Below are 72089 nucleotides of genomic sequence, written 5' to 3'. Positions count from 1 at the left end.
TAAGAGAGACGCAGACGACGCTCAGATAGGGGGTCGCGATCAGCCAATGAGGGCTCGGCGTTCTGACGTCACCGCTACCCCCTGCGCAAGGAGCAGACGAACTCGCCCTCAGCATATATTAGAGTTATACGCCAAGTCACTTTTAGGACTAAGTAACTCGATTCTGCCGAGAAATGGCGCTGCTTCTGAGGAACTCATGACGTCGCGACATTCCAACGGAGCTTCAGAGAGTGCCACTAGAAGCGATTTTGAAATCACTTTATTCGTTTTAAAAAGGTTTACTTTACTCCCTTCCTGCAGCCCAGAACCACTAGTTTAGGCTTGTGTTTATGGGCTTAGTCGCAAAACTTTTTGTTTCCGTACCCCTTAATGTCCGTAATCGTTCCCAACCCGAGGCCAAGTCAGTGATGCACAGAGGCAGCCTGTACAAAAATGTCAAATCGGAGCGATTCCAGTTCGGATCCGCGCGGAGCCGCGCGGTTCTAAACTTGTGGACAGTTCTGATCCGCGCGATTCTGGGTGTAACCAGTCGGATCCAGTGAGACGCAACGCACCGGAATCGCAGGGCGAAGGGTGGATCCGATCCCTTCCCCTTATTCCAGTAGGGTCTGCTCCCAGTCAGCAGGCGCGCACATGCGTGACTGAAGGAGGGGAGGGAGTGGGGTGTCGGCGGAGAACTTCCGCGGTCTCTGGCAGGTCACGTGTTAGGGAAAGGCGCATCCACAGCGCAGGCGCTGCGAGCGGGCGTTCTCCACGCGCGCGCCTCGCTTTATCTGTTGCAGTCGGCGGCAGCGCTCCGAGAGTTTAGGTTCTTCGCTTTCGTCTCACTGTCGGTCGGTGCTCGCCCGGCGGCGACGTTCGCGCTGCGGGCGCACGGATACCGACGCGCCCATCGTTGCCCTGGACGGATACCCACTGACCTTGGCTTTGATTCTTTATGTAGTGTGAAGCTGCCGACACATTGCACTTTGGTTCGGCATCTGGATGCGCTTGGCGCTGGTATACTTGGTGACAATACTTGGACAACTCGGATACCGCTTGCCCGCCGGAACTTCCCGATGCACTCAACACTGGATACTGTGCTTGTGCGTGCTGTGTGTGTTCCATGCACCGTGTTTTTTGACGACGCCTGGACGACCGTGTGCGCCGCCGGAATTCCCGCTGCGCTCACCACTGGACTCTACAAAAGTATTTCGCGCGATGCTTTTAGCCGTTACAAGCGACAGATCGTCGCGATTTCAGACCCATTCCGCCTGGGTCTGAAATCACGACGATCTCGCGGTTGTAACTCCTAAGGGCATAGCACGAAATTCTTTTGTAGAGTCCAGTGGTGAGCGCAGCGGGAATTCCGGCGGTGCACCGCCTGTGTCTGAAATTGGGGCACAGGTTTGTATCCCACCTGGAACTGCGCGGTTCCAGGTTGGACACAGACTGGTTCCCCAATTTTCGGTCCAGGCGGAACCGTCATTTTTTATTCCGGCCTGTATCTGACATTTTCGTACGGGAGCACAAATCGGCGGAAGAACACCTACTAGGTTGTCCTAACAACGATGCGACAAAGCGACCACCAGAGTGCTTCTGTTCGGTTTCTGGTTGCTTTTGACAAATATCGGACATCTTCGGCTTAAATTTTATAGCGGCGAGAGCAGAGCGAGATTTAATTTGGATCACACGGAGGCAGCCAAGACCACAGGTATGCTAATGCGAGTGATGAACAGGTAGATTCACACGACGGGCCGAATTGTGATTCTGGCCCGCGGATTGTGCATCACGTGACCAACACGGCACTGATTCCTGCGATCCGCACCTCGCCCGTGACGCGTGGACTGAAACACCAGAGCGTCCTTTCACTCGCGGAGTTTTGACTGGGGATTGACTCGAAAAACACAAAATCTCTCATGCACAACGCCTTTTTTATTTATTTTATTTATTTTTTTTTTGGGGGGGGGGGGGGGGTGGGGGGGCAAGCATATCAAGAACAGCGCGTAATTATATTTTACTCGGTTGCTGTATTGCTTTTCCGCGCGATTTTCGGTTTCCCGCATTAACGGAGCTGCAGAAACCTTTCCCGGTTGACACGCCTCAGGTTCCGGTACACCTCCAGGTCCATGTGAATAAGCTCCCGTTAAGACTCGCATAACACGCCAACCTGCAAGTTGTGAAATCCCGTATAGCTCGCCACCCTGCAACTCAACTTGCTAGACCCTTCTTGCGGCTGTGGTATACAGAAGTGTTGTGCGCGTGCGCACGGTTTCTAAAGACGCCTCCAAGCTCCCCTCCGCGAGCCCAGGACTTCGTCGCCTCTACGCCAAAGCCTCCTCGAGCAGGACCATGCTTGTGTCGTGCCTCGAGTTAGTCACGCTAGTGGCACTTCCCGCTATTCCCATCGGGGTGCTTAATAGGGAGTTGTAGTAGATCGTTTCTCTCCTCCGCTACGGTATCCCCGAAGAAAACGGTGCATCTGCGCAAGCGCGCTGCCAGCCTTGTCTGCATAGTTCAAGGTCTTGTGGCGGATTACGGAGCGCTATCCGGGTGCTTAGCGGGCTGCGGAAACGCTCTACTACAATTCCCTACTGTCTCGCTCGATATACGCAAAAACGGTACGCAACAACGGCGAACGTCGCTTTCGCTCTCGGACAACGGTGCCATAGTGCGATGTCACGGCACCGGGTCGAAAACATTTCCGGTCAATCTTCGCTGGCGACTGCTGGTCGTCTTCTCTATGTAGATGCGCTTGGGAGACGGACGATTGATCCGCGGACGTGCGGTCACGTGATCAATCCGTCCGCGGGTCAATCCATTGCGTGAATCGGCCATCACTGACAGCTTAAGAAACTCAAGGCGAAGCCAGTACCGACCACGTTATTATCACTTCAAGCCAGTGTGACGTCAGCCGATAAGGATGCGGAAGAGCCAATCACGATGCAGGAAGCCTAAACTTAATAAGCACCGCGTTATTAAGCAAACAGTAAGTATACGTCGTTCGCAGACAAAAAAAAAATATTCCTTCGTGTCGTCTGTTAACAGAAATTTAAAAAAAGAGAGAGGTGGGTGGGGGAAGGGGGAGGGGGTTTCTGCACCAAACCGTGTGCCATGGCAAATTGTTATTAGAAGCAGGCTGAAGTAGTGACCCTCTGCCATTTTACGTCTTGAAGCGATCGATAACCTGCGTTTTTTTCAGGGCCTCAAGTTTTTTCATTAATTGAAAGCTGGAAACTCAGTCCGTGCCCTTTAAGAAATTTGCCGCGTCTACTTTTTTCCGCAGAGGACCCGATACACAGCGTCAATTTTCGCCATAAACGGAGGTAGCTTGGCGAATTACGAGGCTCAAAATAAGTTTACACGGCACGAAACAATCTGCGCCGTGACACATGAGCATGACGTGAACACTTGAAGCGTCGTGGTGAGTGTTAGATTGCGAACTGTTTTTTTTTTCTTCCTTTTTCTAGGCCCATAAACGTACGTTCAGCGACGCCATTCGCCGAGTCCTCTCCGTACAATCGGCTCTCACAAGTATTTTGTCGGAAAGTAGAGATACTGAAAACATGTTTTTTACAGTGTGTACACCATCACACTGTTTACAAACAAGTCAGCGTTCGCCCTCAATGGGTGCGGGCACTGGGCGCGGTTCTGCGCACGCGCAGCGCTGACAGCAGCGCCACCGCAGAGATATGACGTCAGAGGGTTGAGTTAAGGCTCTGTACTATACTCCGACGTCGAGCGCAGCGAACGTGGTGCGGTGCAATATGCGTGGGCCTTTCATTGGCCGGCGAGCAGGAACTCAATGTCTGTGTCTACCAGGATCTGTGTGCGCTGCGCTACGCCGCGTTTGCTACGCTCTACGTCGGAGTATATACAAAGCTTTTAGTGCATAGGAGTGGCGAGGACTCGTGCATCTTATTATGAATCCGTAGCCAGTGAGATGGCGTTATTAGCCAATAACAATCACGCCAATACAAAAATCACGAAGCAACAAGCGTTAACATAATAAGCTACGCCGTTCGTTTTTTTAACTGTCGGTGACTTTTATAGTCAAATTTTAAGCATATTTTATAGTAAACAACATATTATTTCTCCTTCAATTTTCCTTTCCAAGAAACAAATCGCAGAAAGAAAGAAGCGAGAAAAAAAATCAAACATCCAAGCCGAAACGTGAATAAACGAGGTGGGATTTTGAAAGGGAGGCCATAATGTTACGCGGATGAAGTATTCCGGAATACGAAGCGTAAGGACGCCCGAACGAGTTTCTACCCGACGGCCATATTTCCGCACAGAGGGAATCGGCATCCACCTCTGCCGTGAAGCGAAGCAGGGCGTAATCTCGACTATTAATGTCGCGGAACTGCTGAGGTTTGAGATGAGCCGGTTTCGAGTTTCGCGAACTTTCAACTTGAAGTATGACTGTAGTTTTGAAGCAGGTTCGACTATTTTGCCTTGGTACGCGATTGAAAAGCAAACTCGCTTCACCGACTAGTTTATACATTTATTTATTAATACCTTTCACCTCTAATAGGGGCTGCAACAGGTATGTGGTGGACGACCACGTGAAATGTAAAGTTTAGATAAAATATGCTATACAAAGTAAAAGGGAAGCAAAACAATACCGCCCACTAGGCCTACAATAAGCGTTTAAAAAAAATAAAAGCTAAAATTGAAACCCTCTACAGTTCAATAGAGCAGGGATGCAGCATTTAACAAACCAAATAAGTCATTAACATTGACTGATTTACCTCTGTATTGTGCAGTGGTTTTCAATTATTTCCTGAAATAGAAACAAGCCACTGTATATAAAAGCTTCCGAAACTTAAGAATGTTTGAGAGTACAAGTAAGGCAACAGTTCGAGCAGTCAAATTTAATCAAACCTTCCTGAACATTGTCGAAGGTCGAAGGTTCGCCGAACAAGTCGAACCTGATTTTCGACAAAAGTTTGCGTCATCTCTAATCTCGCGAGCTTTTACGACTCCAACGTCGGCCAGAAGTCTGGAACACGAGCACCCATGACGCAAAGGCTGCACGACGAAAGAACACGTTAGCGACTGAATATCTCCCAAGTTCGTGGAACTTCAAAGTGGTCTAAGGGCTCGCTCGTCCGTGAAGAGACGGCTGTGACCGATTCATGTGACCCGAGTTTTCGGAAGCGAGAACCGGTTCCTGAGTCACAGACGTGGTTATCGCCCCCCTTTAAGGATGAATCAAGGATGATTGCATAGTTGTTGCTATGTACTCTTTGCACGAGGTGACAGCTTGCCTGACATAACCTAAAAACACCAAACACCACATATGACAAGGATGACGCCTGAGGTCAAGCGCCGTTGCACCCTTGGTTTTGTTTGCTTCGTCTTTGTACCTGATTAAATTTTTTTGCGAGAAATCGGCGTATGTGAAAGTCTTTGACCACGTTCACGCGTCAGAAATTAATCTTAAACGTGTAAACGTTGTAAGATTTCTTTTGCTGCTACTCTTCTCGGTGAATGACAGAACGAACTAGTTCAACAACACGTAGTCATTGACTCTGATCACCACGTGCCACGGGACGAAAAAACCTTCGTGCATACGCGGCCACGGCATTTTATCAGCGGCGGAGTGCTGCTCGCGTAGCAAATATTATTTGGCCCCCTCGCAGAGGAAATGATCACGGACCATTTGACATGCGGGCAACCTTGTCCAACGCCTTGAATACCCAGGTTTCCCACATTGTTTACCGAACTTCTGAATCTCAATTTGTGGTGATCATATATTGATGCGTTAAGAGGTAAAACTTAGGTATTCAATGTCAAACTGAAATCCGTGAGATCTTGAGTACTCCCAGGTTATATATCTCGGTCAAAGTAAGAAAGCATAAATGCTTGCACGTATAAATATTTTTATTTTGAAGCTCCACAGATGATTTTAGTGGCATATTTAAACTGGCATCACGGACCTTCCTTTACCATGGTCAAAATATAGAAAATATAGCTTGTTTTCTGCAGCACTTTCACATAACGTTATAAAATATTCAAGTAAATATTCATAGGTCGCGTTAATACAATGGTGGATCAACTTATAACATGGAAGACCATCGAATTGAGAAAAAAAAGATTAGAAAGACAAAGTCGTAAATTGCTGCCGAAACCGGTGAAGCATTGTCAACAAGTATACGACAAACACTTGTATCTCTTGCTCAGGCCCTGTTTGCCAACAATACCTCGTAGAAACCCAACCACCTTCTCACCAGAAGACAAATAATGCTTGACTTAGCTCGCCACGCATGTCACCTTGCAACATGCGATTGGACAAAATGCGCGTTGAGACTAACGGGAAGCTTGCCTCTATTGCTCTTTTAGCACGGAACAAATAATTTGCAGAAGGGCTTGGAATTTTCCAGTGTTACAAAAAAGCTTCATACAGATACTTTACCAAATATGTAAGGCGATGCATCGCCCGCTATATTAAGCAGATTTTGCTGACTGGGCACACCTGAAGCTTTGGTGATGATCGCTATGGTGACACCGCCACAGCAGCCTCTTGCTGGTAGCTCCTCCTCAATTCACTTGCCGGCGACGAAGCGATCGTACGAATATCTACAACTAATGGCGTTCTCGTCGGAAGTGGCCTATGTTTTATTGAACTAAAATCTATTGAGCAGATTTCTTAAGGAGTCAACCTAAGTTATCAAATCGTAAAGGAAATTTCATATGTTCTATAGATCGGAAAACTTCAAGCGACTTCTGTGCACGAAAAGGTAGCTCATCGAAAGATGGTCTAGGCGTAAATAAACTTTAGCAGGAACCCTATTAGCCTCGAAAAATGTTCTGCTATATGTGTGAACTTAAGAACGAATGACAGAAACAGTAAAATGTGATAAGGTTTTCATTAAATCTTCGAATTAAAATATTTGAATTTTTAAGTTATTCCAATTGTCGTGAAGCGCCTCCGCCTAGAGTTAGAAAAGGCTAATAATATGAAACCTGCATTTATATATATATATAAAAAGAAAGGCGAACCTGCAAAAAAATAGATTGGAACGGCTGTTGTTACGTTTTGAGAATCGATTCGCCTGAATATTTTGTTAATAAAAAATTTACACTTTATGAAAAGATAGTGCACAATCACATAATATAATATTAATTCTAATAGTTTAAAAATGATTCGGGAAAAATATCATAACATAATCCCCCCCTCCCCCCCCCCCCCAAAAAAAAAAAGACGCGTTATTTTGTATATATATGTGGTTTCAATTATACATCGGCGCGCCTTGAACTTCACGCTTCAAGACATATGATTGGTAATTTTTTAACTGTTTAGAGCAGCTAGACACAAGTGTATATCGAATCACTGCAGGGTTCTATAAGCACATAAGATAAATTCAATAGGCCGGGCTTGTTATATTGTTTATAATAAATTACGTGGTTAGTGAACCAAATTTTTTAATCCGCGAAATCATCTTTCAAAAGTTTTGCTTCGCATACACTCCACGCAATCTATCAGACACATAATGTTTTAAATTTCCTTTTTAAACTCAAAGCAAAAAATACACGGAAAGCTATTGTGTATCTCTTTCTTTACTTTATTTGAAATTTATTATATTTTAATAAATATATGTTTTTAATTTAATATACAATTCTTTGAATAGCCAATATAATAATAGTGTAATTAATCTTCACGGAATACACTATGCTCGCGTCAAAGTTGTGTTGAAAACAAGAAGATGAATATAAAAGTCCTGGCCATGAATATTTTAGTGCGATTTGATAAAATCGGAATATTTGTGTAAAACTAACATATGAAATAGGCTAATTTCGCAGTTACGATTACGTTACCTAATATACATGAACAAACCACATCTTTGCTGATTTTTATTTTTGCGCATTTCTAACTTATATAATATACATAAAATAATTTGTGACATCCAAAATAATTGCAGGGAAGAATGCAAATCGATGGGAACAAGCAACGTGCAATTGTTGAATATATAGTCTTAGCGCAAGTGCGCTAAGTTTTACATTGTGTTAACATATGTGAAATTTTATCTAATTTAGAAAAAGAAGAAAAACTTTCTTCGTGCCTGACGGACGTAAAACTTCCAGGAATACTAAGCGGTTTATATCAATACAAAACGTCCTTCCGTTTATATGCTACCATAAACATTTTTGTGCGCATAGTTGTGAAATGTTATGAACTAAACAGGTCTTATTATATATCATGCGCATTTCTTACACTAATGTTCACTCTGAAAGAGAATATAGAAACTGCAGCAATATTGCGTTAAGAAAGAATTGTTTAGCTGGGCTTGTTGGTTCATGACTGGAAATGAGCGCCAAAGGCACGTGGACGAGTGAAGAAGTGGACGACAACACGGGGCGCTGCGTTGTCGTCCACTTCTTCACTCGTCCCCGTTCCTTTGGCGCTCATTTCCAGTCTTGCATTAAGAAAAGGCTCCTTATACAGAAGTAGTCTGAATAAGACCACGTGACGGTGATAGGAACCCAAGAATTCATGCACCCCGGCCGTTCTAAACTGGCGCTTTTGAAATATCTAGAAAAATGTATTGAAATAAATAGCATAAATACCATTAGAACCCATCACATAAACGAAATCTAACACAATAAAAAGATGCACTTATGACCTGACTTTTGTGGTAGATCACAATTAATAGATTAAAACGACGGACAGGAAATTGTAATTTGGTTGGGAGTCAAAAAAAGCACTTTCCATGCAAATGAGGCAATAAAAGAGACAAGGAACGAATTAAATGTCAGGTATGTTCACGAACAAAAAAAAACTTCTAACATCAAGAAAACTAAGGCGCTCACGGGAGGGAGGCGAATAATGCAAAATCATGCGAATGAAAACTTTTACTACAGCGGTCATTTCAATAATTGAATTGACCAAGACATTCATACGATCAACTAATCTTTAAATAAATGTTCAAACAAATAAATACAGGGTGTTTTAAAGATTTCTTTCAGGAATCCCAAAAATAGGGTGATTGACAAAAAAATGAAACTCTTTCCGGGAACACGCCATAGAGTTATTATAATGTACGCTAGAGGTTCAGCTGGCGCTAGTGTCTATGAGGCTTCCTGTTTCAAGTCGAAGCGCAGAGCAAAAGAAAAGAAAAAAAGCAAATTGTTGTGTGTATATTTATATAGCTGGCAATTAGTCTGCCTCAGTGGGCGTCTGATGTCAAATCGAAACGTAGAGTAACCAGCCCACGTTTGCGGTGCTCCTGTGCATCCTTATGGGAAAACGCAGGTGCTTTTTTCTCTTCGTCGGAAAATACCACAATTTACCTTTGTTACTTGAGTTGTAGCGAATTGTAGGTAACCTTATTAACATTATAAAAGTGCAATTTCTTTAGTTACTTTATTTTTCTGATCAGTGAGTGATATTTAACTTTAAAAGAACTTGTTGTTGGGCTAGTTGGTGTTGACTGAATTGAACCATGGTTAAAAGCGCTAAAAAAGACGTACACAAGAAAGAAGACAAACACGGTCTTCTTTCTTGTGTACGTCTTTTTTAGCGCTTTTAAAGCGCCCGTGTTTGTCTTCTTTCTTGTGTACGTTTTTTTTTTTTTTTAGCGCTTTTAACCATGGTTCAATTCGATATTTAACTTCCCAGCATTCCGCGTTCAGTCCAGTGTTCCATGGCAAGAGTGTAATGAAAAGCGGTAATTCTAAGCAAGACTAGCCGTTGAAAAGGACTTAGGACTATTTCAAGGAGCGCCAACATCCCCGATGACGTTAATATTGAGAATCTTCAAGATTTACTTGCCAAGGAAATGGCGTCCATTTACGAGCGGTTAAAACGCGTGAAAGAGTAAAAGTGCTCACACTTTAAAATGTGCTTTTCTCTTTATTGTTCTGCTGAATGTCTCGCCCAATAGGAGTTTTCTGCTTTTTTCATGTTTAAAAAGTTTCCGAGCATGCAGATATGAGTCTTGAACGCCACAACAAACTGACCTTTGCACCCAGACATGAGTAGCGGCGTGAATATAACGAATGCTATTTATTGAAAATTGAACTCATCACTTGACTTCACTTTATTTTTATCGTCTATACATGCACAAGTAGAGGTACTGTTCCAGTATTTGTGTGAAGTTATTGACATCTCTTTGGATTTTAAAGATGCTCTCTATTGCGTTGGCACGAATACCCCCTGCAGAAAAGCGCAGATGCCGTGTTCGCGATAACAGTGTCGTGCAGTCTACATAAAAACATGTAGGTAGCTATTTTAGAAACGTTTTAATGCCATGAACTTGAAAAAAAACAGCGTAGAACTGGCCAAAACTTTTTTTTACGTGACTAAGAAATGTACGTAGACAATATTCGCGATGTTTGAATTTATAGTCATGCGCAGAAAGAAGATGCACTCAATGTTTCCTGTAGAAATGCGTTACAGTTAATGCATTGATTTCAGTTTGGTTCAATTTTATACCGCACACTAGCGCCAGTTGTACCTCTAGAGTACGTTATAATATTTCTATGGAGCAAACTGCCAGCCACGGAAGACATCAGGGATTGGGAAAAAAATAAATAGCAAAATAATAACCTAACTTTTAGAATTTTGTTTTTAACGAGTGAAAAATAACTGATGGTTCCATAGAGAAACTTGATCGAAAACCACAAAACCAACTAATATTAGAAATATATAAGGCAGGGGCATTATTTTATGACTTTGTATTAAAACGTTCAATTTTGGACGCGTGTCTGGGCTCCGGTTTAGTCTTGGAGCGCACACAATTTTCCGCCAGCGTTCCTGCTCCCCGGTGACTGAGAGCGCAACGAACGTGCAAGGCACTTCCTTCCAGCCATGCCGGTTCCCGTTACTTGAAAAGTGTAATATATTTAAATTACAAATTACCGAGCCTCAAACGTAATGGATTACAGGCCGTTATAAATTATTTCGCTGAAAACTACTGGATTACTTTACTCGATATATTACTAATTACTTTCACGTTAGATTTCGCGTATCCGTATCAAGAAAACAAAAACTATTTTGATGTTCGAACACATTTTTTTTCTGCAACACCAGGTTCCGTTAGTTGAGCACCCGCATTATGGAAGTCCTCGTGAAAATAAAATCATATTTCAGAGAAAGCATGTATACGTGCCCTTCGTTAACCTGTAAGCCCCCAAAGCACAAAGGGCTGCAACCAGACACGCCATCCCGCTAGCTTACGGCGACCGGAATTGATACGTAAAATTCTGCAGACAAAGCTAGTGGTGCGCATGCTCAGTAGCAACGTCTACCTATGCTAGGAGATCTATAGATGACATCACCTACTCTGCGTTGTTGTCTTGATGTTTATTTTTTGCATATTTGTATACGCCTCGCATGTTTTTTTCTAGTTGTTCTAGTGACAGGTCATACACAAAATCGTGTTTTCTTTTTGTTTATTTCCCTCTTCACGATGCTTACAATTTGGGGAACTTGCTATATGCATGCTGCTGGATTGCCTGCTCATATATTGCTCCAGATGTTGTATTATGTTCATATTGATAAGAAACGCAATAAGTAATTAACGCAATCCGTTACCAATAATAATAGCGAAGTTACCTGTAATTTACTGCCGCAAAAAAGAGTAAGGCGACAATTACAAACATCTTAAAAAATAACGGGTTAAAAATAATGCGATACTTGTAACGGATTACTTTCCAAGTCTGTGTCGACGGCGGCTTCGCCCTTTGGCTCCCGGGGAGCAGCAACCGGTGGCGCTAGAATGCGCTCTGATAAGAATTTTTTTGTCTTCATTGGTTTTGCGGATTTGATCCATCCGCAGAGGGGGCAGAGATAAAGGCATGATGACTGACAGCGCCTCTGCCCCCTGTAGTTCATAGAGCGGAAATAACGTTACAAACGCGTCACAGTGAGAACCAAAAACAAGACAGCCATTGTCATTAAAACCAATAGGAGTAGTCATTATAGAAATATCTGAAAGACACATGAAATACAATGACGCAACTCAAACAACGGCACAAGCAGCACACCTAAAACAATGTGGGCCGATATGGTTTTCATAAGCCAGAAGTAAAATAAAATTAAAATAAAGATCAAAATAGGCAGCAATTTTTACATATCTACCACAGAAATCCAGAAACGCGTCCAAACTAATCGTTTTTTTTAAACGCCGGAAGATGCTGCCGTCTTACAGCTTTTTAGAAAAAGAGCCGATTTAGTGATTTTGGATAATGATTAACAATTTCTGTCATTGAAACCATATCTTTAGTTTCACTATTTAGAAAGTTAAAGTGGATTATATTGCTAATTGGTATGTTTTGACAGCACATGGCGTCTGTCCTGACTGGCAATATTTCCCCGAAAAGTCACTATTTTTTTTAACAACGTATTTATGTGTATGGAACATGTGTATTTTTAGAAGCATCACATTCATATGCGGATAGACTTACGAGCATCCGACGTATTTACGTTTATAAAACAACTTGCACATCTATGCCTCGTCAGATTTCATAAAAATTGTTTGCTTGACAAATAGCACGAATATGATGTTAACCCTTATGAAGAATATTCAATGAAAACGGTGCATTTTGACCAAATATCTGTTTTAATTCTGGACGTCAAGTAAACAAGGCAAAATAAAAAAAGAAACATTTTTTTGTGTTACGTCTTAATTATAGGAACATAACATTTTTATACTATAAACCTTGAGAAACGGAGAAATAAAGTAACGTTATTTAGCTTGTCTCCGTATTTAGATTTATTAGGTTTCAATGGGCCGCTCGCCTGCATACTTTGAGTTTTTTTAAAGTTTATTTGTTTCTTGGAGTCGTCTTCTAATTCTATTTGCTGTTCTATTTGTGTTTTTCAAAAGACGTTTCTTAGAGGAAAACTGAAGCGGTTCTGTATTTAAGGAAAAACTTTTAAATTGTTTTCATTTCGCCTCCAGGATTATAAATATCGAGGTTAGTTTTCAAATTGGTGCACGGAGGCTGCAGAAAGTTATCTCCAAAGCAACGCCGAAGCCCCTCCTTCCCGGGGCGTGACGGCATATAAGGAGTTTTCGGTATCTCCGCTCTCGCGCATCTTCAGCGCCTTTGAAAGCCATGCACGCGCACATTTCCTATTTTAAAAAAAGGTAAAAATTAAAGACGTCACTACTTTTGTCAATGCGAGGAAATATACCTGACAAGCTTGGAATGGCACGCGCTGCCCAGACAAACTACACGCGCTTGGCGGCCCAAAGATACTAGTATGGCGTCACGACTGGTCGGAGTTTTCTCGTGCTTTTTTCACGTTTAGCTAAATCTTAGGGAAAACGAACGTGATGTTCAAATTCACGGGTTAAATATACGCCAAAATTCACGCCTATCTCGTTTTCTTTTCTCAAGAAGTGTTTCAGGTTCCCTTTAATGTAAAATGTAAGATACCGTTTTTGTAAATATATTTTGCTAGTTAAATTTAGCTGTGGAGCCGTTCAAAAAACACGAACTGCTTAATTTTATTAGCTCCAAAAAATCGCTCAGTCTGTATATTTCGACAGAAACAAAATAATCTTTGTCGCGACTCGCCGGAGTCAGCCGCGCGTACGCCGGGACGGAAGCAGCCGCTCTCCTTGAACTCCAGAGAATCCCAAGCTCTTTATTCGCAAAGGCGGCCGGCCGGCCGAGCCGGAAAAGCTACACCAATGCTTGCGCTGTCTGGCGTACGCGCCTCGCGGACAATACACGGCGCGCCTGTTCTGCAAGTCACGCCGCTGCAAACTCCATCTTGATTCGTGCACAATTCCAGAGAAGTTCATAAACTTGTTGTTCCGGGGCCAGGCGGTGGCGTTCAAGCGTACGAAATGCCATTCGTACGAGGTGGCGTTCCACGCTTCTAGGAGCAGTGTTTGATCGTCGATTCAGCGTCACTGTCAGATTAGGAGCGCGGGGTCACACGAGACCTGAGCGGTAAATGAGCGTGACGTAGGCCCGCAGCCAATGAGATGACTGTATTAGACGATAAGAACACCCAAGAACGGATGACTAAGCAAAAAGAGGGTGCGTTATTGCTTAGGTTGTCATTAAATAGAGGAAGGCTGATGTCTTAAGGGTGTGTTGAGTAAGTCATTCCATTTATCATTCTTTCAGCCGAAGAAAAGCCCACAAATTATGGTATTTGAGATTGGAAGTTATTTGAAATCGTAGTGGGTGCAGGGGGGGTGTATGAGCCGAACCTCCACAAACCCCCTATATTGCCGTCTTTTCTAAACTTCAATATAAATATTGGGAGGAATATAAGACCCAAAAATGGACAAGACGATTACCAATGGGATATCGTATTAACCCATTGTGTGTTTTATGTTATTCCCATTATTTATGGCATCCTTACCAGCACGCTCTTCATTCCATGTGTAAACATTGTCCTGTTTTTGTTTTTACATTAATATTTTCATGTGGAATTGTAACAATTTAAGAACATTTAAGTTTGTATTTAGTTCACTATTTCATGAATATTTACATTAGGCCACGCTAAACCCATCACAGAGAAACTCAAATCAGAACACCATCAACTCCTTAGACTATTTTTGTGTCACAGAATAAAAATAAACAAGGCCCCCTTCTCTAGATTTCCTTTGATAACTCGAATATCTAATCCCTAAAACCCACGGAGCTATCCCGTCAAGTATACGATGCCGGAAATACTTTCCAATTGAAAAACGTCAGCGACGCAGAACCGACCACGACATTTTACGTGCCCATATTGGGCTCTGTGTCGCTTCAAATACTTAATTTTGTTGTTCGTACGTTTTATTTCGTTTAATCCTCGGCAATTGTCTACATTCCTTCAGAAATTGCACTAACTTGTTTCCCGAGTTCTCAACTGAAAAGTACATGCACATGCAATTTATTAGAGTGAAGTTTCTCGAGTACAGCCACGTTATTAAAGCCCATGATAAATTGCTCTCTGGAGTTTTAACATGAAACGAGCCGCTATAATTCAACATCCTCAGCGTATATGGTGTAAAGGCCGGCATAATTAATGGGACACTACTAGTTCGGAAATCTCTTACCACATGCAAAAACAATAAGTTTCCAGACTAAATATAAACTTAAGAACTGCTAAATTGCATTCGATGGAGCATAACTCACGCGATGTTGTAGCGTACTTCGAAATACGTTTTTTTAATGTTGAGTTCCCTTTACAACATCAGATTTAACAGAGAATTGCTTTCAAGTTTCAATATCTTTATGGTTTTCTCTTATAAAGACGGAAAGTGGGTATTTTTCTAGGTGATGGATTATAACGCTATTAGAATCACCGCTTCCCATATTAAATTCACTAACGGAAAAAAAGAGTATGCGTCTGCTCGTGATTAATAAAAAAAAACTGTCTTCATAATCCTTGTCGCTCAGAATATACGCATTTAAATTGGTGCGACGGGCCTGAAGCTTTCAAGTACCGTACTCTTTGTTTTGAACAACTGAATAAAAAACTGATTAAAAAAAAGTGGTCACGTATAGTAACGCGTAACTCCTTTACCTGGATACACTCCAAAAACCAAGCGTGAGTTCACTTCCCTGCAGAACACAAAGACAGCGAATCAATGTGAAAAATTATAGGATACCAGCAAATGACAAAACCAAAAAAAAAAAAATGAAAAAGAAATAAAAAAGAAAAAAAAAATTCTGTGCGCAGGGACAGGGAGAATGTCATTACATATGCTCATATTCCCTGCGCATATCAATATTTTCAGAGCTAATCGTATTCTGTACTTCGTCCCTCACTGGATACTGCACGACTATCGCTAGTCTGTTTTCTGCAGGAAAGTGAACTTACAGTCATTTTCTACTCTGTACGGAGTGCTCTAGGCGCGCTTAAAAAGAGAAGTTATATGAAAGCAGTGAGGCTGATCTTACTTTCTTAACGCGTGGAACTACGAGGATAATATAGAGCGAGACACGGTCATTCATTATTCTCTACCCCCCACGACGTGTGTCCTCTGAGTTACCAAGCTGATCTGAAAATTTTCATAAAATTGGGAGAAAGAGAGCGCGGGCGCATGCCAGCTGCCGGGAGTATTTTATATCGTATGAAACCTGAAACCGACTAAAATGACCTTCTACATCCGGTATCGCAGACTATCAGACAAAAAGAAAAGCAAATCGGACGTTGTGAAGGTTGACACACGGAGAGTCCTGCTTGTCACCGAGATTTTTATGGTAATTGTGAAGCGCTTGAGGGGGTACATTTCACCACCAGGGGAGAACGACGACTAAAGGCTGGTTCACACGCTTTCGTTTGGTTGCAACGGAGCGCGCTGTGCAGCTTTGTGCTCTCTTACCGCCCGTATCACAGAGGCTGTGTTTTAATTCTTACCCAAATAGAATCGAGTTACTCCGGCGGGTCGTGTCACGTAACACAGACTGAAAAACGTTGGACGCGATTGTCGGTTTTAGAACCTCAAGTTAAAAAACCCTTACCCTGGAGTAAGATCGAGTAAATTTTGAAACACGGCCAGAGAGTGTCCAACTGCTCCATCGGGGGTCACGTGGTTTGTGGGCCGCGTAGCTGCCAGGAGGTGACGAACCCGTTGATCGTCTGCGAGCCTCTCCGCCCCTCCGCCTGCTTTCCTCCTCGCCAAGACAAACAAGGCAGCGCATGCGCACTTGCGACCAATTGGAGCGGGAGGCGTCCGCCATTCAATTGCAAACAACCCATGGATCGGGATAAACATTCTTTACAATCTAGGCTCTCTAGAGAGCACGCTTCCGCAGTGGCGCCATCTATGAGGTGGCGCTGAACCAGCATTTCATTAGAGTTCAGGTTTTGTAGTATTTGTCAGATCAAATGTACATACTATCAACGAGAAACGGTTGTTTAGGACATCATCAAAAGCTTTACAAGCCCATGGGAAAAAATAAATATGCACGAAAAAAAACAAAGAAATTAAACGGAAAGCGCAAGAGTTCCACGGCTTCTCAATAGAGGGCGCTGGTTCGTTCTCTCGACGGAAGAGATCGAAAGACTGCAAAACGCACTGGGCTGCGACCAAACGCAAGTGTGTGAACCAGCATTAGCCCGACCTTTATCGTACAACTCGTAGTACATATTACACAACCCCACCCCGGTAAACCAGTGACCCTTCATATTAATACCGCAGGAGGCGTTTGTATGTTAAAAGTAAATTGCCATCTACAGCGCCTTATTTCATTTGCAAGTTCTTCTTTCGGGGAAAAAAAAGGGGGGGGGGAAGGGGAGGGGGCAGGTGTAAGCAGATTAGTTTAAGATTGCAGTCTCCTTGAAAGCACTGGAACAGGTCTCCAAAGGCAACCGATCCGGGAGATTTCATTGTATACGAGATCTCGACTCTCGCCACTCAAGGCTGCATCGCGTCGATCCTAGCAAGAGATTGTTAACATAACGGGCTGAAAAGAATCGTCCCTCGTCACCTCATCCAAGACGTAGTTGACATGCACAGGGCAGCACGCTATTCGCAATGAAGTGTATGAAATAGAAGTTGCGAAAGAAGGGTGGAGCTATCGAAAGGAGCTTCGGTGGTCATTTCCCCAGAATGAATTTGGATAGGGCGTTTCCTCAAGAATACGCCCATATCCTGATGAAACCCCTGTATTATATCAAAAGAAAACGAAAAAAAAAAACGATGAGGAGCAACGCTTAGCATCTCAGAAAGTTTGAATCATTATTTTGCGTTCTTTATCTATACTGCGTTTTATCGACTCTCTGCTTTGCCCGGCACTTCTCGGTGTGTGCATATGTTATCCGTGTAACTAAATTAGTTATAATTTACCACGAATACAAAAATGCTTTGCTAAGAATGAAAATATATGAATTTAGAATCCACCTCGGATTTTCGCGTTTCAGTTTTCACAAAATAAAGTTTACTCACTATACTTCCAGAGTGGTTACCTGGAACCCGCAGTGTTTTTTGTTCTATTTGGAGCAGGTGACGGTAAACAATTAGCGATGGAACTCCCATATGTATTTCGTGTTGTGTGTATGTTTATACGGCGGGAACTGAGTCAACCCTAATAATCATCTGTCGTCTCCGGTGTAAATTTTAAATTTTACCAGTGCAGCGCGTGTGCTTGCCTGGGCTCTTTAACGTGCTTCAAAGTAGTATTACACGACAGCATGCCGCTATGGTGCTCATTTAGATGAACGCACGGACAAGGGTGGGTATTGAACCCAGGATCCCCCGGGTTTCGCGGAGCGAGCTTTCGCTCTAAGGGGCTCCGTGGCCGTGGAGCCTTAGCCTCACTCAGCCACCAATCCCCCGCAAAATGGCGGTTTTCCCAAAACCGCGGTAGAGTATGCCGTTCGCAACTCTATAGTGACGAGCATTTAGTCCCCTCATTTCTTTTTGCCATTCCGGCCGGCAGGCCGCGCCAGTGCTCGCTGCCCACTGAAATAAGCGATCGCTCCTCGCTTCTCTCCTTCGCGTCTTTTCCGCTGGGAGGCGTCGTGTTCTCCGGCATAGCCTTCTATATACTGACAAAGCCTGGCAGATCGCCACGAGAAGCGGCCGCTGAAATGGAAAAGGTGGAGCGGCAGACAACGGACGAGAGGAGAGCCACTTGAATAGCGTCGCGCCGCGGCGAGACGCCGAAACAGACTTTTCCTGAGTGAACAAGTGTGTTTCGCTTCGTCGCGGTTAGAACAACCTTGCGCTGACGTCCAGGTTTTCCTAGAAATGGCTTTTTGATGCTCTGTGCTACGAGATCCTCGCGCTCAAAATTTGTGACCGGGCACTCTATGGCTTCGTCGTCGAAATGCCAGACTTTGTGAGTATACAGGGAGGTATGTCTCTCGAGTTTCGTAGAGAGCTTAGACTCAAGAGAGGGACCAACTCAACACACCTGGAGCGTTCGCAATTTAATGACGGACACCTCCTGCTCTCAATGGTCGCAGGTGCGCGTGCCTTGCGTTGTCGGACGTAAAAGCTGGGACGCTCCCATACGACTAACACGTTCGCCACCTTCTCGCAGCCCGTATTGCAAACGCGGCAATTAAAACCACGTGACCCCGATAAAGCAGTTGAAAACTCCCCGTATGTAATTGAGGCTGTCTAGAGTTGGGGAAAATGATGCTCCGTTAAGCGCTAAGCCGACAGAACGGTGAAAGCTGCAGGCGTTTATTGGACCAAGGAACCGTGGGTCCTGCATCACCGGATTACGTCCTCTGTGCAGCCTCAAACGCGAGGTGAGGGGTGATGCGATGAAAGACGGACGATATGATTGGTGCGGTGAGTAAGCAATTTCTACCGTCGTGTCAATTTTCGAGCCAAGAAGGTGTAAACCTGCGCGCGTGGAGGATAAAAAAATCTTGTTGGGGGTTGAGATTGGCTTTTGTAGTGTTTCCGTTGGATACTTGTGTTTCCCCGACATTCACTTTCTCCTACAAAGCAACAACAACAAGAAGGCAGTCTGAAAGATTGTCGTGCGTGGAAAACGGCGAGTGAAGTGTGTCGAGCGTCACAGGGGGCTGCTTTTTGTGATATCGAAACTCGGAGCTGCATTCTTGTTTTGATACCCCCCTGGACCTGTAAGTTGTAACGGCCAGCAGTATACTTTAAATAAAAAAAAATTAATATATATAATTCGGTAAGTACATCGGTTACAAGAAAAACAGGAGTACGTAAAGTATTTCGTGCTTTTTTATTTTACCAGTAGCAAAAGCAACACGCACGAGGAAGCTTAGTTCAAGTAAACGAAATGACATCACTCAGTTTTTTTTTGTGCTACGGTATTTACTTCTAAAACATTCACCGTCACACAGTCGGCGCTTTAAAAGATGTCACTACCTGCAAGAAGCCCAAAGTGTGCCATTTATCTTGAACGCTTTAGGAGTGCAGTTTTACTCATTTTATTGTACTTCCCTATTTATCCTTATTTATGCATCATTTTTTACTTACTCTTTATTTTATTCCTTACTTATTTTTTATCGTACTTTTAATACGCGTCTGCACCAAGTGCCTCGGTGAACAGGTAGCGCTCGAATTACTCACCATTGTTTCACATTTTAGCAATACCATAATGGGGTTCGCGGAAATGTGTATTCATAGACATCTCAAGAAAAGCGAGGCTTCCTCATAACGTATTCGCGCCATCTTGGTGATTTTGTTTTGGCGTTCTTTTTGACCAAGGCTGAAATCTCATAGCCTGCGATATAATAATAATAATAATAATAATATTAAGATACTCGTTTCTTGACACGCACCCTATTGTCACAAATTAATTTGGTACTCGTATATAAAAAATAAAAACAACCAAACAAACATACCCCGTTTCACTTTAAGTCATGCCACAGCCGACGTTATGATACGATAGATTGGATCAAGCAGCTTCAACTTTGCATTCACGGCGCCGATTGCCTTTGTGCGTTCGCCCGCTCCTTGCGCGCCTTTTGCCTTTGCTTTCCCCCCAAACTACGCCCACGTGCCTCTGTTTACCCCCACACCAGTGATGGGGCGAGGTTGGCTGCCTGGATATGGCACAGTTATCTACGTGTCTCTTTGTTGCCATTTGTATGGCGTGCGTTTCTTTACGTTTAGATGCTGCTAAGACGCATTTTGGAACGCTTGCTCGTCGTATAGACTTTACGTACAACGCGCGATAGGAAGTACCTCACATGTGTGTTGCAACTTTGTGCACCACTGTTTTTCGACAGTGCGAATGCGTTGATTGGCGCGCTTATTGTCGTGACAAAAACAAGCAGGTCTTTAAGCATTTTCCCGCCTTCGGCCTTGGCCCCCTTTGTTTTTTTGTTGTCTTTTGCACTTTTGTCTACCAGCGCACACCCGCGACTCGTGCGACGCGAGAGATTAATTTTAGGTCGTTCATTCGCTCAACCGCCGGACAACTCAAATGCCCCCACGTCATACAGCGTTGTCAAGAGCTACAGCATATCTGACGTAAGATACCTAAGTTTTTCAGCTTTAATTATTTACGACACGCAGAAAATTACGCGGGACAGCGTTGCCGGGCGAGCCCACTGAGTGGTATTTGCTAGGACGTATAATACTCGGGTCGGAGTACGGAATGTCTAATGATAGCCGTAGCTCTCAGGTTGGCAGGCACATCCGTAGCGGCGACAAAGTTAAGAAATAATTAAAATTTTCATTTGTGTCATGGATGCGGTACGATGCCTTAAACCAGTGTCTGATGTCTTTCGTTGAAATTGCTGGGACGCAGCTCAAAATGTGCACCCAGTACGGGCCTATCTCGGCCGGCCAATCTCCCAGAGGGTACAAACTGCGTTCCCCTTGGAAGAAATATTAATTTATTTGATCGTGAATTTACTCCGTCTAAGGGATTTCCCCACATAATGTTACTAATATAAGTTAAAATCTCTGAGTTCGAAGGTCGTGATTGGCAAAGACTCCTAAGGGACGTTTTTCTGAATATTTTTGTCTAACTCTCGGCCTCGCACTCCTTTCTGATACACGTAAAAACGCTAGACAAAAGTTCATTATTTTTTCATATACCCTAAATGTTTTTAGCATTGACCACACCCAATATGTTAAATCGCAATTCCGGTCATTCGAGAGTATAACTAATTAATATCATTGTCCAATTTTATTTATAAACGATAGAGGAGTGAACTCTGTTTTACCAAGAAGTTGTTTTTTATCTTCCCTCTCAGCCGTTTTTTTATAATTAACAGGGGCTGTATAAGAGTGATGTCTGCAATCTGTGAAACATATTAAAACACTTTCATTGGGGAAACTTGTTTGTGTGTATCTTTCTTTGGCAGATATTTTCACACTGTTGGTGCTTGGGATGTTCTTTAATGCGTCGTGCCCTATCTTAATAATTGTGGGTGTAAATGTTTTAATCTGTTGCCGTGATACCGTGTTATTCTCTGATATATACTCTAACTAATCTAGGGTGTCTACTTTTCTGCAGAACACGTACGAGAGCGAATCGCTGCAATCTAGGGAAGGAACTTGGCGAATGGCGAGGGTTCGAATCCCCCTAACCCCCCGCCCCCTTCCTCCCCCCCGCCACCGCCACACACACACGACAAAATATTCTCCTTTCCAGCAGTGAGTTCGGTAGACGTCGTGCACAGTGTCATATCCCAATATTTGTTATAGGTCTACATATATTTCTATTCTCGTCAATCGCCGAGTTCACCACATAGATTGTAGCGACTTGATCTCCCAACTTTTTTGCGAGAACTTAGGGAGTCAGATTTGTGTGGACTCCCTACGTTGAATAAAGAAACCAAAAAAAAAAAGTTATTTTATAATGACCCCAAGCCGAGTGGCAGAATGTGAAAATAAAAAAGTAAATAAATAAAAACATAAATAAACAAATTACGCGTGTACATCTTAGCCTCTGTGCCACGTATGGTCGTCAGCGAATTCGCTGGACCGTATGTCAGCGACGAGCTCACGTCCAAATAAAGTTGAATAGGCCAACTGTAAGCGATCCACGGGAACTCGGTGGTGCAGCGAACCGAGACGTCGTTAGAAAGTGCACTGGGACTGCGTTGCAAAAGAGCCGATTAAACGTTTTCTAACGAACCGACTTCGCAATCGTCTTGGGAACGCGAGTGCGCGCGCTATCCGTGTAGCCTAACGACATGGTTCGAGCGAACAAAGAAGAAAAACTTAGTTCGGCTGTGTCACGGTCCATTGAACACATTTGCCGTCGCGTTTGTAGAACTTCGGCGAATTTCGTAAGCCTGGTAGGGCACAACTATGTGGCGATACGAAACAAAACTAAGATGAAAGCTATTTCTGCTAAGTCGCGGAGATAGAACCGATATTTGAATGAACAAAAATCTTCTCTGCTGACGCACGATAAAAGCAATTTCCACATGACTGAAAGCTTAAAAAAAAATGTGGGGTATGGCAAGCTGTGAGCCTCTTATCAACGCTCAGGAGCTAAGGAGATTGCGGCGTTAGCTTTTCCGAAATTGGCGTTCTGTGCGCTGCTACCTTTGTCTGCTGGGCTGAGGAACGCCATCTGAGCATGCGCTGTTGCTTTGTTGTGTAGTACATTGGACCCTGTGCATACGTGTACAACTCAGTGACTCAGCATTTTTTCCTGGGTGATAAGGGATGGAATGGTCTGTCCAGAAGGCCAAATATGTAAACACACACCTCAACGTATTTTCACTGAGAACCGAAGAAACGCAGAGTACCTCAATATTTTCTCCCGAACGGGCGGGGAGCAGAGTTGCGCGTTTGATTTCCCCGAGCCGCAACGCCGCTACGCGCCGAAATCGATCGCGTGAGAAACAAAGCATCCGGCGTCATGCAGGAAAAACACCGCTACGTTCGCTCCGACGACGTTGCACGTCCGTCGGCGTATGTTCCCCTGCTACCGCCTCCTAATCCTCGTTTCCTGTTTTCCATGCGCAGCGGAATTCTATTCTATTCTATTCGCGGAATTCAGTCACGTGAGAAGCGAAGCATCTAGGGCCAAGCAGGAAAGCCGGTGTTACCGCCACCCGCACGGAATGAACGCGCAACTCTGCTGCTGTAGGTAGTTTTATACGGGAACTCTAGGTGGGGGGGCGGCAAGTAACAAGCACCTTGTCATCACTCCGCGACCAGTATGATTGCGGCAGGAGCATATAAGAACACCGATGAACGACTCGTGAAGCAACAATCCCACAATATGCAAACAATGCTCGGCGTTTCTTACGCTGTCAGTGAATATAGCTTGCAATATTTTTTGTTAACAGCGTGTCCACTAATGCTCCGAATCCAATTGAAACGGCCAGCAAATATCAGTTAATCAACGTATGGCGCTGCGATTTGCGGCGGAGGTAAGGCTAGGTGGTGGAGGCTTTAATTTAAAATATAAACAGATAAACCTACCTCGTTAAAAAAAAGATAAATAAATAAAAAATCTGTCGAGCAATTTACGGCAGCATTCGGAGCGATGTCCTGACCTTGCTCTGTATCTTCCGCCGAAAGATGGTGCAGCGTGAGACACGATTATATGCGGCGACCCGATCGGTATTTTCTGTACCAAAAATGTAAAACCATGACCAATATATATTAATCTTTTCCTATCTAGTTTGTTAAAACAAAATAGATTATCGTGTTTTAAAAATTGTGCGTCAGAAAGATGCGCGCCGGTATTGTGAAACACTTCGGAAGATAGTCTTCTAAGCTCGGCGCCATCGGGCTCAACGAGGTCTCGATGCTTCCGACTTCTGTTGGTGTTTCTGGAAGGTTGGCTCTGATTGTGGTGATTGGATCCGATGTGGTTTAGGCAATGTGTATATATAGGTGACAATGGTGTTAATAAAAACCAGTTGAGAGTGAATAGCCTGTCCTGTCGTCCGTGTTTCTTTATTGTCCTCGTTTGTTCGTGCCTTTTAACCTTTTATTCGGCAAATACAACTAGGTGAGCACGGCCTGGACATCGTCTGCTAATGGGGCTGTAGGTTGGCCTAAAACCACTCTTTATTTTGACTGTTAATCCGAAAGCATTAACTGTCCCATGGAGCGAACCGATGCATCAGCCCCGCCAAACGGCAGATGAATTCCCGAAGCCGTGATCTGAGGCATCACAGCTTTGAAACCGCACCAGAAAGCCACCCAAACCGGCAAATATACGAAGCCGCCGCGCGTCAGTTTCAATTAGCGCCTCCCCATGGCGCTGCGTGTCCGTGGGGCAGCAGTTCCACCGCTTCACGCCTAAGGTCAGCGTGGCGAGGAGAGCGCGCGCGCTCGACCGTCGACGCAAGTACGCCGCAGACGAAATAAGGAAACCAAGGAACGGCATGCATGCTTTCGCATTCACAACTCATTATAAGTGCTTAGGTGTACCTCGAGCCATTTTTTTTAACGAGGAAACTTTATCCGTTGATATTTTGACTTCAGGCTTCAGCCACCTAGCCGCATCTCAGAAGTAAATCGCAGCACGATAAGTTGAGGAACCGATTTTCTTTGCGGACCGTCAAAAAGGATTTGATGTGTTAGTGTACAGTACAGGCGGCATATTAAAACAAAGAGGGCATAGTGTAGGGTGTTCAAATAAGGACGGTCATGGTGGTGCCATGCCTATTTTTTGTATTCAAATAAATTTTTATATGATGTAGGAAAACCTGTCCACACAACGGTACAGACCTTACTTTTGCTAGAAACTTCCTTGTATTCGTGAGAAAAATCGCATTCGAGAGAAGGCTGAAAAAATTATTTTTCCAACTGCGCGATGACGCAAATTTGGAAGCCGGAGGAATAAAGAATACAGCTTTCTACACCGTAAATATTTTTACGTTTAATGAAAGCATACTTTTCTGTCAGAATTAATTAAAGTTAACTTATATGAGCCTATATTTCAAGCGTAACAAAATGCCAAACTTGGCTTCTAGAACACATTTGACATAAAGAGGCATTTTTTGACGTCGTTGTAAATTTATGTTTTACAGCTTAAACTTTTTGTGTCGAGTGTTTCATGCTTTGTATGGAAGGCGAGATGAACCTCGCTAGAACGTGGGGTATGCTCCGCCATTTGCTCTACCCGGAAAATTCGAAAACCCAATCGGGAATCAGACTCGCCAAAGCTCGACAGGCTTTTGACGGCGGCGACGACGATTTCATGCAGAAACTGATAGAAAACTACGTAGGTGAGACCCATCAAACTCCCCTTCCAGACTATGATGGTGCGCACAACGAGGCGCTTGATGCCCCCATCACTGAAGCGGAAGTTAGAGCAGAATTAGTTAGGCTCCGCACAAAGTCCACCCCGGGTCCTGACGGGATTACAAATAAAATGCTCAGGAACTTGGATGATACCTCGATAGGTTACCTAACGGAGTACATGCAAGAATGCTGGGACAAAGGCGAGCTGCCGCAGCAATGGAAATCGGCAAACGTCACCTTAATACCCAAGCCGGGCAAGCCTCCGCAGCTCGGGAATCTCAGGCCCATATCGCTTACCTCGTGCATAGGAAAGCTAATGGAGCACGTCATCCAGACGAGATTAATCGAATACCTGGAAAAGCAGGACCTCTTGCCGCACACAATGATCGGGTTCCGCCTTCATCTGTGCACGCAGGATATCATGCTTCAGATTAAACACGACATTGTCGACTCGCGGTCTAAGGATGCGAAGGTGATCCTAGGGCTAGACCTGACGAAAGCCTTCGACAACGTAAAGCACGAGTCAGTACTTACCGGTCTTAGCAATCTAAATGTGGGCACTAAAACTTTCAATTACGTGCGAAACTTCCTTTCCGGCAGGACGGCCTGCGTAAAATTCCAATCTTTCGAATCTTCCATTCTTGAGCAGGGCAGCAGGGGCACGCCCCAGGGCTCGGTGTTGTCCCCCCTCCTCTTTAACGTGGCCATGTGCGCGCTCCCCGGGCAGTTGGAACGCATCGAGGGGCTACAATTCAGCCTCTACGCAGATGACATTACCTTATGGGTCAACCAGGGTAGTGACTCGGAAATTGAACAAGGGCTCCAGGCGGTGACCGACACAATCGTGAGGTACGCGGCCGAGCGAGGATTGGCTTGTTCGCCACAAAAATCGGAACTATTCGTCTACAACCCTAAGCATCTCCGGTGTAAGGCACCGTCAGATATTCTAATTCAGGTAGCGGGAGCAGAGGTCCCAAAAGTAGAACAGATACAAATTCTCGGCCTAGTTCTAATGGCCGAGTCTCATGGCCACAACGGAGAGACTCTAAAGCGATTGGAGAGCCACGTGATGCAGACACTGAGCCTCATCAGGCGGGTTGCGAGCAAAGGGCGAGGATTAAAAGAAAAGAATTTAATGAGGCTGGTACAAGCTTTCATATTCAGCAGAGTTAGCTACTCTAAGCCTTATCTCGACTTAAAGTCGGCAGAAAAGATGAAAATTGACGGATTAATACGTAGATGCGTCAAGCGCGCGCTGGGCCTGCCCACGTGCACATCCACAGAGCGACTTTTGGCGCTCGGGATGCACAACACGTGGGTGGAACTGGCGGAAGCGGTGCGCACATCTCAGATTGAGAGATTGTGCGCCACAAAAATGGGCAGGACTATCCTGGCTAAAGTAGGAATCAATCCGCACAGGGACCCAATCCTGAAGGCAGAAATTAAGGAGGGAATCAGAAGCTGGCTAACCATCCCCCCTTTACCTAAGGATATGCATCCCGAGCATAATAAGATCAGAAGAGAGAAGAGAGCAGAGGCCATTAGTCTCCGGTACAGGGAGCTGCCTCGGAGCAGGTAGCGTATGTGGACGCCGCTTGTGGCCACGATGGACGAGTCGATGGCCGCGGAAATGCCGTTACAGCAGTCTCCTTAAGGACGCGCTCCGCTGCAGTGGCGGAGGAAGTTGCGGTAGCATTGGCTTGCGTCGGCACGGAAGCAAATTTTATCATAAGCGACAGTAAAACTGCCATCCAAAATTTTAGTGCAGGCAGAATCTCGGCTGCGGCGGCGAAGATTCTCGATCAGCGACAAATTGCGAGGAAAATTACGTTGATCTGGACACCGGCACATGCCTCCGTCCCCGGCAACGAGGCGGCTCACAAGCTAGCTCGAGGTTTATACCACCGGGCTGGTGAGGACCCCCTCTGGCAAGGGAGCGGTGAACGCATGGTAAAATATGGGGAAATTACTCAACATTACAGATTGGAACGTAGGCTGGTACCCCCACCAGACCCGTCATTAAATAATACGGAGGCAGTCACGTGGCGACGACTCCAAACATACACGTACCCACACCCAATCCTGGTGAACCATATGTTCCCGGATATAAGATCAGACGAGTGTACACACTGCAGGTTGAGAGGGTCCCTCGACCATATAATCTGGGAATGCTCAAATTCTCCTGGGAATGCTCAAATTCTCCTGGGAGGGCGCTAAATATCGCTTCTAAAGAATCCTGGGAGACCCTGCTGCGCAGTTCGGACCCTGAGCTCCAGCTCCGCCTCGTCCGACTGGCTGAAGAGGCCGCCGGGACACTAGACCTCCTGGCCAGCGTCTAAAGCGGTGCGTCCTGCCTCCCCGGCCTGGTGCCGAGGGGGGAGGGAGAATGCCAATTCTGTCGGACAATAAATGTTATTTCCTCCTCCTCCTCCTTTATGCTTTGTAAACTTTTAACAAATTAATTAGCGTTATACTGTTGAAAGTAGTTTCTGCATTGCGCCCGAAAATTTCGTCAAAATCCAAAAAGTTAAAATTTTGCGATTTTTGAGCGGCAATGAAAAAAAAAAAGCATTCTCGATTTTCTTTACATTTTACCCAATGGGCCCTTGATGACCGGTAATTACAAATGGGTGTATCTCAAAAGGTCCATTTGCATTTGAACCTTGCACATTTCGTCCCTTTCTCATTTGGTCCTTCTCGTTTGAATATTCTCATAAGATCCGAATCGTGTTTTTCGCAACTGGGCCCATTCTCATTTTGCCCGTTATCTGAAAACGTCCCATTTGCATTTTGACCGTGCGCATTTCGTCCCATTCTCGTTTGGTTCGCCTTGTTTGAACCTTCTCATCAGATCCACATTGTATTTTTCGCAACTGGACCCATTCTCATTTCGCCCGTTCTCGCTACGACCAAATGGCTCTAGTTCGGCATGCTTCTAACGTCGTTATGCCTTTGCGGTTTTGTTGATAAGCCTTACCTTGCTTGGGCCCCCAACACACCATCAGATATATGGTATGTGTAGAGGTACGCACTGAGAATCGTAAAATGACGCCTGCTTCCCTTCCTTTAAATAAACAAAAAAAGAAAGCGATGAACATTTATATGTGGAATTTCGTTTGAACAGATAGCATACATAATAGCAGTGGTTCTCAACAATTGATATTTCGCGGATCCCTCGTAGAAAGGCGGAGATGATGGAGGACCCCGCTTGGGGTGACGGGAATAGAAAGGTATAGGTTATCATCATAATGATTTAATAAATGAATATAACTAATCGCTAGTGTGAACTTGAAGTAGACTTGTCTCATTGACATACAAACGAGTGTACTCACCCGAAAATTGGAACGTTTCTTCTCAACGTGAAGAAAGACAACTAATATTGCCGTGCTTGACTGATAAGGCAGGCTTCGTGGACCCCTAGGATGCCTTCGCAGACACCATTTGAGAACCACTGCATTATGGAAGTGGTGGCATTGTCCCAAGTCGAGAGACCTCAAACAACGTGACATTTCGGAATATGAACTGGCTGCGATAAATTGTTTGTCTGTTTTATAGTCAGAGCTTTTCACGACGACCTCGACGCACTGCTAAAATCCTTAGTAGAGAGAGTATGCCTGTAGCAAGACACACACACACACATACCCACGCATAAAATATATCAATGCATTTATTAATATTACCCTAAAAAACGATTTTGGTATGGAAAAAGTCAAGTGCGACGCGTCAAAGCGAGATATATTTGAGAATGGCTGTTTTGAAAGGACCAGGTGTGAAGGGCGAACGAGAACGGGCCCAAATGAGGAGGGTTGGAATGCGAAAGACGAGATGGGAAAGGACCAAATGCGACAGGTCCAAGAGAGAAGATCCTTTTGAAAATGGTTGTTTTGAGAAGGGCCAAGTGAGAAGGGCGAAACGAAAACGGACTCAAATGAGGAGGGTTGAAGTGCGAAGAACGAAACGGGAGAGGGCCAAATGCGACAGGTCCAAGAGAGAAGATCCTTTTGAGAATGGTTGTTTTGAGAAGGGCCAAGTGAGAAGGGCGAAACAAGAACGGGCTCAAATGATAACCACCCATTACAAATCTGTAAGGACATGTTGCATTATTTTCTTTCGAAACAATAAAATAAACGTGTAACCAGGTCATAGTCGTATCAATTACAGCTGCGGCGTTTCTGTCTTAACGACCAGTGGTACACGAGCGACGCATGCCACAGTATTCGTACTTGGTCATATTAATGCCCAGGCGTCATGAAGCACTATAAGAATAGCAGGCGAACTTGCTTTCATTTGCTGATATGGCTGATATTGCCAGTAAAAACTGAACGTTGCGGCGGGTATACGATCCTTATTAGGGTGTTATACTTGGCTGGCTATATGTTCATTGTGCTACAATTTAAAGCTAGTACTTTAATATTAGTACCTGACCAACAAAATAATTTGATTCGTGTTTATAGGCATCGCTGGAAAGCTTGCTGACAAAAGGGATTGATTAATTTATTTCTCTAGGCACCACTTAAACGAGCACGTTGCGGAAACTTATTTCCCAACCGATGGCTCGCATGGCTAGGGCGGAACGAAAGAAGTGTATGTCTTGAAAAACAATGGCGAATGAACGGAAATCAAGGTTGAGTTAGGGGAGATTCAGGTAGCGTAAGCGGTTCAGTGACGGAGGCAACCGCCAAGTGTGCGCTCGGGCGCTACTCAAGTCGCTCCAACGGGATCTCCTGCGACGCCTCATCCGTGTTCAGAAAAGTCATCATCTATGACTGGGTTGAGGGGGGCAAGAGGGTTATCGATCTGGAGAAATATTTTTTATAAAATTCCGAAAGAGTTATAAAGTGCAAAAACCTGCAGGTGTTTATTTGAAATTAGAACATCTCTTTGTAAGAATCAGCCAGCGCCGCCACCAAGTGCCGTAAGCCGTCACACGCGCACAAGCTCGTGGTTCACTATAAACAGAAAAGCAAGACAGATCTGCTGACCAGACGACCGGCCTACACCGCGGTGAGGCCTTGCCAATAAAGAGGACGTAACACAAGTTTTTAAACAATGGGAGTATAATTAAAGCGATCATTTAATTAGAAAGAGAAATAATATAATGGGGTTCACAAGTATCGGAACGTAGCAATAAATAGTATTAGCACTTTACCCAGTGTGCGGTGTGCGAGCGGAAGAATACAAATTTACCTAGCAAATACACAGAAGGAAAACAATTACTAAACAAATGAAAGCTGAACTCCTAAAATCCTGAATTACTACCAACCAGATTGCAATGCTGACGAGCTAGCGGGTGGAGGGAGAGTCTAATCTGTCATTGTCCGGGAGTGACGGCCTCTTCCCTTGCATTGTCCGGAGGGGGTGGTACCGGTGGATTCCAAGGTGGGCTCGTGGGCAGCTCGATGAAGCCAAAAAAACAAACAAACAAACACACACACACGCACACACGCACACGCTCACGCACACACGCACACGCACGCACACGCACACGCACACGCACACGCACACGCACACGCACACACACACACACACACACACACACACACACACGCACACTTCTTGCGAAGGCTTCCCCAGCACAGACCTGGCCATCCAGCGTCGCTTTTCCCAGGTTCGATCCGCTTTTTCGTAGATCTAATCTCACGGTTCCAAATCCGGAGCAGACTTCGTATTCACACAGGTCGCATTTTGTACGAGCCGAAAAGAGCGTGGTTGGAAGCGCGATATGTCAAACCAAATGCAGGGAGGCCTTCGAGCCGTTTCTCCCACGGGGTCTTGTTTATATTGAAGGTCATAGAAATTTGAAAACTGTGATGTACGCCTGGGTTGGTCTCCGGGAAAATCGACGAGAGGAGTCTCTAATATATCCGGGCGCAGCCAGATTCGGTGAAATAAGTAACCTACTAGAACACGTTCAGGGGGACTCAGGGCTTCTTCCACTCAGAGTCCGCGCTGCGTGCCACGTACAAGAAACCCTCCTAATATGATCTTTCAAATTCCCACATGTAAGCGACTGGATTCTAGGCACCCTCTTGGTGGTCTTCCCACTCCAGTTCTTTTCGCTCTCAAAATGCCTCAAGCTCGCCATCCAGAATGGAGAGCTAAAAGACGTTTTCCATTTTCCTTCCAGTGCCCGTACAAACACGTACAGTGGCAGGCGCCTGCAAATTTTGCAGGGTGGCCTGGTGTTTTACAAGTCCCCCTTCCCCGTCGCATGCATGCCTTGCCCTGCTGCCGGAAAGATCCACTTCGTCGTCTGAAGCTAACTGTACTGCAACTCGTGAAATTGGTACCGGTTCTTAAAAGGAGCGGCCACTCCATCACTAACGTAAGTGAGGCGAGAGTAGATTGATGCGCTGTCCCCGAGGTGTACCTTAATTTTTGACAAGGCTAAGCATGCATGCGCCTTGTCATGAGTTCGATTGTCGCAAATAGCGCGCGGCATAGCTCCGCGCGTAAAGATGCTGTTTCGAACCATAGGTGGGAAATCCTCAATGAGCTCTGGAGCGGACACAACTACAGACCCATGTATCAAACATGTTTCGTACAATCGTAGAGTCTGCTTGCACCGGCAAAACTCTCCAGGAGTCCTTGACACCCCCCCCCCCCCTCCTCTCTCTTCCGTTCTCTTTGTTTGTTCTTCCGTGGGGAGGGGCTGTTGTGCCACAGCACGAGGAATGACTTTGGTGTTTTTTTACCATCACCCCATGCCCGGCCGGTTATGTTACACCGCGCAGGGACGCCGCCGGTGTCGCGTATTGCCGCCACGAGTCGGTGAGATGCGATCGCCTTTGCGCGTCGCGTTCGTGTGTAACCTTCGGCCTGTTTTTGTGCCATAAGGGGGGGGGGGGGGGCAGGCTATTACTTATTTTTTGGAAAGTCTGCCTCAAGCAACAGTTGTATTCCTCCGGCGCCGTCTTCAACTATGCTCCGGCTTGGAGTCCAGTTACGCCATACGTAACAATGCCATAATATACCAACGGCTTAACATTCCGTTGACGCCACACCCTCCATCGGTCGGGCCAAAAGGTCCTGTAACATCGCTGACTCCTAGCGGTGCCTAGAAGGACGAATCAAACTATTCTGTCAGCCATGTACTGATATTAAATGAATACTTTGGAAAGGTAGCTCGATGAGCATGTAACCAGCCAAGTATAACACCCTAATAAGGATCGTATACGCGCCGCGACGTCCAGTTTTCATTGGCAATATGAGCCATATCAGCGATAAAACAAAGTTCACGTCCTATTATTATAGTGCTTCATAACGCCTGGGCATTAATATGACCAAGTACGGATACTGTGGTATGCGTCGCTCCTGTACCACTAGTCGTTAAGACGGAAACTCCCCAGCTGTAATTAATGCGACCAGGACCTGGTTACACGTTTGTTTTACTGTCTTAAAACAACATAATGCAACATGTCTTTGCAGATTTATAACTACTGGTCATCAAGGGCTAATCGGTTAAAGTTTAAAGAAAATCTAGAATGATAATTTGTTTTTAATTGTCAAACAAAAATCGCAAAATTTTGACTTTTTTATTTTCACGAAATTTCCGCGCGCAATGCAGAAAACACTTTCAACAGTATAATGCTAATGAATTAGTTAAAAGTTCACAAAGCATAAAACACTCGACACAAAACGTTTCAGTTTCAGAACATAAATTTAAAGCGGCTTAAAAGGTTCGCCAAAAAATGCCTCACTATGTAAGATTTGTTCCAGAAGCCAAGTTTGACATTTTATTTCGCTTGAAATATATGCTCAAATACGTTAGCTTTAACTAATCCTGACAGACAAGTATGCTTGAATTAAACGTAAAAATGTTAACGCTGTAGAAAGCTGTATTCTTTATTCCTCCGGCCTTCAAAACTGCGTCATCGCGTAGTTGGGAAAATCGTTTTTCCAACCTCATCTCGAATGTGATTTTTCTCACGAATACTATGAAGTATCTTGCAAAAGTAACGTCTGTTCTGTTGTGTGAACAGGTTTCGCTACTTTATAGAAAAAATTTATTTGAAACAAAAAATAGGCTTCACACCACTATGACCGTCCGTGTCTGAACACACCCTGTATATACACGCAAACACGTTCCCTGCTCGTCGTTCATTGCCGTTATTTTAGTTTTAATAGCAGGGCGTGGCAAGTCACGAGCATACTATTTTTTCATCTCAACTAATGAGCTTGCTGCATCAGCCAAGAGGAACGCCGAAGAAGAGATCACAAAATTAAGAAGCGTAAAAATGCGTTTTCTAAGCTGTTAGTTACTATTGTAACATTTCGGCCTTCTTACTCTTAGCTTTAGTAGCCTTTTAACCTGCAGTAAGACTGCATATACATCACATTAAAGACCCCCTGAAACAGTTTTGTATTCACTGCAAACATAGTAAAAAATAAGCTGCGGACAGTCCTCAAGCATGGTCGGAGAATGTTTGCTTCATGCAGATGTTCGCTTCGAACGTGTCTGCAGGCAGTAATTTTGTATGACGTGTTAACAGTGTTGGCCGCGGCTTTTCTTGCGAAATTTGAATCCGGAGTTTGGAATCTTGTGAACCCATAACTCTACAGCTCTCTTTTTTTTTTCTCGCCTTACATTTACTAGAATTGCTTACCTCGTGGTAATAAAATAAGCTTCGTAATTTATTGTGCCGGAAGTATGTACACGGAGAGTAAAGAGAATCGTAAGCTGCTTTAAAGGGACGGCATTAATCGGTTTCTGAACCTGTGGCGCTAAGATGTTCCACAGTGTTGGTCCAAGAACCTGTATTAAGGATATAAAAATATGACTGAACAAACATACCTGAGTAAAAAACATAAAAAAAAACAAAAAAACTTGAAATTCTTATTTAACGTGGCCTCGTGCTAACCAAAGGCGTCTGATTGACGCAACAGCCGGTATATGTTGGCAGTGCTCTCCAAGTCGACAAGCGGGGCTCGGCAGAGATGGCACCGCAAGTACCGGATGTTTCGGCGTCAGCTTTGGTGACGACACCGCTGTTGTGAGTGGCGTGTTTTGGGGATCCCGCTCTTCGTCGAGGCGTACCTCACCCAGCGTAGGACTGTAGGGGAGCGCGGAGGTCGCCTCCGAAGCTCTGCCCGAAAATGTCGGTGGACACCTTTGCTCCTCCGGCACCCCCCGTAACAGAGAACAACGTTCACTCGCTTAATGAGAGCTAAGCGCACCATGAATATGACTTACACCTCAAATCAGCACGAATACAAGTGCTACGGAACTGTCCTAAGTTCAGGGGTACAGCAATATCTGTTTAAAACGACTATACTAAAAAAACACTAGAAATAAGAAAACTTCTGTGGGAAAGCGCTAAGCCAGATAAAGACCAATGTTCCAGAGTTAAGCTGCTCAACGATAAGATACAGATCGACAGGACAATGTATCGCTGGGACTGGTAAAAAACGTCGCTCACGAATTCCAAACAAAGAACACCGCGTTTCTACGTGACGACTCAAGGCTTCTCTTACGCGCGATATCTCGTTAATAATTTTAAACGCGCGTAGTTTACTTAACAATGTTGATCATTTTGAGCACCTTTTGTTATCACACACTCCCGACGTTGTTGTTGTCACTGAGACTTGGTTGCAGAGCAGTATAGTGGATAGCGAGATTACCTCACCCGATTATAAAATATTTCGGAAAGACCGAGGATCATGTGGCGGGGGCGTCACAATTCTTGTTCAGTATCACATTGAATGTAATCCTTTGTTGAATCAAATCCATGAGCATGGAGGCCTTTTTTATTAGTTGAAATGGTATAACAACTGTATTACTATTGTTGCCGTTTATCGTCCACCTGGTGCAGAAAAAATTGTTAATTGAAAGGCTCTATATTTACATTGAAACTAATATAAAGCACATACCAAATGTAATAATAGCAGGCAATTTTACCCTGCCAGGAATGCATTATCATCGGGTGTTAGCGACGTGGGACACTCTGAAACCCTTTTGGACTTTACTTTTGATTTTCATTTTACTCAAGTTGTCGGTCAAAGTACTAGAAAATGGCAGAACAGTTGACACTACCCTGGACCTGGTATTCGTAAGTAAAGAACTTTCCAACTTTGATATTTCTGTATGCAGCGGAATATCAGATCACGACGTCTCTTTGGCATGCTATCTGAACGTGGATGAGCCATCGAAAAATAACCCGTAAAAGATTGTTAGGAACTTTGAGCGCGCAAGTGATGTTAGTATTTAGGACTACATTGAGGTAACTTTGTCTGATTTTAACCGCCCTAGGCCGGTGAATGAAATATGGGAAGAATTCAAACCAATAGTGAACACTTGTATTCGACAATACGTTCCCCTCAAACGAGTCAAAGAACCGCAGCCCATGGATTACGAGGGGCATCCTGCATTTAAAACGGCAGGTGAAGCGAAAGCACAAAAAGAAGCCAGTTAATAAACAAGAAGTTTCGCGTCTTCCTGGATTGTTGAAGGATCGCTTATGCGCTTTGAAGAGCCATTCCTTTTCAGTGACTATGCAAAATTTTTTGAAATCAGACCCGAAATGGTTTTGGCAATATCTGTCCCTTACGATAATGACTTTCGCTAGTCTTGAAGTTAATGGTCAAGGTGTTGAAAACCCAGAGAGTGTATCTAATGCTTTAATAATTTTTTTTCACTCTGTGTTTTAAGATAATGCGCTCAGTACTCCAGTTGATGAATTGGTGCTAGAAAAACGAAGGTACCATGGCAGACTTTTCAATATATGAAGCAAGTTTTGTTTGGTTAGATATCAAAGTTAAGTACTCTGGAGGGCCCGATAATATAGACCAACTCAACTCACTTACCTCACGCCACTGCGGTGGTGCTGCCGTCGGTACTGCGCATGCACAGGCGCTTCACTCCTCTCAAGTTTGGTTTCTGTGCACGCTCAGTGCCCACACCTGGTGGGGACAAAGCGGTCTTGTCTGTGAACTCTGTGTTGGTGTATACCTAACGCATTTATAAAACGATACGCCGAGTTGATCTCGAATACTTAACGCTGATATACCGAGCATCTTTATCGCAAAGCGCGGTTCCTTTCAACTGATGCTGCGCTAAGATCGTGCCTGTTTATATAGGTGGAAATAAATCGTCCCCAACAAACTACAGACCCCTACCACCGACAAGCACCTGTAAAATAATGGAGCATGTGGTTTCGAAATCGTTAGACGACTATTTAGAAAAAAAAAATAATCTTCTCTACAAAAACCAGCATGGTTTTAGACAAACTTTCCACAGTGAACCCGTTGATTACTTTTGCAAATCGGTCGATAATGGAGGACAGACAAGCAAAAACTTTCTAGATTTGTCAAAAGCTTTTGACCGAGTTCCGCGCAATAGTCTCACACATAAAATTAAAGTTATCGGGGTCAGTTTACAATTGGTTGACTGGATAACAGCTCATCTGGAGAAAAGAACACAACTTGTCGAAAAAAACAACACTGCGTCTAATATTCTACCAATAACGTCGAGTGTCCCACTGGGTTCCGTCTTGGGCCATATCTTAATTTTAACATATAGGGTGGTTCAAGTCACCAAAATCAATCTAAAAGGGACCGTAAAAATTGACGCCTGCACGTATACCGATCTAAACTTTTCGTCAGAGGTGTTTTTTTCATGTAAAATTAAAGAGCGTAGTTCTCTTTTAGTAAAAAAATAGGGCCAAGAAACTTGCCAGAGTCTATGGCGGGCAGCGACCCAGACGACCAATTCCAGGAGCGGGTGTGTTTGGCGTTCGTATTATAGATGGCGTCGGGAGTAGCGTCTGAAGGTGCGGCCGACCAGCGAAAGATACCAGACGACGCGCAGACAACACGCAGACGAAATCCGTTGGCAGCAAAAGCGCCGCCGTTATGCAGACGCGTTTTTTTACTTTAAGTTTTGCTTTTATTGTTCGCATTTATTTTTTAACCGAAGGTACATTTCAAAAAGATTATATTCATTTTAATAAACCACAGTGGTCGCGAGCCGTCGCGATAAGGAGGTAGCGCCATCAATCAATACGAACGCCAAACACACCCCGCTACTGGACTTCTGTCGTCTGCGTTGCTGTCAGCTGTAGGCCCTGGCAAGTTTCTTGGCCTTATTGTTTACAGAAAGAGAGCTACGCTTCGTAATTTTACAAGAAAAAAACGACCTGTGAATTACACCTTTGACGAAAAGTTTAGACTGCTACGTGCAGGCGTCGATTTTTACGGTCCATTTAAGATCGAGTCTAGTGACTTGGACCACCCCGTATGTAAATGGCATTGTTCAAAGCATTGACGGTCCTATAGCAGAGTGGTAATTTGGGGATGATTGTTTTATTTATGCGGACAGTAAAACTAGGAAGGACCAAGATATACTACAAATTGGTCTACAGGAAATTGGGTCTTGGTGCCGAGTATGGGGAATGGTGGTTAATACTGATTATACCGTACTACTTCAACTTTCAAATAAGAAAAATAATTGATCTTATATATACACAGTGAATGGATTTTCCTGGAAAGAATTGAAAATATTCTAAAATTGGGGTAATCATGTTGACACCATCTGCTGTTCAGCAAAACGCAAATTTAAAAATAAATTTTTAACATGCATCTTGGTATACAAAACTGTCATACGACCGCTACTAGAATATTTAAATGTAAAACGGACCCACATTACCCACATACAAAAAAAAAAAAAAAACTGATTCAAAAGTTAGAAAAGGCACAAAGACTTGCAGCTTGTTAGGTACTATGTAGATATAAACGAACTCACTCTGTTAGAGCTATGTTGCAACAACTTGGGCTTGCGTTGCTTTCTGATCGGCGTAAGAGTGCTAGACTGAAATACATTTTCATGCTCGTGCACTAGGAAATAACCATGGTAAAATGATCCGACCATTTCAGAGCAGAACTGACATATTTCAGTTTTCACTTTTTCCTAAAACGAGAGAAGAGTGGAATCGTTTCCCACAGGACATTTTAAATTGGGCTTCACACTTGTAGAACTCAAGAACAGTCTGGGGCACTTGAAGAATTGGTTATTTTTGAGGCTGGCATTGAATAACAGTTGTTGTAAACTTGTGTGCTGTGACTTTGCACATGCTCATGTTTTCTATTTTAACTGCTTTAATTGATTTTGTGCGATTTGCAGAGCTTCCTTTTCAATAACTGTATAACCACGCGAGTGATTTGTTTTGTAGTTAAAACATTACAGTTTTCTCATGTATTTTTGTATTTTTTCTCCTGTAATGACCCCAAGAGGGGTTGACAGTATCCTTATGTAACTAACTAAATAAATAAAAAAAACCGATCTAACCTAGCATAACTTAACGTTGTCTTGCCTGACCTAACCTAATCTAACATGACCTAACCCAACCTAATCTAACTTAACATAACCTGACCTAACATAAACTAACCTAGCCTGACCTAACCTGCCCTGACATAACCTAACATGACCTAACCTAATATCATCCAGCTGAACCTAATCTAACCTAAGATAACCTAACCCACTTAACCTAACCTGACGTGACTTAACCTGACCTGACCTAACTTAATCTAACCTAACTCAACCTAGTGGACCTGACGTAACCTAACCCTAACCTGACTTGACCTGACCTAACCTAATTTAGCCTAAGTAGCTCAACCTAACCTAACCTAACCTGACCTGACCTATCCTAATGTATCCAAAACTTACCTAACCTAATCTAACTGAACCTAACTGAACCTAACCTGAGCTGACCTGACTTGACCTAAACTAACCAAACCTAATGTAACCTGAAATAACCTAACCTGCCGTAACCTAACCTAGCCTTACCTAATATAACCTAACCTCACTTAACCTAACCTGAACTGACTTAACCTGACCAAACTTAACCTAACCCAACCCAACCCAACCTAACTTAACCTAACATCGGCTGACGTAACCTAACCTAACCTCACCTGACCTGATTTAACCTAACCTAATATAACCTAACCTCACTTAACCTAACCTTACCTGTCTTAACCTAACCTAACTTAATATAACCTAACCTCACTTAGCCTAACTTAACATGACCTAACTGAATGTATCCTAACCCTACCTAACCTAATATAAGCCAACCTAAGTGAACCTAAACTGACCTGAGCTGACGTAAACTAACCAAACCTAACCTAACCTGAACTAACCTAACCTAATATGCTCGGGGCTCGCCTCACCCTGCTCCTCTTCAAACAGCGGTCACACTGCTAATAAGTCGCACAAAAGAGTCTGCAGAAAATGTCCAAAGCCTGCTTATTCCTGGTACAATGGTCCTGTCACATCGATTAATGAAAAACAACTGCCTTTAGACGTGTTAAAAAATGCTTATGTGAGAAACTTGCATGCTTCGAACACGCTTTGAGAGGTGTCCGCAGATAATTCTCTTCATCATGTCTGCAATGAACAGCGTGCCGTTTTATTTTTTTTTTTTTTTTTTTTAATAATATACGAGCAGTGTGAATGCGGCTTTAAGCTGACCGCGACCACAGTAACGCAGTGGCCACTTCTGGCGTTTAACGGCTCTGCCATTTCTCGGCCGCTTAATTTAATTTTCTAAAAGGTACGAGTCGAACATCTCAAAAGTAATTATGCCGCGCTATCGGTCGTGAACGGCCGCTAAGCACTTAGCGACTGCGCCGAAAGGTTGCCGCCAAGTGTCGTGGTCCTGGCCCTAATGAACGGAAACGTTAGCGACTGACGCTTAACGCAATTTGTGCACCTGCCGGAGCTGTCACTTTCATATTCTCCCTCATTAGTGTTTTTCTTTTTTTTTTTAATATCCAGTATTTTCTGTTTCGCCTTTCGCTTATTTTATGAATGGCAGGCGTCTATAAATGCCTTCAATATCTTTTTTTCTTCCTATAACTTGCCCTGCGGACAGCCAGGTAATATCGCGAGGCTTTTGTTCAGGATAATTGCATTCCTCCCTGCGGTGAGCTTGGGTACCTGTCAGTCGGTGAGAGCAACGTGCAACGTTTCTTGCGAAACCGAGCCCCGTGCTGAGAGAAACTGAGAGAGAGGAGAAGATCAGAGCGCCTTGGACGTCAGAGTCCCGCGCTCTTATCGGAAGGATTAGGGGGTAGATGCAAAGGCTCGCTGCCTTTCTCTCTACCCTTTCTTTCTCTCTGCAATCCGAGCGAACACTGAGTTGCGTCTGCTCCGCGCGCGCTCTAAATTCCCCTCGCCGCAATTTTGTCTTTATATTCAATGTTAACAAAGAATAAAAGACGCACCTCCAATTTGACATCTTTCAGATCTCGTGGCGGGTATCAACGATATCCATCAATGATAAGGAAGCAAACTCACCGTGCCTGCAAAAAGTGGAACTCGTCAAACGAACGTCGCTCATAAAACTAATGAACGTCATGTTATACTACCGAACGATAAATCGGCCTACGTCGCTCCTCCCAGGGGCCAACTGCTAAACGAATAGGAGCATGGAAGCGAATTTCCACTTTAGTATAAAGTCTATCCACGGTTTCCAGCCAAACTACGTTACTTTCCGCACTTTTGTAGGATGTTCGATATATTTAACGGTTCGCCATGGAACTTCGGAGTTTTAACACTCCACATCAAAACGCTTCAAAATAACGAAAAAAAAAATTAAAAAAAAAATTTATATAGCAAATAAACTTCTAAAGATATTTAATTATCATGGTTTCTAAGCCGCGACTTAAAAATTTAGACCAGAACGACAACTTTAAAAGAAAGGGCTGGGGTATTGATTATTGTAAACTTTAGGTGATAAAATAGATTTACAAATTAAGTTAATGACATACAGCCCGCTAAACAATACCTGCCCCCTAGAAAAATTACTTAGGGGAGTGAAGCAATACACAAATTGTCTTAATAGTAAGTTATATAAAAGTAGTCGCGGTACTGTACATCAATAACATAAACACACTCACTTCCTGCACTGACATACGACCAATCATTTTGCTATAGATCAAAGAAATCCGTTTGAAATAGAAATGGCATTCGTTATCTTCCAGCTGTACACACTATGCGAAGCACAAGTTCGCCTGCTTCTTCCGCAGGGCTTCTTGTGACCCCAGACCTCTGAGCTCCGATTGGCTCCGATTGGAAGTATAGTGGGTAGATCTCAGGACACCTAGCATATACATTTACCCAGGTTTGGGCAGAAGTACCCAAAAATGTATTTGGAAATACAAATACTGGGACACATTAAAATAGTAGCCAAAATACTGATACTGAAATATGTATGTGAAAGTGTATCGCGATACGTATCGGAAATACATTTTAAATCGAGGCAAAAAGTCTTTGGAAATACGAATACAGGAATACGTTTTAGGGAGGGCAGAACTACAAATACAGAAATACTGATGCTGCAATACATTTTTTTCAAATTTGTTTGAGACGCCAAATGAGATGAAGCTTGAATTTGGAAGTGGAAGTTTTTTTTTTTTTTATCTCGGAATTACTTTCCCGCAGGCTTGGCACTTTACTTTGGTGGTAATGATTTGGAACGACGAGGAGTCTTCAGTGGGCTCAAAAAAAACGATCCAGCAAGGACTGACCGCGGTCCCTTCCCTGACACCCTGTCTGTCTGACGAGGAATGCGAAAAGACTTCGACCTCTAAATAAATTCTGTCATCCTAAATTCCATCAAAACGTCACCACGCCCCTGTCCAACAAGGACGGCAATGTCAACAATTATCACATGACGTTACGGTGGAATGAACTGGTATTCTTGATCAGTAGGTCTTGCCTTGAACATGAAACTTCACCCCGCTGGTGTATGAAAAGACAATACATATGTACTTTCGTTGTAGTTTACCTCGTTGAATATCGGGCAGGCAGCGCCAATGGAATTTTCGAAAATAGTGGACCTCCTGAAGCATCCTGGGACACGTCTTACCTTCTGTTACGGCTGAAAAAAACGATACGGTGGCATCCCTGTTGTGAAGGTCCTTCCTGCCGACCCTCCGCCACCGATGCATGGATTGCAGTCCTCGAGTTTCGCCTAGCATCATCGAAACAGAGACCTCGTAAATTGCGACCTGATATTGCCGGCACAGGTGCGGGCTCTCCGAGAAACAGCGCGCTCGAGACGAGTCGCAGGTGTACGGAGTCTGGGTCGGCACAGCGAGGAGCGGGTTACGTTCACGTCGGCTGGTGACGTACCCTTGAACCATGCAATATTACGTGCGCGGCCGCAAACGCATTCGAATATGTGTTGAACTTCACTGCGTGAGTCATCCTACTATTTCAAGTAAACCACCGCCAAACTCGTGCTGCCACGGACTGTACGTGACTCAGCTTTGCCGACTGGGTGAACTGTGTACGCTAAGGCAAGAAAGCTGGTTAGCAGAGGGCATTGGATGACAGCAAACAATGACTCAAGAAGTCCCTACTTAAGGACCTGCGGCAGAACATGCTCTGAGTCCACTCCTGGCACGCTACATGGTCCGAGCCTTCGACTACCCAAAACTTCTCAGAAGAGAAGAAAGGACGCGTAGACAAATAGTTTGGAGAACCGGAAGGAACCTAGGTCAGCATGGTGACAATGACCCAGCTACTCCTTAACCTTGGTGTCCTCAGAAGTAAAAAAGAAAATGTGTTCGGACTTGTTCTTTTTTTTTTTTGGGGGGGGGGGGGGGGGGGGGAAGGAGTATTTTTGAAGAAATGTAACGAAATACCTTCCACCCTGATTTTATTGCGATACAAAGTAACATTCAAAGCGTATTTCGATACAGAAATATAGATACTGGTGAAAAAAATGTATCGCGATACGGAAATACAAATACAAAATGTATTACTGTTTAACCCTGCATTTACCGCCTATCCTTCTATCATAGCCAATCAGACCTCGGTGTTCTGATGTCCCCCACCCCTGTGCAAGAAGCAGACGACCTTGCGCTCCGCAGAGCCACCGGGAGCTTAAAAATCGCCGGGCGTGGCTTATGATGGCAACGTTTCTTGCATTGTAATTCGTTCTTTCGCACACTTATCGGCTAATACTACAACCTCATTGCCTGCAAAGCAATAACAAGATGTTCGATATTAGCCACGCGCTGCGTTTCTTAAACTGACGGCGATTATCCGCCGAAAAATCGGGGTAGAGGAGGAGACGAGGGGGCGCAAGGACGCAAGAACGCCAGGCTATTCTTGGAATGATAAGTGGATAGATTTAAAGCTAGCTTCCTTTGACCCCACTACCTTCGTCGAACGCGTTAGAACGCGGAACGCCGGCGTCCGGCGTTTGGCTATCGAATTCGAACGGTTCGACGAGTGCAGTGGCCAAGCCTCCTCTATACTCACAAAGCCTGGCAGTTTGACGACGGAGCCAGAGAGTGACCGGTCACAGATTTGGAGCACGAGGATATGTTAGCACAGAGCATCAAGGAGCGCTTACTAGGGGAACCTGGACGTCAGCGCACAGCTTTTGCAGCGTCGAGGTACCCAAACATACTTGTTCACTCGGGAGGAGTGTGTTTCGGCGTCTCGCCGCAGCGGGGCGCCAGTCACGTGGATCTCCTCTCATCCGTTGTCTGCCACTCCACCTTTTCTGTTTCGGCGGCCGCTTCTCATGGCGATCTGCCTAGCTTTGTCAGTATATAGGAAGCTATGGCAGTGGAAACGAAGGAAGCTAGCTTTAGGTCTACGCACTAATCATTACAACCAGAGCTCGGCGTTCCGGCATTGTCGCGCCTTCTCGTGCCCTCCTCTCTCTTAGTTTCTCGGCGCACAGAACAATATTTTTTTTTTAAATAACGATTATGTCTGCTATTTCGGCTCACTGGCTGACTTGCCTGGATCGCCTTCGAGCAATTTACAATCAGGGAGCGGTTTTCTCAACTTTCAGGCGATCATGTCGTCCTCATCTTGTATATATTATCATCACATAATCACCATCACCAACGCGGCATCGCGGGCCTCCATGGTACGGGCTGGTCTCTTTCTGTAGTGCCGCCGCTCTCCTGAGCAATAAAGATGTCGGCTAGGATACTTATTATGCTCACATTGCAATATAGCATTTTAAGGTATGGCATTACTTTATTGTCCAACTGTACCAGGCGATGTCATAACAGGATTGATGGTGTCTTGAAAGGTATGCTGAGGAGCGCATCTTACTACTTGCAGTTTCTTGCAGAGGACAACTTGCTTAAATCACTTCAGTTGCATAAGTTTGAGACTCCATTTAAGCACACTATTATAACCAGGCACTACTGGGACAACACCTTTAAGAATCCCAAGTGTGCTTCTAGGTTCTTCAGGAACAATAAACGATTTGAGGTTCCCAGTAGCAGATAACGTTACGAAAACAGCGCTAGCTCTTTTTATGTACCAAATATATTGAATGCGCTTCACGAAGACTTATATTGCACAAAGTCAATGAAAAAAAAAAATTAAAGCCGTTTACAACTCCCTCTAACGCCGAATTAAAGCGCAGCTTTTGAGGAGGAGGGGGCAAGGTACGGAGAGGAGGCGGGAGCGGAGAGGAGGTGGGGGATTTAGCGGGGAATTTTTTCCGCTAGATATAGCGGGGAAATTTTTTCGCTTGATTTAGCGGGGAAACTTTTCCTCTTGATTTAGCGGTGAAATTTTCCGCCAAATCTATCGGGGAAATTTCCCGCTAGATTCAGCGGGGAAATTGTTCCGCTAAATATAGCGGGGAAATTTACCCCTAATGCACCAGCCGTTTCCGGCTTGAGCGGCGACGCCGACGCCGCTCAAGCCGGAAACAAACGCCTTAAACTGCGCTCAAAAAAAAAAAAAAAAAAAAAAAAAAAACTTTTAAGTTTGGTAGTTATGGCTCATCTAAAGAGAAACCTTTATCTTATTTTTTTGTTTCATGTGATGTCGTGTATCCCATCCCGTCTTTAGATTTTTCGGTAGTGCGGTGTCACAAGCAGTGAGTATAATCGTATTGAATTTGCTTTTTTCACTTATTTGCATCCGGAAACTAATTTCGTTAGCACTTTTAATTGTCGTCGTGACTCTTAAAAAATTATGATCCTCAAGTTGGTGTTCACCATACAAGCCCTAGATGGGTTTAATGAACTCGTGTCTGTACCTCGTTTGATGTGTTCGTGCAATAAACAAAATTGTATTGATTTTCATCATCATCACCGTCCTCATCGTCATCAATTGTTGCATCATCATGATTATTATGATGCTCGTTGTTGTTATTAATATTATTATCATTATTATATTTACTTCTCTCTTAACAACGCTCAAAGCCTAGCAAGTACTGAGCATTTTGTTATCGCTCCATGCAGCCAACAGCCGATGAGATAGATGCACGAACCAATAAGAACTACAAGGAACGAATCACAAAATAAGAAGCGAGAAGATGATAAGACGCGCACTGCTTTTCCTAAACCGTCTATGACCATAGTTGGCAGATGACTGAATATAATGAATATCCTTCCGCTTCTTTCGTGTTTGTTATACTTTTAATACTTTACCGCTCGTCATTTTTTCCCTCGTGAATTAGAAACGTTCACCTTAGGACAACTTCATTCTTGCAAGGATTCGAAGTGTGAAGAAAGAAAAAAAAGAAGTGAATAAAAACGATCTTTCTAACAAAGGTCCAGGCAACACGCTTTACGATACCCTACGGCGAAACATTGGAGAGCTCTGAAAGGCCAGAGGTTCACGAGGAAAATTGTTTTTCGAGCCTTGCGTTTACCCAATCTAGAGGGTCGGCGAAACCGTGAAATCGTGATTACGTCAAAAGTGATTTCTGTAGATCCCGGCAGGCTCAGCCGTTCTTATAACATCTCGTGCTCGCGAAGGCATTTCTTGATAGAGTACGTCAAGGCCTGCTAAAAGTGTACTATTTTAGTCGATGCGCACTCGCGCAGAGCGCAAGCTGTCGGAGAGAAAATTGTATTCGTTGCCGCCAAGAGCCGTGTCGACGTATAGTCGATGACAGGTTAAGAATTCAGGAGATGCTCTGCCTTCTTCGCCACCTTTTTGTCTTTGAGAGCATTGCATACCGCGGGCAGCCAAAGTCCGGCGGTCGTCAATAATAGATCTATTGCAAAATTACACCAGCATCAAGGAAAATGCAGGGATTGGTGTTCCATGCGCCACACGCGCAGGGTTCCCCCGTATAAAATATTCGAAGTAACTAACCGAAATAAAGCGTTGACCCACGCGCGTGCAAGATGCAATTTGTTTTAGGCATTTGCTTGAGAAAAGTTACTACTGCTGAGGCCAGCACGTGCAGCGCGTGGAACACGAATCCCTGCATTCTCCTTGATGCTTGGGTAATTTAGCAATAGGTCTATAGCGTGCCGGAGACGGAACGGAAGGAAGCTAATGGAGAGGAGGAAATGACAGCACGCGGAGAGGTTAGTGCGACGAGCTCCGATTGGAAGGATTAGAGGGTCGATGAAATGCTAGCTTCCTTTTTTTGTATACTTACGGTTCTGGCGCCGGCATTTGGAGTTTCAACGCGGGACGCTGCGCAAAAAGCAAACGACCCTCTTGGTCGCTCTGATTAGAGGGAAGCAAAGGGAAGAGGTAAAGGCAGCGAACTTTCACATCTACCCACTAATCCTTCCAATCAGAGCTCGGCGTTCAGTCGCACCCCCGCCCCCCCCCCCCCCCCCCCCCGCTCTCATGTCCTCCTCTCCCCCTTCTATTTGCATAGCAAGTGGCGTGCTTACTGCGCCGAAAGAGACGGCTTACGAATTCAGCCAGGAAGTGATTTCGAGGCAACTGGCGCTGTTAAGGTGAGTTACCCGAATACGAACAGATACGTAACTCGGCACATCATGAAGTAGCACGAGACGGCCAAATACTAAAAAGAAAGTTAAAAAAAGAAAAAACAAAGAACTTTTTTTATTCGTGTTTACTACCATGTATGTCCTATAGGAAGGTATATCGTACTACGTAGAGAACTTTTTCTTTTTTTTCTCAAATTGTTTTATTTTGTAGTCGGAGTTCACCAAACACGAGGCCTGTGTACTGAATCAAACTAGAATAATCTAAGTCTTTGAATACACATGTCTACCTTCCGGTAACGTCGTGACACTCGGATGACGCGAACAGCAGACAACAGAGTTCGCCGTCTGCTCGGTGTGCCTATTAGAAGATAGCACCACAAGTTGCATTCATCGCTAACTCGGTCATCTGCGAACACGCCTGCCACTGACTTTGTCAATTTGTTGGTCTCATGTTTCGCTGTAAAATAATTACGCTTTCAAAGTTCTCGAAATAAAGTCTACTACGTCTCACTGCATATTCGGTAAAGGATCGAGCTTTTTGTGTGCAGGCGCCGAGTTTCCCAGTTTGTTTTACCCCGTAAAATGGACTGCTGGCACCCTATATAACCGCCTTACTTTCATTGGGATAGAATGAATGGCAAGCAGCAAAAAGTAAGAGCAGAAGATGAATGAGAAAGACAGAAAGATAGTTACAAAAGGAAGTACGAAAAAGAAAAAAAAGAAAAATAGATTTATGCGCATGCATGTGTAACGAGGGAGATAACATCGAGAGTAGGGTACTACGATATGAATTCATTTTTCCCGAAAGCAGAGCGAGTCCTCCTCAGTCTTCAGTGGATGCGATGGGCTTCCGAAGGGTAATGACATACATTTGTTGCGGAAAGTGTACCTTTATTTTTTCTTTTTCGACAGAATGTTTGACATAATGCAAGAATATATCTAGGACCGGATTACCGAGATTTAAACTTATTTTTATAATAAGAACGTTTTGAATATGATGGGACGCGAAGGCAACAAAATATACTCAGTCAACTGTGTGTACTTTTTGTAAATACCTTTCGTTTCCACAGGCTTCGTAATTGCAACTTAAGACGCAAGAGCAAAAATGTAAGAAACAAAAAACTTGACAGATTTATTTTCACTTTTATTGAAATCAAAACCCGATAAAACTTATATGAGTGCCATTAGTATTACTGAAATGATAACGCTGACTACCTTGTGAATGGTAACGCGCCTGGCACAGACTGTGGAGCCCGCTTCGAAATCAGAGCTCGAGCCCCCGGTAGCACTACCGCTCTAAACAGTATCTCTATGCTGAAACGCTTTACTGATATACATGGCTTGCAACTGACGTCATCGCCTCAAGGTGGTGATCATTTTGTGCCATTTTTACTTTTTCTTGCCAAAGAATAAAAACATTCGGTGAGGCGAAAGGAACGCAGCAGAGAGAACGCTCTCAGCGGCTATTCCACCACGAGACCCGCTGATATGACATAACTGCAAGTCATTCACTCGGCTCGGCCCGTGCAAAACCGTTGCCCCAATCTAAAATTAAAAGCAAGCGAAGACATATCCAGTATAATTAAAGACTCGTTTAAAATAACCGTATTCGGGATTAATGTTCTTGGATCTACCGGTTGTGAGCTCCACGGACGAGTGGCGTCGCTGTGAGCTGAAGGGACCTTTTCGACATCGTCAAAAGTGCCCCATCTGGTGTTTGTTATGTTTCCGTATATGTTCAATTATCGCTGAACCAAACATAAACAGAAAAGCTCCTGTGACTGGCACTTTTGACGCTGTTTAATTGGTTCCATTAGCACGTGGCGTTGGCTGCGTCCGAACTTAAAGCGAAACGTCGCCAGCGGCAAAGCCTCATCGGGCAACGGAGAAGGACCGTTTGAGAACGACAATCTTCTTGAGCAAACATTATGTTTACCATAAAATTCACCATAGTATCGCTTTCCACCGTAGCCAATGTGCATCCAACGTTCTACCGGTTCTGTCGTTTTTATCTATAGGGCGGGCCGGTAGCGTAGCGAACGCCAGTAAGCGGACGCTTCACGAAAATTTGTTCAGGTGTCCTAGGAAACCTGCCAACTGATTTTGAACCAGTAACTTTGGTCAGTCTAGCGTACATAAATGTTATTAAAAAAACTAAGTGCTTGTGTTTATGTGAGAGTAATCAATGTAGCGGAGTCGAAAACAAGCAATCTAGGAGAAAAAACGAACCATTCTTTTTTTCAGCTGTGGGCAGTAAGACAATATTCTTACTTAAGGAAAAATCGTGACCTTTTGAACTAATGACACTCTCGTCCTGACAGAGAGCCTTAAAGGGTAACTGAATGACAACAACCATTTTAAGACACAGTGATACTTGCTTAACGACGTCGTATAAAAAGAAAACAACAACAAATAAACCGGGGCAACCATCAAATGCCAGATATCCACAATGAAATGAATTGTTCTCCAAATTTCGGCGCTACTCAACCTTACTGCTCCGCGAAAACGGGACAATTGCGATTACGCCGAAAACGACTCTTCAAATCACGGCACACCGAGCTCCGTCTAATAACTTCCGTGCTACTCCGGCAGTTGAGTGTGGTACGGTGCGGACCATTGGAACTCTGCTGACGCAATCGATGAGCAGGGGCACAAATTGATAGGACAGGCTGTCGGCGTGTAAATTGGTTCTGTGGCCGCAAAAAAAAAAGGGTATCGACGTACAAGGGTCGTTCACGATTGCCAGGAATTTAAGTTCACAAGGAATCACTGAATATGTGCACACTCTAAGAACATTCCGTTTTTGAAGGGTCCTTCGACGTCCATCAACTCTTTCAGCTCATGAAGAAAGGCTTCGCCTTAATTACTGTCGCCATCTGGCGCACTAGCAAGGCAACCGGGATATGAATAACTTTTTAAAAACAAACGTTACAGGTTTTTCATGAAGAATTCTTTTAGGTGGTGCTTAAAACAACATTTTATGGTGCAAAATATAAACAAGACGAAGAACCCCTAGGAGTTCCTTTACTACGAGATTTTGTTTAGAGCGTAGAATAATGAAACTTGTGGAGGACCTTAACGTAGAATATCTCTCAAATATAGAGCTCCTGTAATGATGTACTTGACGCACGCACAACGGTTTGATCTATCATGGGAACGAGCAATGCAATTGTAGCTGAAGAGCAGCGGTGCATAAATACGTTTTTGGTGAAAGGTGAACTTAAACCAGATAAAGTATTGCGAAAATTTCAAGCGTAGTATGGAGAGCAAATGGTGTCACGGACAGCACTGTACAATGGTGTCAACTGTTCGCCGGACGACGAAAGCCCGCGACACATGGACCGCAGGGACGCGTTTGTCCGACTTCAGGTACCTGACACAAATTTGTCTACGCAAAATGAATCAAAGAGCTCCCAAAACAATGGCAACTGTGCCTGGAAGTGCACACAGAATACTTTGAAGGAACTCAAATAATAGTTTTCCTTGTTAAGTTTCTTCTCTTTTTTAAATAAAAGTTTCGGGATTTTAAACGACAATTGTAAATAGTGAGAGATTTAGAGCCAACCTTCAATTGTAATTGATGCGGTGACCCGCTGGTTTTTGCTTTCCTAAAATAGAGAGAAAGGGGAAAGGGTAAACTTTTATTCTGTCTTGAGTTCGGGAGCTTTGTCATCCAATTAAGAATGTCATTGGCACTAACATCGTACGGTGTGGTCAGCGTCTTTTACAATTGGTATGATGTGGAGGATGTGGTGGCGGAATATGATGACTGGCGGCCGGAGGAACGCGCGCAAAATCATCGAAAGTTGTGCGCAAGTGGCGGACATAACATAGCCTGACAATAAAACTAAATCAACTGCGTTTGAGAAATGTTGTAGCGATTTGTCTTTTTTTTTTTTTTTGTAATCCGTTTGTCTCCGGTTTATGTTATGTGAGATCTACTGCACCAAAGGAAAGAGCTAACGAATCCAGTAAGGGGGCATTTTGAAGGGACTGGCGTAGTTAAATCGAGTGATTCAAACCCGGACAGTTTTGTAACTTGTTGAGACCCCTCGTCATGTCTCGCAAATTTGTTCAGCGTCAATAAAGGGGGAGAACAGAACTGAAAGACATAGAGGCTAAGCTGTTTGTTTTTGGCGTAACATTTCATATAATGGCCATTCCTCAAACCAGGACACCTCCTTAAGTCGGAAAGTTTAAGCAGACGTTAGATATTCAAGTTGATAGAGTATAACTGTAACCGTAAGTCGCAGGAGCATTAAAATTTGTACAAGCTACCGAAAATTGTGAACGCATTCGATATGAAATACTCACTCATGAATAAGGTGTAGTAATAGATCTCAGACCCTGACGAGCGCGCAGCAAGTGGGCGCATTTGGTTCGCTCGGAAATAATTTATTGAATAACCGGAGTAAATTACCTTTTCGTTTTACTCAAATAAATTAGCAAAAAAAAAAAAAAATTGAGGGACTGCGTCATCTGCGAAGCTACCTGGATAGGTCTGAGATCTCTTCTGCCGTCTCGTCAGCACCTGCTCATAACAAAAAAAAAAAAAGATATGATTACGACGCTAATGAGACCCGGTGCTAATTCCGAATTCTAAAGCATGAAGCAAAAACAAGAAAAAACAAAACAAAGTTACACTGGTTTACTAACACCGCCTCCAGCACGAGCGTGCATTATCGCATCGCACTCGCATTCAACGACCTCCCAAATATTTAATTGGTCACTTTATACTGAGTACGTTCTATTACTTACCCCGAGAGCAACGCTTTCTTCATACACGCTAATGGATCCCCTGAGTGTCTGGACGCCGGAAACGTCACCGGCGAATTTAACGGCTTTCAACGAAGAACTCGGCTCTCGCTGCAAGCTCGTCAAGCCCATCGGATATGAAACGTTTATGCCTGAAATTCTATGAAGTCACACTTACTTTAATGGTTCTCATTATTATACTTCAGCATAGTTCTAAACTAGCGTTCGCATAAAAGAGCTGAACATGGTTTTTGAAAAATGGACGGACTAATAAGTGAGGCTCATTTGTGCGGAGAAATTTCAGTTCCGAAAGAGCCCTTTTTGGTCACTAAACGCGCAAAATAATAAACGAAGAACGATAAAAACGTTGTATACTACATTCTATACTACAGCGAATGTGTGAAGCATGAATTCAAAGCTTATGAGGCAAACTCTAAGGGCGTGGTTCTAAAGAAATACCCCTCGCGTTAATATCAAGGAATTAACTTATTCATCAGTCTGCTTCCCTCGGCAGACGTAAAAGTTGTACGGACCAGACCGATCTCACCAAGCGTTTCACGCATCTGTGATGCCGCCATGATACCAGTTCCATAGCCTCCTCTATACTCACAAAGCCTGCCAGTTCGACACAGGGGCAATGAAGTGCCCGGTCGCAGTTTTGGAGCGCAAGAATCTGGTAGCTGAGAGCATCAAAGAGCCATTTCTCGGGGAACCTGGACGTGATCGCACAGCTTTTGCAGCGGCGAGAACCCGAAACACACTTCTTCGCTAGGAAGAAGTGTGTTTCGGCGTCTCGCTGCAGTGGGGCGCCAGTCACGTGGCTCTCCTCTCAACCGTTCTCTACCGCTCACCCCTTTCTATTTCGGCGGCCGTTTCTCGTGGCGATATGCCAGGCTTTGTCAGTATACACGAGGCTATGCCAGTTCATAGGAGGCTGGTGCCAGTGCACAAGACAGCTCGCGTTGTCTCGTGCTGTGCTCGCGCAGCACGGGACAGCGCGTAACTTGTCTCGTGCTGTGCGAGCACAGCACGAGACAACATATATTTTCTGTATTTCAACTACATGCCTTTATGTGCACTTGCTTAGTGGTGCCACGAGGTGGCTGGAAGTTCTTAATATTGCGCCAGAAATACACTGAAATAAATTCATATTAATGATTTTTATCAAACTAGTAATCCTTTTATGCTTGTTTTATAAAATGCTTTACGTAAAAAAAAAAAGAAGAACCGTCACGAAGTGGGTCACGACCCCGTTATGGCTGACGCATAGTTAATTTACCTGACGTCATTCGGCTCTCAATGTCATCTGAGTGAGTTATCTGCAAGACCGAAGTGCTCACTCCTTAAAACGGCAAACTCGATGAAAAATGCGACATTTCTGATGATCGCTGACTGCTAAGTTAATTAGCACAGGCCGAAAAACATTAGGTTTGAAGGGACAACAGTGATCTTTTATAAATAAAATTGGTTATTTAATTGTCTTGCGTTAGACCCATCACATATTATACCAAAAATGTATCTAGTTGTTGTCGTTGGCGTGGACTCACCATATGTTTGGAGAATCTGTAGTTGGAGCCAATTTTTTGTGGACCCTTGAAGATGCTCACGTCGGGGACTTTGTTACGTTCTCACCAACACAGCTGATTGCGCCTGTTAAAACAAACAAACAAAAATGGTATATTAAAAAGAAAAACAAACAAACAGCCACACAAAAAGAGCACGAGTAATTATACACCATTTGAGCAGAAGCCAGAAATGAGGATATCGTGTTTTTGCATTCGACACATTCACACACCTTATGTCTATTACGTCGAATTTTAAAGAACAATTTTTGACATAAGCGATATGTACCACGACATGATTGATTCCTGCTACCTTCAGATGGCTCTTAAATTAGGAATGCTAAGAAGAGCTGACGACAAAAATCACCGCACACTGAGAAAATAAATCATCTATACAGAGCCAGCAGCATATAATCACAAACTTTCAATCACTGTTTCAGGCAAATTGAAGTGACTTCTGAATTGAAAAAAAATATATACCTACACTTTTTAGTGCAGAATACAGGTTAACGAAAGAAAATCAGGAATTAGTGCAGCTTCGCCGTACTGTGCCGTCGCAAGCTAAATTAACCGGGCTAGCTTCCCTATAATTTTTGTGGGCCACCTAGGATCTCGAGATTTTTAGATGGGGCCAGTGCGGGTAACGTGGCCACGCGACCACACCAGGGCACGTGACGGTGTCATGTGTCCCACGGTGCGAAATCGGGGTGTTATGTGACAGGACGGTGTTGAAACCTTGGTAGCTCTAGCAACGTTAAGTGTTAAGTCGGGGTGTAATTGACATAACTAACGTTAAGTGGAACAGTGTCAGGTGATATCAAGTCACATCAGGTTGCCCAGGTTTGCTAATATACCGATAGTGCTTTCTGCATACCTGACGTCCAGGCCGTAGATAAACGGAACGCCTTCATTTTTTTTTTTCTAGAGCGCTCTTGTGCGTTTATTTCCGGGTTGAGCGGCGCCAGCGTTGGCGTAAGCGCGCCTTGCATTATGGGACGTTTCCTCGCTAAATTTAGAGGAAATATTTTCCCGCTAAATTTACCGAGAAACTTTGCCCGCTAAATTTAGCGGGGAAATCGACCTTAGGTGATCACAACACCGATTCAGTTTTGCCGCTTAATTTAACGGGGATAATGACGTCACGACTTAGTCTCACGTCACCCATTAACAAATTCAGCGGCTGGAAGAGAGAAGGAGAAAAAGGGAAGGAGGAGGAGGAGAGGAGGAAGAAAGAAGGAAGAGGAGGAGGGGCATACCCTGCCCTCCTCCTTCTCAAGAGCTGCGCTCTAGTTTTGCATTACAGATATTTGTAAATGTCTTTAATTTTTTTCCCTTGAGTTTACATGCCGCGCGTCTGAACTCCGTCCCACCAAACATGTCACCCGAAAGCCACCAATCCGGTCGCAAAGCCCACTCCAGCTGGATAACACCCGTACCCTACCAGACACGGACGTATGCTACACAGACGCGAGCCAGACACCCGCCGGAAGCAGAACCGTAATACTCGGACCCCGCTCCTTCTCGACCCTTGACCATGTAGGGCTCTCCTCCTCGACCACCTCCGAGATACATTCTATTGCTGAAGCCATTGCAAGACAGACCCGCTTAATCGATGGAACTCTCACCCGTAGGACAACCAGGGAGCGTGCCGCTGCTTTTGAGACGAACACCTACCATCCCACATACACTCTACGATACGGCAACACCATCACGTACACCCCAACCTACACGTCACTATCGAATGGGTGCCGGGCCACCAAGGCCTGAAAGGTAACCAAAGAGCGTCCGCGCTCTCCCGAGCGAAGTCCAATCCGAGACCTCCCACACCCCGGACAGAAACCTATGATCCGAAAACACACCGAAAAGAAGTACACAGGAAACGCACAGTCATACTACTTGAACTCAGATAACTTTTGAACTCTACACTATCCCTCACTCCGGTTTACTCGAGCCGACACCACCCTCAAGAGGCAGGCCTAAAACACAAACCTTCATGACACCATATTACACCAGCTTTCTCAAAGGACGTCTCGGACGGCCAGTATGCCCACAGTGTACCGGCCCACCAACACACTCACCCTGTGAGACCGTAAATACACCCACAATCACACCACCTCCTCGTTTCCGCCCTTCCTCCCCACGCACATCGTCGGAGCTTAACAGAGTGGGCTGCCCCTGCCTTGGTGCTTGAGAATATCTGGCCCCTGCACGTCTAACACTTTAAACACCTGCTCGGCGAAGAGTAGTATAGAGTACCACAATGGAGCTCCTTCGGACAAGGGAGTAAAAACTAAACGTTATCTCTCCCTCCCAATAGGCACACAAGTTACGCTTACACTTGTAATGAGATGATTTCACAATACCAGAAGGAATTAAGGTTGATACAGATAAAACAAATTAAATTAGACAGAAGTTCTCAGTCCGCGCACCTACAGACAGCATAGTCTTTGCTCCAACGGAAGGCAAAAAATACTATATTGAGCAACAAAAAATGAGTATGCCAATCACGATTGCAGACAAGTAAGGTCAGAATGACGAAGCGACAAAGTTCGCTTCATTGTCAAGAACAGAGCAGATTCTTTAATTCTTTAATGAACTCAGAAGCCCCACATATTCTATGTTTAGCCTGTCTGCATGTCGTGTCTATTGTGATAGTGACCAAGTGATTAACCTTTATGCTGCGGTCAATCCTCCAGTCATCTCGCATGTAATCCGTCGTCTGAAGTCATAAAGTCAAACAGCGAGATACGTATAACGAACTAATCCGCTCACTGTTAAAAAAAAAAAAAGAAAATCTACAACAACCTAACGAAGTACAACAGGGAGTGCTCAGTATAAGTTGGATTCGGTGAATTAGACTAATGACCAGAGGGGCCTAAGCCTCTGGAGCTTTCAATTAGCTAGATGGATTATTTCCGAAGTAGAACGCAGCAGTTGCCTTACTTCACTATGAAATACTGGCTTGCACTTATGGATTTAAGTTGCATAATATAATCCTGATAATGATTGTTTTAACATAAACAGCTGCATAGATCATATTGTCTTCCGCCTTTAATTGTATAGCTACTCGTAAACCTCGACTGTATAAGCTTCCGCTTTGTTTGGATAGAACATAGGTATATACATTGCTTTTACCAGTGTGCCGAATTCAAGCAAGAGTAAACAAAATATGTTCGATTTCAATTGGAAATTTTGTTGATGCTGTTTTTAATATGAGATATTGTTAACGCAGGTCGCATATTGACATACTGAAATAACAGAGACTAAGCGTTTCAATCTTTCTAGAAACTATCCGTACCGTAAAATGAATGGCTCGTGTTATCCCCGATCCACGCGAAAATCGTTTAACTTTGTTGCACATACAACACTGCTTAGAAACGTTTTCCGTATCTAGGTGAAGCTGTTCGTGGCATTCAGAAAGGTTGATGCATCCCTTCTGCAGTACTCACATTAGAAAAGTAATTACGATTAGCTGATAGGGGCACTGCGAGCTGATTCTTGGTTTCGATTGTTTTGAATGGATTCGACGGTTGTTTATTTGTGCTTGAGGACCATGGAAATGTGTATGCAAGCCACATGGCTTCTGCTCCATGGATGAGCATGACACCGAAGGTTTTCAAAAGCATACAACTAAGACATATATCAAAACCGAATTGTTCTGTGTATGTTTATACAGCCGGAACACTCTCAGAAAAAAAGGGTATATTCTTGCACCCTCTGTCTCATATACGACACCCCAAAACTTGAATTTGACGTACAGCGGGCTGAGGTCCAACAGACGGCTTCAACTTTTAAGAGGTGCTTGAGAACGGTGAAATACACCGCATTAAACAACTAAAGTACCTATCAAAGACTACGGAAAGAAATCACTGAGGTTTTGCAGTAATGCGGAAAAAAGCCCGATAACCTTTTCTTCGTTTTCAATAACACGTACATTAGCAATTTTAATAAGTTGTAGCACTCGGCTATCAAGCCACCCGTGAAAGTTGGGAACGTCGGTTCGAAGTCAGCGAGGCTGCACGTCGAACTGAAGTTTTGGGGTGTTCATATACGGGACAAGGGGTGTGAGAATGCACCCTTTCTTTCTGGGAGTGAAGCTAATCTTCCTCAGTGGGCGTCTGGTGTCTCAGCTGTAGATGGGCAATTTAGCCAGTGCGGTACAGCCGCTAGCCTGGGGTCATTAAGGTGCACCACGCTGTAGTGATACACGACCGCACGCCGGTACGATGCTCATCCAGATCGAAACGGGCAGGGGCGGGGATCGGGCCCAGGATCCCTGGGTTCTGCAGCGCGATCTTTCACTCCACGTGCTCCGAGTTGGTGTGCGCTAGCCCACGCGGCCACCGATCCCCCCGTCATATACCTAAACCGGAAAACATACAACTAAAACAAAACACGGCAGAACCACTCCCAACAAAACAATTTCGTGCAAAAATAATCACAGTGAAAGCAGCACGCGTGGAAACTGCACTTAAACAGTCCGACGCGCGACAAGTATAGCACGCAGTGAAACGGTAGCGACCAAAGCGACGTATTCTCCGAATACCCGGCCCACATACGAGTACCCTACCTGAAAGCATACTTGAACACAAATAAATAAACGACCAGACATGCGTCGAAAGACGTAATCGAGATAAAGGTGTTTCCTTTGTTCAATCACCGGCCGCTGTCTATTTTGATCTCAATGAGCACCCGCGGGCCGTCGTGCAATCATTTGCACCCCAGGTTTGCTGTCATGCACTACTTGCCGTCTATAGCGTAAATAAAAGAAATTTGGCATTTTGAGATGGCAGCACACTCCACGGGTGAAGTGGAGGCTCCGGCTAAATTTTTCTAGTCACCGATTAGACTAGAAATTTATTCAACGTATTAATAAGTTCAAATGAGCTATTAACCGATATTCCAAGTAAAAAGCAATTGTTTTTGCGAAGTTATTGAATTCTGAAGTTTGGTTTGAGAAGCTACGAGATAGTCTGCTTGCAAAACGGAAAGCTTCATGTCAGAGGTGTTGATATGTGGCAGTACCGCATGTTCCGGACAGGTTACAAGAAGTTTCATGGTATGAAATAAATACAATTAGTATTCACGCCAGCAAAAAAAGAAAAAAAGAAAAATAGCGGGAACTATTTTTTTTTTTTAACTTTCTGCTTGACTAGCAAGTTATATATGTGACATCACCCCACTCGAGAGCGCGGAAAGGCATATAAATTTGTTTTGGCATGACTTTGATGGGCCGTTTTCTTATGCTATTTGGAATTTTTATATAATAAACACAATGCCGGTAAGAGTAAAACATATTCGGTGAGCAACTCGTCTGCTTCTTGCTCACTAGTTTCGGTGACGTCAGAACAAAGCCGAGCTCTGATTGGCGTTGATTGAAATGATACTGGGTAGACCTCAATGCTAGATACCTTGTGGTCTATCCACTATTTTGTCAATCAGCAAATAAGAGCTCAACGTTCTGACACCATCTCAACTCCTGTGCAAGAAGCAAAGGGACTTGCGCCCCGCATAGGTATTCTAAAAATGTGCTTTAGTTTCGCTAGCTCAAAAAACCACCAAGGTCACCCTTATAAAGCAACAAAAAGATAGAAAAAAAAGCTATGCTATGTGGCGCAAGGCAGCGCCCTTCAAAAAAAGTACAGCCATTAGCATAGATCCATCCATCCATCAATCTATCCCTCCCTCCATCTATCCGTCCGGATAGTATCTACACGTACGTATAACAAAATAACAACCACATATGAACCAAAATAGAGAAAAAGAGGAGTCACCGCAAAAAAAAAGAGAGAACGAAGGGTGTCAGGGGGGCTGGATTTACCACCCCCAGATTTTGACACACACGAAAAAAAAGAAATGAAAACGGTCTCGATATTTATGAACCGAAAACGAAAATGCGGCAAACCTAAAACACGTCCGATGATCTTGCTTTTTCGACGGACGCTGACGTTTTGAAGATATTGCTCGTCCTAGATGTCCCATCTCATTCGTGATATATCACGTGGATGTCTAAAGACGTTCTTATTGTGTATGTGTTTGAGTTAAAAACTGCGATGCTGGCTTTTAAAAGAAAAAAGAAAGACGTTCTTGCGGAGTGGGCGCGTGTCAGGCCATTTCTCAGAAGTATTTATTTCCAGCATTTTTTTGTTTGTTTTCGCTGACACCCATCGCAGAAAAATAAAATATAAGTAAATAAACTAAAACACAAGACGAAATAAAACCCTAGCTAAACGAATCCTCGGAAACTGAACAATATCTGAACTTTTATTTTTCTCGAGAAAGTTTATGTATTTCTGTTTCTCCACAGCAAAGCCCGGAATTCATCGAAAGCTTTTGTTAAGTGGCATTGCTTTCTATTACAATAAAAGTACTTCCTATCAGATTTGCGAAATTCAGCACTTGGAGCATCATGAACCGCATACTGCTCATGATTACATAATATTTCAAAATCAATTAACAAAGCAAAAAAAAAAAAAGAGAATGGCCAATATTAAGCAGCATTTTGCATTTTATAAGCTGGAGATGATTATGACGTTCACATATAGTGTAATATTCAAGCATTACAAGTAATTTGATTACTTGTAATGCGTACGCACATTACAAGTAATCAAATTACTTGTAATGGAGTACTTTTTGGAATAATTTTGTAATCAGTTGATTACTTTTATTAGGCAGTTATCACAAGAATAATCTGATTGCATTTTGAAGCAATAAAAATTACTTCTAACCGTTACTATTTTTTCTACGAGACCTCCCCCCCGCACACATCTTTTTTTTTTTTTCTAAAATGACAAAAATAAAATTTGCTTCTTTTTTCCAACGAAAAAAAGAAAGATTTTTGCGGAGCTGCAGAAAACGAGGTCAACCCCTTTGAATGTACAGTTTCTGTGGAATGTTCCGTTTTTTTTTTTTTTTTTTTTGAACTTGGGACTCGGAGTAGGAAGCCCCAGGAAAGCCCCAGTGCGTCACAAAGGCCATTCAGGTCGAAGTTTGTGGGAGCAGAGCTTGGAAGTAGTTCATTGTTATAAGCGCTAAAGATGTAAGTCTTCACACAATAAAGTATTCGGAAAAGTAACGGTTACTTCTTCAAGTAATGTGCATTTCTGCTGTCGAGTAATCAAGTAGTCTAATCGAATACTTTTTAGCCAAGAGTAATGGTAATTGTAATTGATTAATTTTTTAGTAATATGTACAAGACTGGCAATATTGTACCTTTGGAACGACGTGAATATTTCAAGGAGCTTGCCATTTGTGTATGCAGTGAATGACACCCTAAAAAAACACTAAGCAGGGCTTCGAAAGGGGACTTAGCTTTTCGTTACCCTAGATTGCTTATAAATGTGGCAAAATCGACGAAGTTGCCTAGGTATATTTTCAATTTGCATGAATCAATATGTGATAAACCGAATGGCACCACTTAGGCGGCAGCCAAAATCTCCTTTTAATATAAATGCATTCTTTAGAAAAAAAGTATATTTTGCCGATTGGGTGTTTGTGAGACTTACCAAGACTTGCAGATAAATCTGACGCGCATGAAAACGGAAGAACTCAAACTGTCGGTGCGATCAAGAAATTCGACCACTACAGGTCACGCGAGATGAAGCAGCTTAGATCATTATTTAAGAACTCTAAAAAAAAAAAAAAAAAAAAAAAGAACCTTATTTTATTAGCAAAGGAGGTCTGAGTCAACACTCGTGCAGCTTAGAAAACTCGGGTGTCAACAAGGTTAGTTTCCAGAAAGGGCAATTTTCAAAGCTACCTCTCGAATGGTTCGCTTTCAGGGTTCTCAAAGTCGGTCATCTCTTATGCCGGCTGTTTACAAAACCCCAGGTTTCTTGTGTGCACGCACACATGTCTTTCGACCGTTTGTGTACAAACGCCAAGCACGTGAATACCAGCATGACATTTCGGACACGAACCCGCTTCCTTGCATCTCGAAATGGGTTGGTTCCTTGCAGCCTGTAAGTGCGCTTCCTTTCAGTTCGTCGCACTCAAATCAGGAGTTTGGCGGCGCCAGATCCGAATGCTCTCACGCTGATTGCATCGCGTTTCTTGCCGATTGGGTGGAAGCTCTTAAATTAGGAAGGTCCTGTTTATCGCACAGACTATACATTGAGTTGAACTTGTTGTTCATGTTGCGTTTCGGAGTCGTTGTTTGATTATCTCGCCACTCCCACCCCGCCTCCAAACTCCGTCGAAGCAGTGGTCGCTTCATGTTCAACTGCACCTGGTAAACAGACTGAAAAAATTACTTGTCATCCTACTTTAACAGCATGCTAGCTGTGCGTTTTATATAAAAACAGATTAAAATATAAATTTATTTTAAGGGCACGCATGTATTCATTTTCGTTCAATAAATATTCTGGGCGTGCGTTATTGAAAAAAAAAAAAAAGACATTTCGGCACATCGTTTTGGTGTGCCACCGATTGTCGGTTTGCTTTTGTTAAACACGTGTACAAACGCCTATAACCTAACATAAGAACCGAATTATCTCTTTATATTACATGTAATACCAAATTAAAGGCAAGTGTGTCGCGAGTGGCAATTTATATAAACCTTATTTTCTATATATGCAGGGTGTTTCGTAATACTTGTAACAGAACATTTCAAGAAGGTCGGCGACACATACCTGGGTTTTTCTTCACTCAGTATTTAACGGGATGGGGGACGTTAGACGTGATAGTATTCATCACAATTCGTTGGATAATTAACCTAAATTGCCTTAATAAATATTAAGTATAGGTTTTATTATTCATTTTCATTTTGTAGTTTTAAAGACAATCATTAAAAACGGCTAGACCAATTTATACAATTCGCGAAAAGGCAACGGACTTTGAGATATTCTTTTATAGTTTTTTGCAAGCTTGTTGGTAGTTAACAAAGTGCGGACTTAGGAAAGCGCCGGATCATTTAGGGTGGGGCGCCCTAAATAATGCGGAGATAAGTGACTGGAACTTTTCCTCAAGAAGGTAGGGCAAGGGAAAAAAAGGCCGGGGAGGAGGGACCAGACAAAACGCTGGAGAGAGGAGGAAGGGTTCCTCATCTCCACTCGAGCGTTCCGTCAGCTTCCTCCTCCCCGGCCTTCCTTTGCCTCGCCCTACCTTCTTGAGTTGCAACCGACTATAGACAGTGTTCAATCGACGCTTCCTCCAACCACGCGCTGTTGAGATGAAGAAGAGGTTACCGGCATGGGTACGCCGCTCTTGCGCCTCGATACTGAGGCGCGGTTCGTGCGCGCACTTTTTGAATGGCCGACAAACATGCGAAACCTTATCGGTAAATATCTAAAATATCATAAATTTTTCGGAAATCGTATACATTGGTCTAACAGTTATTAATGGTTAGATTTGAAAGTGATATTGAACATGACTCCTTAAAGAAATTAGTACTTAAAAGTTAATTAGGTAGTTTTAGGTAATTATCCGACGGATATTGGCCCGTCTAACGTCCGCCGAGTTTAGTAAATACACAGTGAAGACAGCACCATCTAAATGTCCAACTTACAATTTAAAAAAAATATTATAGAACAAGAAAAAAGGAACACCACGTATAAAGGCTTTGTAAGAACGTGTATCAATGCAACCTACTGGTGGCGTCTTCCTTTGAAATACATATTGATGAAAGGATAAGATGTGAACTAAATATAGTATTGACTATTTCCCGGTCTATGACTGCGCCATATCTGACCATGTTTAATAAAAGTCAACAATCACGTCAAATCGGGACTTGTATTGAAACTTCAAGCGAGGTAAATGAACCATCAAATATGGAAACAAAGATTTATTTTCGAGTTCCGCCTTTTTTCTAACACAATATTTGTCTCCCCCAATTTTCTCCTTGCGATAGCGTGCGAACGACTGCTCAATAATCACCGTCATATGATAATGCATTTAGGTGTGCGAAGATAACTGTCATATTACAAACTGTTTCATCATGCTCATTAACAGAGTGAAGACGGTCGGATTCTCCCTCTCTTTCTCTTTTTCTCCTGCACTCACTCAATGCCTTCCATGGTGCTTTGCTCGCGCGTGGACGCTCGAACATCACGAGCCGCCAGAACGTTATGGAAAATAGAAACCCAACACAAGATGCATGACGGCTCAAAGACCGCCTCCCCGTTCTCATCTCGTCAGTGACCCTACTCTCTAAAAAGTATCTTTAAAATCACTTTCGTGCAGAAGACGGCAACAATCATACGTGATAGGATGTGATTTGAGGTGCACAGTGAGCATGACCTTTCACTAGCTTTTAGTCCTTCTGCACGTGGCACTTTTAAGATATAATCGTAAACTAAGTTCCGAAATTTGCTAGGATACTTCTATAGTAAGCCGTCTTTGGCTGTCTCTATGATCTGCCGGGAAGTGAACTAGCAAACCTTTTTAGAGCGCAGCTCTTGGTGCCCGTTTCCGGATTGAGCGGCGTCGGCATAACCGCGCGTTGCATTGTGGAATGTTTCCCATATTGACGTCACACGTGACGTCATGTGTGACGTCACCAGGGTAAAATTTTCCCGCTAAATTAAGCGGGAGCATTTTTCGTTAAATTTGGCGGGAAATGTTTCCACTAAATTTAGCAGGAAAATTTTTCCGCTAACATTAGAGGGGAAATATTCTCGCTAAATTTAGCGGGAAAATCTTATTCTCGTGAGTCACACGTAGCGTCACGTTTGACGTCATTATCGCGTGACGTCAGGTGTGACGTCAAGCTAAACTTAGCAAAAAAATTTAGCGAAAGTGTTTCCGCTAAATTTGGCGGGGAAATTGACGCCACGTGTCCTCAACAGCAATTCAGTTTCCCCGGTAAATTTAGCGCGGAAAGTGTCGCTTAATTTAGAGGGAAATTTAGCGGAAATTTCCTGCTAAATGGGAAGGGAGCAGGAGAGAACAAAGGGAGGGTACGTAAGGGGAGTGGGGATATACCCTCCCCTCCGTGCCCTCCCTTCCTCCTTCTCAAGAGCTGAGCTCCTATTCGGCATTACAGAGAATCGTAAACGTCTCTTTTCTTTTAGAGTGTAATAGGTTCCTTTATATGAAGACGCTGTGGACGTTGCTAACCGATACATTACATAAATACATTTTTTATGTATTAAGGCTACTATAATGTGCATATAAAAACTAAATACTGTATGTATGAATGTTAGCAGTCGCACATTTTTTGTGCTTCGGCATCGGGCGATAACCACCCTCGTTATTTAAGGTGTTTTGGTTAGTGCACTACGACTACTAGTGTGAATTCTTGTGCTTGCATCAGGTAGGATTGATTACACGAGCAAACCTCAGTACAATTACACCGTTTTATATAGAAACAGGAAGTATATGCAAGCCCATGATGAGCGAGTCCACATTGGGTACCGCTACAAAGCTGATGTATACTAAAACACTCGGCCACCCGATGCGCATCTGCCCCCTCACACACAGACACACGTTCCCATGTCAGTCGAATAGCTGAAGCTGACATCAAACACTTTGCTAGAGAGAAGTACTTAAACTCCGCTCTTCTGCATTACACAGAGGTATTACAGCGCCCAAGCCTCCGCAAGCACTGTGGATACTTCATATCCGAAAAAACGCACCCGTGTTCGGTTCTGCACGCTGTACCGCAGTCACACGATGCCAAGACATCCCAAAACCGCGGTCTCTTTTGGCGCTCGAGTGTCCACAACAATAGATGTAGGCATCCACCCCACCCAGTTCAAAGGAACAAAAAGGAAAAAAAAAAACGAGGGTGCGGCACGTTAAGCCGTTTAAGCTTCGCAAAACTCGCCAAGGCCATTAAATTACCCAGTAGTGAGAACAATTTTGCTAGTGGAGTATTTACTGACACCGTCCCCAGACTTCTTGTTTTAGTCTTAAATTGTCTTTGATTGTATTGCCTCCTCTTCTCGTAGAAAGCAGCCAACAATAAAAAAAAAAGAGCTTCCCCTGTTGACTTTTTTATCCTTCTTTTTGTGGTACTATACTTTCTGCCTCTCCAACACAAACTAAGGCTAGAAATGTTGCCAAACCCGCCACAGAAACAGACGGACCTCTAAAGGCCTGTTGCCGCATAAAACACAGCGTTACTTCAGTGCTATCAGTCAGCACTGGAAATACCATGGGCATTGCTGACGCGGCGCTAACTTTGAGCTATATCAGTGATACAGCTCTGATACAGCACTGCACCAGTGCTAAGTTAAATTCAAGTCAGAGCAGCATCGGCACTTCCCCCAGTGTTGATTTAGAGCTGCGATGTATGTGTGAATCTACCTTTAAGCTAAAACGTCCATTTTCTCCTATCGTAATAAGCTAAAATCGTATTAGGAGAAGAATATTAGAAAAAGAAAACAAAGGAAGAAAATAAACTCGATTATGGACGGGGGATGTTATGTGAAGAAAATGAAAAGAAAGTGCAAGAGGTGGAGAATACTGGGCAGCATTTGACGATGAGTGATGATGGGAACCAAATAACGCACTGGGTTCTGTTTTGCTGTTCCGGGTGGGCGAATCACGGCTATGTCTGCAGAAATATTCAAGTAGTGAATGTGCCGCTAATTCTCGCGCATGTGTTTGTGCGCTTTATGTTTTCAGAGGTTTGTTTCGTGTCATCAGCTTTCGCCCGCCTTGCACAAAATGGAAGAACAGGAAAATTGCTGCGGCCCGCGTTCGAAGCCGATAACCACATTATTGCAAAATGATTCATGCACCGTCTTTGCAAAATAGATCCGGATTTTATTTAAAATCCTTTAGTAGCCTATAAAATTAATATCGGAGTTCACTTTTGACCAGAACAGAGAGGCACGGTGAAAATAGGAGGATCCAACTGCATAAGAAAGCTCGAAATACGTCTAGATCTGCAAAGTGCAAAGTTCACAGAAATGATGAACAAGTGAAACGGCATGCCCATAGTTAATGAGCGCTTGGAATTTGCTTGGTTTATACTTACCGACAGCTTTAAGAATCGCAAAGTGAGGTAATGCTCAAACTTTTTCTTATCACTCCACAGCCAATGGTAGTTCGACGCTAGTGGTTAAGAATGCCGAAAAACACATTACGAACCAGTAAACATGAACAAAGGCCACTCTCTGTGTGTCTAAACTTATCACTAACTCAATCAAGAAAAAAAAAAAGAGCAGTCACTGGCTGTATTCGCAGCCGCCGCGGTGATTTCGAGGCAAAGCTCTTGCCTACGAATTCCAATGTAGCGAGTTCGAATCCCGGCCGAGATGTCCGGAATCTGACGGACGGTTATTGAGAAGGGCGCCTCGTAACCGAGATTACGGTTGCATGTTAAAGGATTCAAGTGCGACTGAAATTAATCCTCGGTCCTCCGCTGTGGGCGTGCTTGACGCCTTTCGCTGGTTCGGCATATGCAAAACTCCCAATATTACCCCGTTTGTGGCAGATTTGGCACCGTTCGCAGCTACCACGCGGTTATATGGAGTTTGAACCTCGTGCGACCTCGTTCCTTTTTATATTGATTTGTACTCTTCTGCAATTCGTCAGCCCGTTCTCAGCTCTGATTGCGTTTTCTGGTTCGGAATATATCTGTAGGCATCGGCCGGGTGTCTAAAATAAGCAGTGATTCTCTGGTACTGAGCAGTCGCGCTTCCATCGCAGACGCAACATGAGGGGCACTTTCTTTTTAAATATGTATGACCAAGTTCGCCTATTAAACGATCATTTGAACTTATACATTCGTCTATCGAATTTCATCTGTCACGATATTGCTTCAACTGTAATCGTACGCTCAGCTTTATAATATGCTGAGAACCTTTTATAGTTAGCCTTGAGCGGTTGTATTCCCGTTCTCAAAAAATAATTAACTCACCAAAATTCTTTCTAGCATGTATTATTGTTTTATGCATCACTTGAAACCTTTGCCGCACCAGGTTAGGCAAAAGCTTGGAGGGCCTCGAAGCACGTTTCATAGCAGCATGGCAGCTTTGCGTTTTTAACAAAGTGACAAACACAAAACAAACCCTGTTATATTGCTGACAGATCTACATACATGTTTTCAATATTGTTCTTAGTCGACGCGCAAAAGGACAATATGTTTGCGGTTGTCTGTTGTTACCTTGTCTTAACATCATTAAAAAATAATGACATATTTTAAGTGCCAAAACACGCTGAAAACAACAAAACTAGAATTCCCCAGCTTACATTTTCTTTTAGAGTTTATATACCCGGTGTTTATTTTTAACCGATACCATTTTATTAACGGCCGTTAAAACAACTAGATTATTAAACCTGAAAAAGATTCACTGGCCGCGGCGGTCGCCGGGGCACGACGGCAACCCTCTAATTAGCGAGCTAGCCAAGGTCCAAGCAAGCAGAAAAGACCTTCTTAAAACAACAGTAATTTAATGTTCGATATATATTTTTTTCACGTTGACCCCACTTCATCGCGTTATATACATTGCCGCTGCCGGCATTTTTGCTTCTATGAGTGCCCTCCTTTTGGTTTACTTTTGGCACAGACATCACATCCTCTAAAACCGCACAAGAACAAGAAAAAAAAAGCAAAAAGGCAGTTGTAATTACACGGCTCTTTAAAACAGTTTGCTCTGGTATGTTGGTCTATACTAACGTATAGACCAACGTACCTTTGCGAGGAGTGAAGCGTCTGCGTATGAGCAGTGCCGACAGCAGCGCCACCGTGGTGACTACACGACAGAGGGTTGAGATGGTTTATAGATACCGGTGCCTGTAAAAACGAAGGCCTTGGCATGTGATGGTTCCACTGCTTTCTTGCCTAAAGTTTATTGGCTAAAGCCTCAATTCAAATGATAGCGTGGCAGTAAAAAAATAATGATCGGGACTTGCCGCGCCCGGCGTTTCTTAATATGTTAGTGTAAAAGCTGTAATGAGTTGTTTTATGATTTCATTTCTAGCATCCCTAACACATAAACAAACCTGTTGCCACTCGCCCGTTACTGTCCTATTTCTCAAAGTCTGAAAAAAACCTCCGTCGCATGGAAACACACCTTCGACTTCGTTTCTTCCTTAGGTTTTGCATTATTGAATTCGCATGCATCGTTTGTCTTCGAACGTTGCGTAGTTGAAAGAAAAAAAAATTTTTTTCATCATTGTCTTTCAGCAGTCCTTCTTAGCCCTGTCCTCCACCCAGGTGCAGGCCAATCGATCCCGCCTTGACGACTTTCGGAAACCTTTCAAAGTCGTGTCTAATGACTTCGAGTCCGAAGGTTCGTTGCGAGTGTTTAGTAAACGAAGACAATCTAAGCAAACTTGGAAGAACAAGAAAGGAAAGACTTCGCTGCTGATTTATGCGTGTGCGGCGATATTTCGGGTTAAAGAGGGCACTGTAAGTAACTCGGGCACAACAAAGTTGTATATAAGAGATATTCAAGGGACACCGTATTGTTGGTCATTAATTGTTCGTGGCTCATGCTCAGAACTAGCTTTCTTTTAACGTAAGCCGAGAAGAAATATTTTTGATACAGTGATCTGCACGCTGAACTTGCATATTTGTGCATTATTCGCACGCTAGATATTTGTCTTCGACAAAAGATGAATATGAGATTGTCGTTTATTGCTTTCCCTTGTAATATGATGCCTGAAAAGTGTGCAGGACTCGTGTATTTAGCGCATCCAAAAAATTGGTTCCTCATTTATAATGGAGATATACGCCGAAAAACGAGAACAAGAAGATGGGTAGAACACAGGACAGGGCGTCCGCCCTGTCCTGTGAGCTACTCATTTGGTTTTGTCCTCATTGTTTTGGAGTATATCTCCATTATGACTCAAAACTAACTAGCCTAACTTGCAGTTGTAACACTGGTTTCACAATTTCCGTCTTCGACTTCGACTGGTGTGTTTACTATGTCCAAAAAACGCGTACCTCGATTTCCCCCTGATGACGACATACAAATATCATGTTGTCGCCGGTTACGTTCCTGGCGGTGTTTCAGCAGCGGTGGTGGATGTAGCAGACGCCTGTTCTGCTGCCGGTCGCTCTCCAGTGCTGCAGTCTACGAAAGCTTCGGCAGCCAGAGGTTTATGTGCCGCGACGACATCAACACTCGCGCTCTCTCGTACTTTTCGCCAACATTTCTACAACCAACCACCAGGATCGCGACATCCGACAGCAGAACACTCCGGTATCTGTGACGTCATTTGTTGCCGATTCGGGACGCCTATTGATGTATGGACGAGAGAGGACGCTAAACACACCAGTCAGAGACGCACTCCTGGTACCATAATAGAAGCGTCATGGTGTCGTCGACCGTGATGCCAGCGGTGTCAAAGCAGCAGTGGTGGATCTGGAAGACGACTGCTCTTTTGCAGGTTGCTCTCCAGCTTAAAGTCCGACGACCAAGCTCTAGATTCTGCAAGGCAGAATATTCTCCTCACCATGGGGGAGGAGGAAACCGGCAACGGTGGATAGGGTAGAAGGGGGAGAGGAGGAAACGGGGGAAAAGTGGAAAGCTCGAACTGGTCGTCGGCCTTTAACAGATCACGGAAACTGGGGCAGCCGGGAGTTGGGACGCCGCCACGAAAGCGACACTCAGGTTCGATCGAGCTTTTCGGCATCATTTCTACGACCAACTTCCACGATCGCGACTTCCGACAGTACGTTCCAGCGGCTTCAGTGACGTCATTTGTTGCTACTTTGAGACTACGTTCGATGCATGGGCGAAATAGGACGCTAAACATGCACCAATCAAAGACGCCTTCCAGTCACCATGCCTCTAGGGTACTTTCAGGAAACACCTTTTTACTTCCGTTAAGCCGCGTCCCACCATGGCCCTTGAAGAGCGTCTGCCACTTTCCTACCTAGTTTGCAAGCAGACGCTGAGTTATTGGCGTCATCTTTTATGTTGGTGAAAGGAAGTGACGAGTGGTCTATTCGACCACAGAACTCATTAAGTACGACCGGGGGCGCTTTCGGGCTACATAAATGAATGTTTACTCTGCTTTTTCTCCTTTTGGAGTCGCCATGGCGTACCCCAACGGGGCCCTCTCGGCCACAGACAGGTTCCGTTCTCTATCGCTTGCTCGTCGAAAGTCTGAAGGAAGACCGGCATGTATAAAACTGAACTCCTGCAGATTATATTTTTATGTTCCAGACAAATGTGGCTGGCACAGTCAATCACGACGCGAAAGAACTCCAACGATCTCGAAGACACTGCCCCCGCGCAGAGAAAGACATAAGGGGAGAGTTCATCAACATGGCGTCCTGCGAGATTTCAAACCAAAAGTATGTCACGGGAAACCACCCCATATGTAGGAACGTTCAGTCGTGCAGTAGGATTTTCATCCCTGAAACGAGAGAACACTGTTTGCGGAACACAGGCTCGCGCACTTCCTAAAACAAGTCTCCTGGTCAAATCAGAAGCCGCAAACTTATCTTTCCGTGGCAGTCTTGGGGAAAAAAAAATATATATATATGGTAATTTTAAAGGGTTGCTATGTCAGCGTCTCTGGAGCTTAAATTTATAGGTTTTCGTGATTGAAAACCCGGCGCAAGAAGTGTACCAACCGCGAACCACTTAAATGAAGAAAAAAAAATGACGGAAGAGGGCGTTCGTAATTTTTTCGGGTCTTCCTTTTTTTTTTTTTAAAGTCATTTATACTTCGTTTTATTTTTAAGCCCGACCGCAGCCGGCGCTACGACACGATGGAGCTTAAAGCACCTCTATACAAAGTGTGGCGCCAAGATCTCTTTTCTTCGAGAATCTCTCATTCTTTCCTCCTCTCCGTGAGTCTCCCCCTTTCTTATTTCGACGTTAGCGCCTCCTAGGCTGCCTTTCCGCTGAGCGTCGTGACAGGTGACTGCTGGCAAACCCTTGCTAGATCGGCGTTTTATGCGGTATTTTACGACTCGCAGCTTTCGTGTTTTCGCTACGATATCAGTTCCCGGTGTCATTGACGCCTTTGCTACTGGGTATGTCTTTCCAAGGGAATAAGCTGAGCTAGTTGGTTCTGATACATCTTGGGTGAAACCAGCTGAACATAATGAGGATGACGGGAGAAAAGAATGTCAGGACCAAGAAATCAGGAACAAATAAGAGCAATGGGAAAGAAAAAAAAGGGGGGGGGATGGATATACATTAATAAAAGAAGAGGAAGATGTAATAAAAAAAACAGTTGGTAGTCTAGCGGTCGGTTCGCCATTCTTTTCCCCTGTCATCCTCCTTCTTATGTTCAGCTGGTTTCACCCAAGCTGTCTTCCTATCCCTCCACGTCTCAAGCAGGCACGCCAGTTTTCTGAATGTTTTTTGCGGTGTGTCTAATCGGATCATTAGGTTTGAAAATCCCATTTATAAACATTCATACCATGAAATTGAACTGCGAGGCATATTGTACTAATCTCACTTCCTCTTTAGCAGACAAAGGACTCAAGGCAGTAAGCGCGAAAGAGCACACGTTTTTCTTTTTTTTTATGGAATGCGAAGCCGCGGGATCTTACGTACCGAACGGAGCAAAGTACAGCGTTGTTCAGGTGCCGTTGACATGTTTCCAAAACAGTCGACAAAAATTATCATCACCACTTTTGACTTTTAAGACGAAAGCCTTATATGCCCTATTAGGCGAA

General features: G+C 43.9%; 1 pseudogene; it reads left to right on the top strand.

Annotated features, from left to right (window-relative positions):
- The first annotated feature begins 25386 nt into the window (after nucleotides 1-25386).
- On the top strand, nucleotides 25387-35965 carry LOC120847600 (annotated as a pseudogene).
- The last annotated feature ends 36124 nt before the right edge of the window (nucleotides 35966-72089 follow it).

This window comes from Ixodes scapularis, unplaced genomic scaffold (assembly GCF_016920785.2).
Source record: "Ixodes scapularis isolate PalLabHiFi unplaced genomic scaffold, ASM1692078v2 PGA_scaffold12__126_contigs__length_90152505, whole genome shotgun sequence".
NCBI lineage: Eukaryota > Metazoa > Arthropoda > Arachnida > Ixodida > Ixodidae > Ixodes > Ixodes scapularis.
This window is presented reverse-complemented; position numbering and strand designations above follow the sequence as displayed.